General features: G+C 36.9%; 2 protein-coding genes and 2 pseudogenes across 2 annotated transcripts; 3 read left to right on the forward strand and 1 right to left on the reverse strand.

The window, feature by feature from the left end:
- Nucleotides 1-16,941: 16,941 nt before the first annotated feature.
- Nucleotides 16,942-18,425, reverse strand: LOC122479641 (annotated as a pseudogene).
- Nucleotides 18,426-26,654: 8,229 nt separating this feature from the next.
- On the forward strand, nt 26,655-28,044 carry LOC122479448 (annotated as a pseudogene).
- Nucleotides 28,045-47,454: 19,410 nt separating this feature from the next.
- On the forward strand, nt 47,455-48,515 carry LOC122479642 (olfactory receptor 1052-like). Its single transcript, XM_043573419.1, has one exon. It carries the CDS (start codon nt 47,522-47,524, stop codon nt 48,494-48,496), a length of 975 nt encoding a protein of 324 aa, XP_043429354.1. The 5' UTR covers nt 47,455-47,521; the 3' UTR covers nt 48,497-48,515.
- A 21,244-nt stretch (nt 48,516-69,759) lies between these two features.
- LOC122479449 (olfactory receptor 5V1-like) lies at nt 69,760-70,719 on the forward strand. Its single transcript, XM_043573353.1, has one exon. It carries the CDS (start codon nt 69,760-69,762, stop codon nt 70,717-70,719), a length of 960 nt encoding a protein of 319 aa, XP_043429288.1.
- The last annotated feature ends 1,370 nt before the right edge of the window (nt 70,720-72,089 follow it).

The raw sequence follows: 72,089 nt of genomic DNA on the forward strand, positions 1-72,089 counted from the left end.
ATCACTTAGATTCCACCCACACCTGCCCAAATAACCCAGAAAACCACAAGAAGACAAGCAGAACGGAGTCTCCGGAGCCAAGCACAGACGAGAGGCCCACGGAAGCGGTAGGAAGGGCAGAGAGGCGGTGTGCGCTCCACGGACTGGCGGGAGGGAGCCAGGGCGGAGGGGCAGCCCGCCGGCCAAGCAGAGCCCCCGAGTCTGGCTTGCAAAAGCGGAGGGGTGGGAGGGAGTGTGTTCTGACAGCAAGTGGGACTTGACATCTTGAAAGTTATAAGCTAACAGCTCTTCTCGGAGAACGGGAGGGCTGGAGGACAACGGGAGGGAGAGTTGTTGAGCCCAGGACGACAGAGCTCAGCTTGGCGGGGAACAAAGGCGCTCGCCAGCGCCATCTCCCTCGCCCATCCCCCAGCCAAAATCCCAAAGGGAACCAGTTCCTGCCAGGGAACTTGCTTGCACCGCGCAAACACCCAACGCAGTGCTTCTGCAGATCCGTCCGTCCGGGCGGGTCTGACTCCCGCCCGGTGCCGCAGGGCCCCTCCTGAAGCGGATCTCAGAAGGAAAAGTGAGCTGAGCCTGCCCCTCCCGCCCCTGTGCACCTTGCCAATCCACCCCAGCTAATATGCCAGATCCCCAGCACCACAAGCCTGGCAGTGTGCAAGTAGCCCAGACGGGCCATGCCACCCCACAGTGAATTCTGCTCCTAGGAGAGGGGAAGAGAAGGCACACACCAGTCTGACTGTGGCCCCAGCGGTGGGCTGGGGGCAGACATCAGGTCTGACTGCGGCCCTGCCCACCAACGCAAGTTATTCAAGACAGCACAGGGGAAGTGCCCCGCAGTCCCGCACCACTCCAGGGACTATCCAAAATGACGAAACAGAAGAATTCCCCTTAGAAAAACATCCAGGAAATAACAACAGCTAACGAACTGATCAAAAATGATTTAAACAATATAACAGAAAGTGAATTTAGGATAATAGTCATAAAATTAATCCCTGGGCCTGAAAACAGTATAAAGGACAGCAGAGAATCTCTTGCTATAGAGATCAAGGGACTAAGGAACAGCCAGGAGGAGCTAAAAAATGCTATCAGTGAGTTGCAAAATAAAATGGAGACAACTATGGCTCAGATTGAAGAGGCAGAGGAGAGAATAGGTGAACTAGAAGATAAAATTATGGAAAAAGAAGAAGAAGCTGAGAGAAAGAGAGATAAAAAAAATCCAGGAGTATGAGGGGAAAATTAGAGAACTAAGTGATGCACTAAAGGGAAATAATATACGCATAATTGGTATTCCAGAGGAGGAAGAGAGAGGGAAAGGTGCTGAAGGTGTACTTGAAGAAATAGTAGCTGAGAACTTCCCAGATCTGGGGAAGGAAAAAGGCATTGAAATCCAAGAGGCACAGAGAACTCCCTTCAAATGTAAAGTGAATCCATCTTCTGCACAACATATCATAGTGAAACTGGCAAAATACAAGGATAAAGAGGAAATTCTTAAGGCAGCTAGAGATAAACATGCTCTAACATATAAAGGGAGACCTATAGGACTTGTGACCGATCTCTCTACTGAAACTTGGCAGGCCAGAAAGAAATGGCAGGAGATCTTCAATGTGTTGAACAGAAAAAATATGCAGCCGAGAATCCTTTATCCAGCAAGTCTGTCATTTAGAATAGAAGGAGAGATAAAGGTCTTCCCAAACAAACAAAAACTGAAGGAATTTGTCACCACTAAACCAGCCCTACAAGAGATCCTAAGGGGGATCCTGTGAGACAAAGTACCAGAGACATTGCTACAAGCATGAAACCTATGGACATCACAATGACTCTAAACCCATATCTTTCTATAACAACACTGAATGTAAATGGACTAAATGCGCCAACCAAAAGACATAGGGTATCAGAATGGATAAAAAAACAAGACCCATCTATTTGCTGTCTACAAGAGACTCATTTTAGACCTGAGGACACCTTCAGATTGAGAGTGAGGGGATGGAGAACTATTTAACATGTCACTGGAAGTCAAAAGAAAGCTGGAGTAGCCATACTTATATCAGACAAACTAGACTTTAAATTACAGGCTGTAACAAGAGATGAAGAAGGGCATTATATAATAATCACAGGGTCTATCCATCAGGAAGAGCTAACAATTATAAATGTCTATGCACCGAATACAGGAGCCCCCAAATATATAAAACAATTACTCATAAACATAAGCAACCTTATTGATAAGAATGTGGTAATTGCAGGGGACTTTAACACCCCACTTACAGAAATGGATAGATCATCTAGACACATGGTCAATAAAGAAACAAGGGCCCTGAATGATACATTGGCTCAGATGGACTTGACAGATATATTTAGAACTCTGCATCCCAAAACAACAGAATATACTTTCTTCTCGAGTGCACATGGAACATTCTCCAAGACAGATCACATACTGGGTCACAAAACAGCCCTTCATAAGTATACAAGAATTGAAATCATACCATGCATACTTTCAGACCACAATGCTATGAAGCTTGAAATCAACCACAGGAAAAAGTCTGGAAAACCTCCAAAAGCATGGAGGTTAAAGAACACCCTACTAAAGAATGAATGGGTCAACCAGGCAATTAGAGAAGAAATTTAAAAATATATGGAAACAAACAAAAATGAAAATACAACAATCCAAATGCTTTGGGATGCAGCAAAGGCAGTCCTGAGAGGAAAATACATTGCAATCCAGGCCTATCTCAAGAAAGAAGAAAAATCCCAAATACAAAATCTAACAGCACACCTAAAGGAAATAGAAGCAGAACAGCAAAGACAGCCTAAATCCAGCAGAAGAGAAATAATAAAGATCAGAGCAGAAATAAACAATACAGAATCTAAAAAAACTGTAGAGCAGATCAACGAAACCAAGAGTTGGTTTTTTGAAAAAATAAACAAAATTGATAAACCTCTAGCCAGGCTTTTCAAAAAGAAAAGGGAGATGACCCAAATAGATAAAATCATGAATGAAAATGGAATTATTACAACCAATCCCTCAGAGATACAAGCAATTATCAGGGAATACTATGAAAAATTATATGCCAACAAATTGGACAACCTGAAAGAAATGGACAAATTCCTAAACACCCACACGCTTCCAAAACTCAATCAGGAGGAAATAGAAAGCTTGAACAGACCCATAACCAGTGAAGAAATTGAATCAGTCATCAAAAATCTCCCAACAAATAAGAGTCCAGGACCAGATGGCTTCCCAGGGGAGTTCTACCAGACGTTTAAAGCAGAGATAATACCTATCCTTCTCAAGCTATTCCAAAAAATAGAAAGGGAAGGAAAACTTCCAGACTCATTCTATGAAGCCAGTATTACTTTGATTCCTAAACCAGACAGAGACCCAGTAAAAAAAGAGAACTACAGGCCAATATCCCTGATGAATATGGATGCAAAAATTCTCAACAAGATACTAGCAAATTGAATTCAACAGCATATAAAAAGAATTATTCACCATGATCAAGTGGGATTCATTCCTGGGATGCAGGGCTGGTTCAACATTCGCAAATCAATCAACGTGATACATCACATTAACAAAAGAAAAGATAAGAACCATATGATCCTGTCAATCGATGCAGAAAAGGCCTTTGACAAAATTCAGCAATGTTTCTTAATAAAAACCCTCAAGAAAGTCGGGATGGAAGGAATATACTTAAAGATCATAAAAGCCATTTATGAAAAGCCCACAGCTAACATCATCCTCAATGGGGAAAAACTGACAGCTTTTTCCCTGAGATCAGGAACACGACAGGGATGTCCACTCTCACCGCTGATGTTTAACATAATGTTGGAAGTGCTAGCATCAGCAATCAGACAACAAGAGGAAATCAAAGGCATCAAAATTGGCAAAGATGAAGTTAAGCTTTCACTTTTTGCAGATGACATGATATTATACATGGAAAGTCTGATAGACTCCACCAAAAGTCTGCTAGAACTGATACATGAATTTAGCAAAGTTGCAGGATACAAAATCAATGTACAGAAATCAGTTGCATTCTTATACACTAATCATGAAGCAACAGAAAGACAAATAAAGAAACTGATCCCATTCACAATTGCACCAAGAAGCATAAAATACCTAGGCATAAATCTAACCAAAGATGTAAAAGATCTGTATGCTGAAAACTATAGAAAGCTTATGAAGGAAATTGAAGAAGATATAAAGAAATGGAAAACCATTCTGGGCTCATGGATTGGAAGAATAAATATTGTCAAAATGTCAATACTACCCAAAGCTATCTACACATTCAATGCAATCCCAATCAAAATTCCACCAGGATTCTTCTTGAAACTAGAACAAGCAATCCTAAAATTCATATGGAACCACAAAAGGCCCCGAATAGCCAAAGGAATTTTGAAGAAGAAGACCAAAGCAGGAGGCATCACAATCCCAGACTTTAGCCTCTACTACAAAGCTGTCATCATCAAGACAGCATGGTATTGGCACAAAAACAGACACATAGACCAATGGAATAGAATAGAAACCCCAGAACTAGACCCACAAACGTAAGGCCAACTAATCTTTGACAAAGCAGGAAAGAATATCCAATGGAAAAAAGACAGTCTCTTTAACAAATGGTGTTGGGAGAACTGGACAGCAACATGCAGAAGATTGAAACTAGACCACTTTCTCACACCATTCACAAAAATAAACTCAAAATGGATAAAGGACCTAAATGTGAGACAGTAAACCATCAAAACCCTAGAGGAGAAAGCAGGAAAAGACCTCTCTGACCTCAGCCGTAGCAATGTCTTACTTGACACATCCCCAAAGACAAGGGACTTAAAAGAAAAATGAACTACTGGGACCTTATGAAGATAAAAAGCTTCTGCACAGCAAAGGAAACAACCAACAAAACTAAAAGGCAACCAATGGAATGGGAAAAGATATTTGCAAATGACATATCAGACAAAGGGCTAGTATCCAAAATCTATAAGGAGCTCACCAAACTCCACACCCGAAAAACAAATAACCCAGTGAAGAAATGGGCAGAAAACATGAATAGACACTTCTCTAAAGAAGACATCCGGATGGCCAACAGGCACATGAAAAGATGCTCAACGTCATTCCTCATCAGGGAAATACAAATCAAAACCACACTCAGATATCACCTCACGCCAGTCAGAGTGGCCAAAATGAACAAATCAGGAAACTATAGATGCTGGAGAGGATGTGGAGAAATGGGAACCCTCTTGCACTGTTGGTGGGAATGGAAATTGGTGCAGCTACTCTGGAAAACAGTGTGGAGGTTCCTCAGAAAATTAAAAATAGACCTACCCTATGACCCAGCAATAGCACTGCTAGGAATTTACCCAAGGAATACAGGAGTACTGATGCATAGGGGCACTTGTACCCCAATGTTTATAGCAGCACTCTCAACAATAGCCAAATTATGGAAAGAGCCTAAATGTCCATCAACTGATGAATGGATAAAGAAATTGTGGTTTATATACACAATGGAGTACTACGTGGCAATGAGAAAGGAAATATGGCCCTTTGTAGCAACATGGATGGAACTGGAGAGTGTTATGCTAAGTGAAATAAGCCTTACAGAGAAAGACAGATACCATATGGTTTCACTCTTATGTGGATCGTGAGAAACCTAACAGAAACCCATGGGGGAGGGGAAGGAAAAAAAAAAGAGGTTAGAGTGGAAGAGAGCCAAAGCATAAGAGACTCTTAAAAACTGAAAACAAACTGAGGGTTGATGGGGGGTGGGAGGGAGGGGAGGGTGGGTGATGGGTATTGAGGAGGGCACCTTTTGGGATGAGCACTGGGTGTTGTATGGAAACCAATTTGACAATAAACTTCATATATTGAAAATAAATAAATAAAAAATATTCATGTACTAGTCTTTGAGCAGATACATGCTTTCACTTCTCTTGAATAAATATCTACAAGTGGGTTTATGGTATGGTACATGTATGTGTAACTTTTTAAGAAGATGCCAAACTGTTTTCTAAAGGAGTTGTTATTTTAGATTCCTATTTGTAGTGTATGAGAGTTCCAGTTACTCCATGTCCTTGGTGAAACATGGTTTGGTCAGTATTTTACATTTTAGCCACTCTAAAGAAGGTGTGCTGGTGTCTTATTTTGGTCTAAATTTGCATTTCCCTAATGACTAATGGTTTTGAGTATATTTCACAAACTTAATCTGTACATCTTTGGTGAAGTGTCTGCTCCAATGTTTGCCCATTTTTTGATTGGGTTGTCTTCTCATTGTTGAACTGATTTATATTCTAGATACAACTCCTTATTTTGGATATATGTTTGCAAGTTTCTCCAAGTCTGTGCTTTGATTTTCATTTTCTTTACAGTATCTTTTGGAAGAGAAAAATTTTTAATTTTTAATGAAGACAAATATATAAATATTTTCTTTTAGAGTTCATGCTTTTTGGGTCATATCTATGAAAGCTTTACCTAACCAATGCCATTAAAATTTATCCTATTTTTCTTTAAAATTTTAATGGTTTTAGATCTTATATTTAGGCCTATGGACCATTACAAGATAATTTTTTATGTAGTACACATAAGTTGTTTTGGCTACCTAGGTCTTTTGACTGCCCACATAAATTTTAGAATCAAATTGTCGATGTCCTTTTAAGAAAACCTATTATTTGATTGAGACTGTGCATCATCTTTAAAGAAATTTGGGAATAATTAACCTTTTAACCATATTGAGTCTTCCTATACATAAACGAGTCCTCAACTTTGTTCTTTTCAAGATAGTTTTGGCTATTTTGAGTCTTTTGCATTTCACTTAACTTTTAATATCTGCTTGTCAGTTTCTGAAGAAAACCTGCTGGAATTTTGATAAGGACTGAATAAAAATCTATAGATCAATTTGGAAATAACATCATCTTAATAGTGTGTCTCCCAATCCAGGAACATTGAATGTTTCCCCATTTGTTTAAATGTTTTAAAACAGTTCTCTCAGTGGGGCGCCTGGGTGGCGCAGTCGGTTAAGCGTCCGACTTCAGCCAGGTCACGATCTCGCACTCCGTGAGTTCGAGCCCCACGTCGGGCCCTGGGCTGATGGCTCAGCCTGGAGCCTGTTTCTGATTCTGTGTCTCCCTCTCTCTCTGCCCCTCCCCCGTTCATGCTCTGTCTCTCTCTGTCCCAAAAATAAATAAACGTTGAAAAAAAAATTAAAAAAAAAATAAAACAGTTCTCTCAGCAATGTTTTATAACTTTCAGTGTACAAAACTTGCATTTCTTTTATTAAATTTATTCTTAAACATGGTATTCTTTTTAATGCTTTTATGAATGAAATTATATTCTTAATTTTTATTTTCAGATCATTCACTAAAGGTACATAAAAATATAATTTGTTTTTTGTATATTGATCATGTATCCTGTGACCTTGCTGAATTCACTTAGTAGCTTGAGGAGTTGTTTTTTGTTGTTGTTGTTGTTATTATTTGTTTTGTAATTTCTCTAGAATTTTCTATGTAGATCACCATGCCATCTACACATAGGCATGATGGTCTACACTACTTTCGTTTCCTCTGATATGTATGCCTTTTCCTCCCTTTTTCTTCCAAATTGTGCTAGTAGAAGCTCCAGTACAATTTGAATAGAAGTGGTGAGAATGAACATCTTTGCCTTTTACCCAATCTTAGAAATGAAACATTCAGCCTTTCACTATTAAGAATGTTTGCTGCAAGTTTTTTTTTTTTCCTTTTTTTATAGATGGCCTTTATCAGGCTGAGGAAGTCTGTTCTACTCCAAAACTGTTTTACAGTTTTTATCATGAATAGGTATTAGACTTCTGTCAATGCTTTTTCTGTGTATATTGAGATTTTCATGTGGCTTTTGTCCTATATTGTCTCAATATGATGTAAAACAATTAATTTTTGGATGTTAAAACAACCTTGCATTCCTTGGTTATGCATCCATTTGGTTATGGTGCATAATCTTTTTTATATGTTCTTATATGTTGTTTCCTAATATTTGCATCTATGTTCATGAAGGATATTGGCCTGTAATTTTCGTTTCTTGTGATGTTTTTGTCTGGCTTTGGTACAAGTGTGGTACTGGCCTCATAGAATGATTTGATAAGTATTCCTCCTTATTTTTTGGAAGAATTTGTGGAATAGTGGTATTATTTCTTCTGTAAGTATTTGGAAGAATTTGTCAGTAAACTTATGTAGGCCTGAGCTTGTCTTGTGGTAAGATTTTTAACTTTTTAACTTTTAATTTTTAATTTTTTTACTTATTTTAGGCATATTCAGATGTTTTTTTCTCCTTCAGTTGGTTTTGATATTTTGTGTTTTTCTAGGAATTTGGCCATTTCATCTAAATTATCTAATTTGTTGCCATAAAGTTCTTCATAATATTCCCTTATAATCTTTTAATTTAACTTGGAATGTTTCTTTTCTAATATAGGCATTAAAGTCATGAAATTTCCTCTAAGTATGCTTTAGCTGCATGTCATAAATTTTAATACATTATGTTTTCATACTTATTCAGTTCAAAATATTTTCTAACTTCTTATTTGATCCATGAATTATTTAGAAATACAGTTAAACTTTGGATTGCAAGTGACTTGTTCTATGAGTATTCTGCAAGATGAGCCAAGATTTCTAATAAATTTTAACTTGATAAGCGAGCAATGTCTTGCAATACAAGTAGTATGTGATGCCAAATGTCACATGATCACAATTGAGCCAATGGTTCTTGAAATTCCCTTTGATATATGAGTGCTTTGGATTACAAGCATGTTTCTGGAATGAATTATGCTAACAAACCGAGGTTTTACTATATGTAACTTAATATCCAAACATTTGTGGAGTTTTCAAATTTTGTTCTGTTGTGATTTCTTTCTTTTCTTTTAAGTTGGCTCCATGTCTAACATGGGGCTTGAGCTAACAACTCTGAGATCAAGAGTCAGATGGTGTACTGAATGAGCCAGCCAGATGCCCCTCTTTTGTGATTTCTAATTTAATTCCATTGTGGTCAGGAAACATACCTTGTAGGAACAACATATGGGGTAGTATGTGCTCTATACTGGAGAAAATTCCATGTGCATTGAAAAGAATGTATAGTCTACTGCCATTGGATGAAGAGTTACATAGATATCTGCTAGGTCAAGTTGGTTGAAAGTGTAATTAGAATATTTTGTGTCTTTGCTGGTTTTCTGTCCAGTTTTTAATTGAGAGTGCAATATTGAAGTCTCCAAATATTGTATTATCTATTTCTCGCTTCAACTTTCTCGGTTTTTCTTAAATATATTTTGGGGGCATTGTTTTTATATACATATGTACAATTATTGTAGTTTACCTCTGAATTGAACTTTATATCATTATAAAACGTCTCTTGTTTCAAGTGGGCTTTTGGTTTTTTTTTTACCTTAAAGTCTATTTTTCCTGGTATTATTATAATCATTCCAGCTCTTTTTGTTACTGTTTGCATGGATTTTTCCATCCTTGTAGTTTAACCTATTTGTGTTTTTGAATCAAAAGTGTTTCTTTAAAGTTGGATGCTATTTTTAAGTCTAGTATATCTTTAAAATTAGATCCTGTTTTTAATCTAATCTAACTTCTGTCTTTTATTTGGAGTGTTTAATCCGTTTATACTTAATGTAATAATTGAAATGGCAGGATTTACATTTTCCATTTGATTCTTTCCTTTCTATGTATTTTATGTATTTTTTGTTTCTCCATCTTATGTGTTAAATAGGTGTTTTCAAGTGTACCATTTAAATTCCTTTATTGCTTTTTTTGTTTTGTTTTGGTGACTTGCTTTTTTAAAAACAGACTTTGTTTTTCAGAAAAGTTTTAGGTTCATGGAAAAATTGAATGGGAAGTATGAGATTTCCCATATGCTTGACTTTTTTTACTATGTATTTTGAAGTTATTTTCTTAGTGTTTCTATGGAGATTTCAGTATGCATCTTAATCTAAATCAAACTAGTTCAGATTAGTACTAACTTCATTTCAGTGATAGAGAGAAACTTCACTCCAGTATAACTCCCTTACCTTTCTATTATGAGCTTATTAACACAGATTTGTAGTTATTATTTTATATAGTAGTCTTTTAAATCAGGAGAAGAATTTAAACTATGTATTATAATGTCTTCTGTATTTACTTGTTCAGTTACCTTTAATGTTACACTTTGTTTCTTATATGGATTTGAATTACTCTCTAGTGTCCTTTCCTTTAATCCTGTAGGACTCCCTTTAGTATGTTTTGTAGGACAGGACAGCTTATGACAAATCATCTCTGCTTTATCTGTGAATGTCTTTATTTCTCCTTAATTTATTATTTTGAAATAATTATATATTCAAAAGAGTTGTAATAACAATACAGGCTCTGTAATGATATCCCGTTACACTGCTGATTTTGATAATTTGTGTCTTCTTTCTTTGTAAGTCTTATTAAGTTTGTCAATTTTATTAATCTTTTGATTGATAAGTTGAACTGGAGTTTTTTAGATTTTTATCTACTATTTCCTGTTTTCGATTTTGTTGGTGTTTGCTCTGATCTTCATTATTTATTTCCTCCTCCTTGATTAGGGTTTATTTTACTCTTCTTTTTATGTTTTTTCCCCTCTTTTTTGGTGTGTGTGTGTGTGTGTGTGTGTGTGTGTGTTAGGAGTTTAGATTAATAATTTTAAACAGTTTCTCAGCACTGCTTTAGATGCTTCCCAGAAAGTTTGATATGTTGTATTTTTATTTTCATTCCATTAAATATATTTAATTTCTCTTGACACTTCTTCTACTCATGGATTATTCAGAAGTGTGTTGTTTGGTTTCCCAGAGTTTGGAGACTCTACTATTATCTTTCTGTTTTTGATTTCTGGTGTGATTCCATTGTGGAGAGAGAATATACTCTGTATGATTGCAATTGTTATAAGTGTAATAACATTTGTTTTATAGTCTATCCTGGTGTATATGCTCTGTGGGCACTTGAAAAGAAGATGGTATATGTTGTTGTTGAATGGAGTGTTCTGTGAATGAACATTAGATCCTAAAGTTTGATGACACTGTTGAGTTCTTTAATACCTATGCTGATTTTCTATTTGTTCTATCAATTATTGAGAGACAAACACTGAAGTCTTTCACTATAATTGTGGATTTGTTTATTTTTCCTTTTAGTTCTATCAGCTTTGTTTAGCATATTTCAAAGCTCTGTGTTTTGGTTCATGCACACTTAGAATTACTTGATCATTCCAGTGGATTGATTCTTATCATGATATAATGTCTCTCTCAATTATTGGTATTTTTTTGCTCTGAAATCTAATATACATCCATTCCTGTTGGCTCTTGCAAATTAATATTGGTATAGTATTTTTATTTTCATTTTTTTACTTTCAACATACCTTCATTGTTATATTTGATGTGAGTTTCTTATAGACACATAGTTGGGCCATGTGTTTTTTAATTCACTGTACCAATCTCTGTCTTCTATTGATATATTTAGGCCATTTAAGTTTAATATACATATTGATATATTGGGAATTAAGTCTGTTATTTTGTTTTTTATTTTCTATTTCCTCTCTCTGTGGTTCACTTTCCTGGAGTGTTTTCCCCTGCGTTCTAATGGGTTGCTTGAACATTTAAAAAATTCCATTTTGACTATAAATATCTATATTTATCTATAAGTACTATAAATTCTGAGTACATTTCTTTGTATAACATTTTTCGTGGTTATCTAGGTATTATATTATATATACATAACTTCTGTTATAACCACACAGTTCCCTGAGGTTCTATTAAGTTTTTAAGTCTATTTTCTTTCCATTGTTAAGATTAATTGATTTATATGATTTTATTTGTACAATTGATTTATATGATTTTATTTATTATTTCCTCTGTCACCTATTGTGACAGCTATTGTACTCATAATTGCATATTGAATTTTGGTTGTATTTTTTGGTTCAAAAATTTTCAGCTATTGTACTCATAATTACATATTGAATTTTGGTTGTATTTTTTGGTTCAAAAATTTTCGTTACTTTTTTTATGTATCTTCTTTCTTTGCTGAGATTCTCCCCACCCCCATTTGTTTTAGGTGTTTTGTAATTGCTTTGTGAGGCAGTTTTATGATGGTTTCTTTAAAATCCTTGTCAGATTTTAACATATTATGTGTCATCTTGGTGTCAGTGTTTATTGATTGCCTTGTCTAATTAAAGTTGAGGTCTTCCTGGTTTGGGGTATGATAAATGAATTTCTTATTGGAATCTGAACATTTGAATATTGTTATGAAAATCTAGATCTTATTTAAACCTTTGTTTTCACATGACTCCTTGTACACCACCCTTGCAGAGGCAGAGTGCTGCCTCATTACAGCCAGGAGGGGGTGGAAGTCTAGGTTTTCCACTTGGCTTCTATTGGCACCTGGTGGTGAGTAGGGGGATCTTCTATGTCTGGGGAGGAGTGAGAAATCTGGCTTCCAACTAGGCCTCCACTGATACCACCATGGCTGGCAGAGTCAGGCATGACTCCCTACTGCTCCTCACATGGACTTCACTGACACTGCAGTGGGTAGTCTTGTGTGATGGTAAAAGTTCTAACTCTTCACTTGGCATTCCCTAACACTGACCAAGCAAGGAGGGGAAGGTCTCTTTATTACCTTTGAGTGGGAGGTGAAATTCAAGCTCCCCACCTTGTCTTTACTGATACTGTAGGGAATAGGGTTGCACCTTTATAGGTTGCAACCCGACAGTTTGCAATTCTATTCTTCCCACTTTGCCTTTGATAATAGGTGTGGGGTTGAGCTATAGTTTTTTTTTCTGTAATGTTTAGCTAAAGTAGAACAATTATTATTTAAAAATTTTCTGCCTTCATATGCTGCACTTTTTCTGGTCCTTAGACTGGAGAGAGCAAGTTTTTGTTTTGTTTTGTTTTTGTCTGTACCCATTAGTATTTCTGGGTTGCCAGCACTTAGTCTCACATATATGTAAAACAAAATTAGAACCCAGAGAATTTACTGTCACACATTTCCTCAGGTCTCAAGATTCCTAGCCAGTTTGCCTTCTTCTGTCCACCTTTTAAAGTTTTTTTGTGTTTTCTAATATAAATGCTCAGGTATGTATATACAGTGGAATATTATTCATCCATAAAAAAGTCTTCCCATTTGCAACAACATGGATGGATATAGAGAGTACAATGCTAAGTGAAATAAGCCAGTCAGAGAAACACAAATACCATATGATTTCACTCATATGTGAAATTTAAGAAAGAAAACAGCCAACTACAACAACAAAAAGAGACAAGCCAAAAACAGACTCTTAACTATACAGAACAATTAGATGGTTACCAGAGGGGGTGGGTGGGTGGGGGAATGGGTGAAATAAGTGAAGGGGATTAAGAGTATACTTATCCTGATGAGCACTGAGTAATATATGGAACTATATTGTACACCTGAAATGAATATAACACTGTATGCTAACTACACTGGAATTAAAGTAAAATAAAGTAAAATAAAATAGAATACATGCACAGAAAAATGTCCATGGCTTTCAGCTCTACTTAATGGAAGGCATAGGGGAAAATTATTTATGCTTCATCTTTTGAAGGAAAATCCCTGTATGTTTCATTCTGAAGGAGATATTCTTTCTTATGAATATGGAATTATTAATTAACATTTTTCAGCACCTTGAATATGTTGTCCCACTGCCTTTCTGCCTTTATAGTTTCTGGTGAAAAGTCAGCTATTAATCTTACTCATGATCCCTTGTATGTGATACATTATTTTCTTTTGCCACTTTTAAGATTTTCTCTTTGTTGAAGGCATACAGATGGACAACAGACATATGGAAAGATGCTCAATATCACTAATGCAAATCAAAACCGTAAGAGATATCACTTTACACCTGTCAGAATGACTAGTATCAAAAATACAAGAAATAGCAAGTGTTGGCAAGAACGTGGAGGAAAAGGAACTCTCATACACTGTTGGTGGGAATGTAAATTGGTCCAGCCATTGTAGAAAACAGTATGGAGGTTCCTCAAAAAATTAAACATAGAAATACCAGATGATTCAATAATTCCAGTACTGAATATTTCCCCACGGAGAACAAAAACACTAATTTGAAAAGATATATGCACCTCTATGTTTATTGCAGCATTATTTACAATAGCCAAGATATTACTCATTTATAGACAAATGGATAAGGAAGATGTTATATGTGTACACACACACACACACACACACACACACACACACACTGGAATATTATGCTGTCATAAAAAAGGATGGGGTCTTGCCTTTTGCAACAACATGGATGGACCCAGAGGGTATTATACTAAGTGAAATAAGTCAGACTGAGAAAAACAATACCATATGATTTCACTCATATGTGGAATCTAAAAAAAGAAGTGAATAAACAAACAAAAAGTAGAATCAGATCTATAAATACAGAGAACAAACTGATACTTGACAGAGGGGTAGGGGGTGGGGGATGGGCAAAATGAGTGAAGAAGAGTGGGAGATACAGGCTTTAAGTTATGAAATGATTAAGTCATCGGAATAAAAGGCAAAACATAAAGAATATAGTCAATAATATTGTAATAATATTGTCTGGTGACATATTATAGCTATGCTTAATGGTGAGCATAGCATAATGTATAAAGTTGTCAAATCACTATGCTGCATACCTGAAACTAAAGTAACATTGTGTGTCAACTATACTCAAAACAATCTAAAGATTTTTCTCTTTGTCTTTGTTTTTCAACAGTTTTACAATGATATATCTAGGTATGAATGTTTTTCAGTTTATTTTCATTAGAGTTTATTGAGCTTCTTATATGTGTATGTATTAGTTTCCCAATGCTGCTGTAGCAAATTACCACAAAGATAGTGGCTTAAAACAACTCTGGAAGTCATGGTCTGAGATGTGTTTCACTGGGCCAGCACCAAAGTGTTAACAGGGCTGCATTTTTTCTAGAGGCTGCATTTTTCCCTTTCATTTTCTGGCTTTGAGACTGACTGTATTTCTTGTTACCTTTCGCCATCATTAGAATCAGCAACTGATTCTCACACCTTTGTCACACTGCATCCCTGTGGTCTTTCTACCTCTATCTTATAAGGATCCTTGTGATTACCTTAACTCCACACAGATAATTCAGGATAAGCTTCTCATCTCAAGATCCTTAACTACATCTTCAAAATCCTTTTTGCCACGTAAGTTAATCTATTAATAGTTCTCAGTGATTATGGACACGTACATTTTTGGAGAGCCATCATTCTGTCTATCAGAGTATAGAATAAAATTGTTTATCAAATTTGGAAAGTTTTAAGAAATTATTTCTTCTTTAAATATTTTTACTTTCTTTTCTATATTCTATCCTTTTGGTAATCTAATTCTGCAAATATGGGTATTTTTATAATGTTACACAGTTCTCTGAGCTCTGTTCATTTTTCTCTTTCTTGATTCTTATGGTTCCTCAGACTGCATTATCTCTATTGACCTATCTCCAAGTTTTTTCATTCTTTCTTCTCTCTGATTTTTTAATAAATCCTGTGAATTTTCATTTCAGTTATTGTATTTTTCAACTCTATAAATTCTATTTGGTGATTTTTGTAATTTGTGTCTGTTTATTAATATACTCTATTTGGTGAAACATAGTTTTCATACTTTCTTTTAATTATTTAACCATAGTTGCCATTAGTTCTTTGAAACTGTTTGTAATAGCCACTTTAAAGTGTCTGTTTATTTAATCTAACATCTGGCACCCCTCAGAGATCTTTTCAGTTGAATGCATTTTTTCCTATGTACGAGCCATACTTTCCTATTTCTTTGAATATCTTGTGTTTTATTGTAGTTGTTAAAAACTGGACATTTTAGGGTTGAAGATATTGTAGCAACTTTGGAATCAGATTCTCCATCCATCCCCCAATTTCACTGTATTGCTTTTCTTTTCCTGTTTACTGTTCCTTGTTTCATGATTTTCCTGGATCAGTTCTGTATATGTTACATTTCTTGAAGGGCTCAGCTACTGAGTTCTCAGATTCCATTTTAAAAGTTTTGGTTTTTATTTGCAACCCTAGGTTCCTAGGTCAGCTTAGTTTAGTGGTCAGCCAATGATTGGTCAGACTGTTTCCTTAAATGGTCCAGGAAGTCTTCTACCTTTTACCAAAAACTTGTGTGTGAAGGCGTATCTTCGAATCTAAGGTCGTTTGCAAGTCAGCTGTAGCTTTCACTTTTTGCTTGCAAAGGGCTACAAGGTCACCCAAATGTAAGTTACTAAGCCCTCTGTGGTTTTTCCTGTCCTTGCACATGTCCCTGTACATGCGTGTGCAGTCTTCTAGATCCTCAGGAATCTTAGAGCTTTTCAAAGTTCCCTGTGGTCATATAGTTTCTTTTCTCTAAATTTCCCATTTAAACTTTGGGTGAAATTTTTTGTTAAGGGCTGAATTGTGCCCCTTGCCAACCAATCCATTTGTTGACATCTTAACCACTTGAGAGTGTGACTTTATTTGGAGATAGGGTCTGTAAGGATGTAATTCAGTTAAAATCAGAGCATTAGGGTGGGGTCTAACCCAGTATGGATGGTATGCTTATAATAAAAGGAAATTGGACACAGAAATGCATGGAAGGAAGACAATGTGAAGACACAGAGAAAAGATGACCAGCTCTAAGCCAAGGAGAGAGGTTTCAGATGAAACCAACCCTACCAACACCTTGATTTCAGACTTCTGGCCTCCAGAGTTATGAGTGAATACATTTTTCTTTGTTTGTTTAAGCCATCTAGTCTGTGGTACTTTGTTATGGTAGTCAGTCCTAGAAAGCTAATACACTCCTCTTTTCCCCAGCATAATTCATAGCTTCAACTGACTGCAATGTTAACATTTCCAGCTGATGGCTATTGTTTTCCATAACTCCTGTAAATAGAACTTTTTCCATGGAGTTGAGCTTCAAGTTAGATTAAATATTGATAATGCCCTATGAATGGGGCTTTTCCAGGGAGCTTCTGAAAATATTGTCAAAATATTGACAGTTCTCAGGGTATAGGACATTTCACAAAGCTCCAAATACATTAATTGCCTCCACTCCTCTTGACAGCACCACCCTGGTGTTGGGCAGTGGGTGGGTGGGAATAGTTCCAACTTAAAATGTCACAGACCCCATTGTCCTTATGAAGTTCAGCAGTTTTCCTTGAATAAATGCTTTTTGGTTTGATTCATGCTTTTGGTTAATTTCCAAAGTCCTAACATGGTTGAGTTCTATTGTTTTGTCAGTATTTTTGTTGCTTTTGTAGGAGGAGGGTTCACTGAAGTCCTAATGCTGCCACTCTGAAAGTCTTGCCCTTCACCTTGTTTTTGAAAGGTATTTTTGCTGGATATAGGATTACAGGTTTACAGGTTCTTGTTCTTCTTTCAGAACTTTAAAGACGTTGCTCTACAGTCTGCTGGCTTCCACTGCTCTAATGAAAAGGCTGCTGTCATTTTTGTCCATTTTTCTGCATGCAATGTCTTTTTTTTACTAGTTGCTTTTAAAGTTTTCTCTTTACCACTGGTTTTAAGTAATTTGATTATGACTTTCTTAGTGCAGTTTTCTTTTGGTGCTTTCTGTTTGGGGTTTGTTGAGTTACTTGAATCTTTGGGCTATATATTTTATCAAATTTGGGAAATTTTGGCCAGAATTTTTCTACATGTTTTTGTCCCCTCCTCCTTCTGGGACTCCAATTACAAACATATTAAATTCTTGGTGTTGACCCAAAGCTCATTGATATTTTGTTTACTTTTTTCAGTCTTTTTTCTCTCGTTTCATTTTGGATAGTTTCTGTTGCTATGCCTTCAAGTTCAGTGATTTTTTTCTGTGTCTAATGTGCTGTCAATCCTATCCCGTGTTCAATGTTATGTATATATTGGTTTTGGTTGTCAAATGGTCCTTTTTAAAATATTTTCCTTTGTAGTTCTTAACTAGCTGGGCATTTCACCACATCTCTATTCATATCATGAGAGTGGCAGCCATCATCATTGTAGCCCACCTATTGGGCAGTCCCCAGGATCTTTTCAATGGTTCCAGGGTGTTCTCTGGCTAGAGATCAGTGTCACATCTGTTGGGCAATGTTGACAATCCCATCAAAAGTGATATTTCCACTGTGCTTAATGTTTTTCTGCTTTTTTCTGTTTTTGTTTGTTTGTTTTTTGTTTTTTTTTTTTTTTTGTTTTTTTTGTCAGTTCCTTGAGGGCTTTGACAGGTTGGGAGCAGAAGGTACCACTTCAATCCGGGCTTGTCTATTCTGAATGGGCAGTTTCACTGTAATCCTCAGACTTTTCCAATTACCAGTTGCCTTGAGCAATCTCATCACCAACCTTTTTTGGAGACAGACAGAGGGAGCCAATCTTTAGGGCCAGGGCAGTGGTGGCACCAACCTCCCATCAGTGCACCTTAGGTAAACGACTTTGAATTCATTTGGGTTGAACTTAGGCAACATGGAGGAGGCAGCTGGTGTTGGATAAACTTGGATTTTGGGACAACTGAAGGCAAAGTTGCACCATTGCCTGCCCCAAGCGGAAAATTATAAATTTTAATTTTTTAATTTTATTAAATTTTAATTTTTAAATATATCAAATACATACATTTTTTTCCTTGTCTCTCCTTAACATGTGCATGGTTTCCTCTGCCTTCTTGAAAATAACACTGCTTATAATAGCTGTTTTAATGTCCTTGTTTGATAAGTCTATTACTGTGTAATTTCTGAGTCTATTTTCAGTTATTGATTTTTTCCTTAAAAAAATTATTTTTATTTGAGAAAGGTGGGGGGGAGGAGAGAGAGAGAGAGAGAGAGAGAGAGAGAGAGAGAGAGAGGGAATCCCAAGCAGGCTCCATGCTCAGCATGGAGGCTGGTGTGGGGCTTAATCCCTATAATCCTGGGATCATGACCTGAGCCAAAACCGAGTCCAATACGCAACTGACCGAGACACCCAGGCACCCCTAATTTTTTCTTCTCAATATAAGTTGAGTGTCCTGACCTTGTATGTCTGATACTTTTGATGCCTGATGTTGTAAATTTTACATAGGTGATTGAAGACTTTTTTAGTGCAGCTGACCTTTGAACAACATGGGTTTGAACTGTGCAGGCCCACGGATTTTGTTTTGGATACAATACAATAGAGTACTGTACAATACAGTACTGTAAATGTATTTTCTCTTTCTTATGATTTTTAATAAGTCTTTTTTCTAGTTACTTTATTATGAGAATACAATATATATTATATATCATAAATGTACAGTTTATATGTACAATATATAATACATATAACATGCAAAATATGTGATGTTATGTTGTTATGAAGGCTTCCAGCCAACAGTAGTTAAGTTTTGGGGGAGTCAAATGTTATATGTGGATTTTCAAATATATGGGAGGTTAGCACCCAACGCCCACATTGTTGGAGGGTCAGCTGTATTACGTTAAGTGTTTTTGAAATTTGTGCTTAGACATAGTTGCTTAGAAATAATTTGATCCTTTTAATACTAGCTATTAATTTTTGTAAGCTGGGTTCAGAATACCCTCTTGTCTAGTGCTAGTTTTGTCTCTTTACTAAAGTGGTACCCATCTGATGACTCTGTGTGTGATAAAAGTTATTTATATTCTGAGTAGTGAGAACACAAACCAAAAATCCAAGGTTTATCCTAGCCCTCCGTGAGCTCTGGATCTTATTCTACCTGATCGTCTCTAATGATCTTTCCTTTGGCTGTCATGTGCTAATGAACATTCTGCTAAAGAGTTTAGGGGAATCTTCTGTGGCTTTCTAGATTTCTCTATATGTGTGCATCTCTTTCCTCTTCAAGACTTTGCCACATAAATGCTAGGTGCCTTGGTCTCCTTGAACTCTGAATTTTATCTCATTAATGCATGGAATCACCGAGCTCTACTTTTGTGCTCTTTCCTTGTGCTGTGGCGTGGAAACTTTCTGAATGAAGGGAACTAAGGCATTCACAGGGTTTGCCTCATTTGTTTCCCTTCTCTCAGTGTTCTCCATCCCATACTACCTGCTGTTCAATATCTGAAACATTTTTTTCTTTAATTTTGCCCAGTTGGTAAGACAGAAGGGCAAATCTGATTATAGTATTGTGTCGTGGCTGGAAGCAGAAGTACAAAAATCTGATTCTTAAAATGCACAGTTGACACCTGGGCTGATATTAGGGAGTACAAGAGGGCTAGGAACTTATTTTGTTACTATTTAGATTAAATGAGAATTTAAAGACAAAAGACAAAAAAATAAAAAGGATTATAAGAAACTCCTATGAATAGTTACATGCCAACAAACTGGATAACACAGAAGAAATGTGTAAATTCCTGGGAACATATGATATACGAAGAATAAATCATGAAAAAATAAAAAAATCTGAATAGACCAATTACTAGTAAGAAGATTAAATCACCAATAAAAAACCTCCCAAGAAACAAAAATCTAGGAACAGACAGCTTCACTGGTGAATTCTACCAAACGTTCATAGAATAATTAATACCATCCTTCTTAAACCCTTCCAAAAAATAGAAAGGGGGGAATAGTTTCACATTCATTTTACAAGACCAGCATTACCTAATACCAAAACCAGAAAATGACACCTTAAGAAAAGGAAATTATAGGCCAATATCTTTAATGAGCATAGATGCAAAAATCTTCAACCAAATATTAGCAAACTGGATTCAACAACACATCAAAAGGATCATATACTGTAATCAAGTGGAATTTATTTCAGGGATGTAAGGATGGTTCAATATCCATAGGTCAATTGATGTGATACAACACATTAACAAAATGAAGAATAAAAATCGTATGATCATCCCAATAGATGCAAAAAAAAAAAACACTTGACAAAATTCAATATTCATTTATGGTAAAAATTCTCAACAAAGTGGGTATAGAGGGAATGTACCTTAGCATAATAAAGGCCATATATGACAAATTCACAGATAACATCATACTTAATGCTGAAAAGCATCAGGAACAAGACACGAATGCCTACTCCACTTCTATCCATCAAAACTTTGGAAGTCCTAGACAGTAATTAGGCAAAAAAGAGAAATAAAAGCCATCCAGATTGGTAAGGAAGATGCAAAGTGGTCACTATTTGCAAATGACATGATATTATGTGTAAGAAACCCTAACAATTCCACCAAAAACCTGTTGGAACTAATAAACAAATTCTGTAAAGTTACAAAATAAAAATCAGTATACAAAAATCTGTTGCATTTCTATACACTATTAATGAACTATCAGAAAGAGAAATTAAAAAAACTATCCTGTTTATAACTGCCGCAAAAAGAATGAAAATACTGAGGGATCAATTTAACCAAGAAAGTTAAAGAACTGTACTCTGAAAATTATAAGACATTGATGAAAAAAATTAAAGAAGACACAAGTAAATGGAAAGATATTCCATGCTCATGAACTGGAAGAATGAATAATTTATAATGGCCATACTACCCACATCAATCTATAGATTCAATGCATCCCTATCAAAATTCCAATGGCATTTTCACAGAAATATATATACATGCACACAATGGAGTAATATTCAGACATAAAAAAGAAGGAAATATTGCCATTCGCAACAATGTGGATGGTTTTTGATGCTAAGTGAAGTCAGGCAAAGAAAAACAAGTACTGTATGATCTCACTTATATGTGGAATCTAAAATAAGACAAAAACAAAACAATTCAGAGATACAGGGAACAGATTGTTGGTGGCAAGTGGGGTGGGTGGGTGAAATGAGTAAATGGAGTCAAAAGGTACAAACTTTCAATTATAAAATAAATAAGTCCTGGGGATAATGTACAGCATGTTGACTATAGTTAATAATGTTGTATTGTATATTTCAAAGTTTCTAACAGCATAGAACTTAAAAGTTCACATCACAAGAAAAAAATTGTTAACTATATACGGTGACAGATGTGAAATAGACTTATTGTGGTGATTATTTTGCAATATATACAAATATCAAGTCATAATGTCATACACCTGAAACTAATATAATGTTATATGTCAATTATATCTCAACAAAAAATGAGAATTTAAGTATCAACTTTCAATCCAAATACAACATTCAGAAGTTAACACCGTAGGGAGTGTAGTTAAAACTCAAATTTGGGTCTGTGAACATACGTATATGATAAAGAGTAGGTTCTGAGCACTCCAACTGAGAAACCATAACAACTTACCACAAATTTAGCAGCTTAAAACAACACAAATTTATCATCTCACAGTTCTGTAGGTCACAAATCTGGGTACCACATGACTTGGCTGGTTCCTTGACTTAGTGTCTTAAAAGACTGATATCAAGATGTCAGCAGGGCTGTGTTCTTTTCTCAAGATTCTGCAGGAGAATCCCTTTCTAGGCTTATTCTGATCATTGGCAGAATTCAATATGGTTTTAGAATGTAATCCCAGTTTCCTTTCCGGGTGTCCATCCAGAGGTCATTCTCATGCAGGCTGCCTCTACCCCCTAGTTTGTATTCCCTATTTTCATAGGTAGATTGGATCCCTCAAGCTTTGAGTCTCTCTGACTCTCCCCTCTGCCTCCCCTTTCCTGCTACATCTCGTTTCACTCTAGCTGGAGAAATTTGTCTGCTTTTAAGGGCTCAAGTGATTAGATTTGGCTGACCCAGATAATCCAGGATAATCTCCCTATATTATAGCCCATAGTCTTAAATTCATTTGCAAAGTCTATTTGGCCATGTAGCATAACATATTCACAGGATCCAAGGATTAGGTCATAGTCATCTGGGGTGGGGGGACGCATTATTTGGCTTACCATATCAGTGTATTGGCTAAAACCCTCATCCTATCCTTGACCTTTATACTCCAAGAAGACCTTTATACTCCAGAGAAATAAATAATTGTACCCCTGGGAGATCTCTGACATTCTCACCCTTGTTGTTATTCAGTTTCATCTTGGAGAAGACAGAAATAAGCAGATACCAAATATCATCACAAAATCTCAAAGCTGGAATCACTTATTCCAGCCCTCTAATTTTACAGATGAGAAAAATTAATGTTCAGAGACAGGAAGATGCTTTGACTAGTTAGTGGTAGAGCTGAATATTGATTCTGGAGCTACAGATCTTTGCCAATATGTGGTTTCATTAATTATATGACTATGCATTTACCTATCTTTTCTAAGCTTCAGTTTGTTCATCTGAAAAATGGGAATAATCATGATCTTTACTTCTCAAAGATGTTGTAAGAATTAAAGGAGGGGCGCCTGGGTGGCCGAGTTGGTTGAACGTCTGACTTCAGCTCAGGTCATGATCTCACATTTTGTGAGTTTGAGCTCCACGTGGGGCTCTGTGCTGACTGACAGCTCAGAGCCTGGAGCCTGCTTCTGATTCTGTGTCTCCCTCTCTCTCTGCCCCTCCCCTGCATGCACTCTGCCTCTCTGTCTCTCTCTCAAAAGTAAATAAACTTAAAAAAAAAAGAATTAAAGGGAATTAGTGTGTGTAAAGTGCATAGTACAGTAACTGTACCTGGCACTTAGTAAATGCAAGAAATGTGAGCTATCATTACTGTTGTTGTTGTGAATATTATTATTTTACGAATCAAGGCTGCATCAACATATAGGCACTTTCTCTTGACTGAATTGATTCGATAACTGAGTAATTTAGTTGAAGCAATTGTGAATGTGAGACTTTTATGTTCTATCACTGCTTTTTCAATATGGTTCTTTCTTTCTGCTTGAGTGACTTAAAAATTTAGATAGGTGAGAAAAATCTATACTACCCAAACTGAACCCTTATTTTAAGGTGCTAAAGCAATATGATCACATCCGTTCTCTATTTTAGTAAACTTGGTCATGAATGCACTCATAAAGCAAATGCTTTCTGAGTGTCAGTTATAGGCCAGGAGATATTATAGAGGTGAATAAAACAGTCATGATCCTTGTGGTGCCTGGCTTGCTCAGTGGGTAGAGCACAACTCTTGATCTTGGTGTTGTAGGTTCGAGCCACATGCGTATGGAAATTACTTAAAAATAAAATCTTAAAAAAATGTATTTAAAACAGGCATGATCCTTGCTTACTCAGGGCTTATTGACTGGGGAGAAACTGACATTCAGTGAGTAAATAAATATGTAAATAAAGGTCACTGTAAATTCTTTGAAGGAAAATAATAGGATGATATAAGAGATTTTTAAAAACCTATACTAGATTGGAGGTCAGAAGGATTCTCTGAAGAGTGACATTTTAGCTGAGGCCCAAAGAAAGAGAAGGAATCAGCCATGTAGAGAGTGTTCATGTGGTCGGCCTTGGAGACGGAAATAAATACACAGATTTGGAGGAGAGGAAGAGGGAGGAAGGAGAGAAGGAGTGAAGGGGAAAGTTTGGCTGAAAAGTTAGATACAGGCAGGTGATAAGGGAAGGGATGGCCTCAAGATGAATCCCAGGTTTCTGACTGGAAGTTAGGGAATATTGTTAGAAGGAGTTTAGAGGCATTAGGTCTAATTTTATCAACCACTTGTCATGTTGCGTGTAGCTTCACATGATATTTGCTTTTTAATTTCCAATTTCAGAGGAAATATTGTATAAAAAAGCGTGATAATCAAATCTACCTGCCTCCCTCAAAGGATTCTTGTGAATATCTGTTCAGAAATGTAGTTATAAAAAAAGAAAAAAATGAAAAGAGAAAAGAAAGCAGATATAATCATGAGTATTTGTTTTATGGGAGAGAAATAGGTGAATTTAATTACATATCAGTTGCTTAGAAGTGGAGCTGGTAGAGATGGTGAAATTAAAAGATTAGAGAAGGGAAGTCAATAAATAGAAAACAGCATTTCATTTTTGATGCAAACAGTGTGTCATTTGAGTCAATCTGGAGAAGGATAAGGGGAAATAACATTTTTAAAGGGGAACTTGAAATGGGTGCATTGGCATAATGGAGAGACAGTAGGTAGCATAGGTTAACCATGCTCACTGCTCTGTTATTTATTACTTATTTTAATCTCAACCAAAACTCTATAATCCAGACATTATCCCATCTTAAACATGAACAAACTGAGGCTTATAGTAGCTAAGTAAGTTGTTCCAGGTTAACAAGTGACAAAGCTGTGATTTAAACCCACGTCTGTCAAACTCCTAAACCCAACTACTGACACCCGACGCTGACAAACTTGTTCATAAAGGGCCTGAAACCAGTTTAGGTTTTGTGAGCCATATGGTCTATTTCTCAACTACTCAATTTTGCCATTGTAGCACAAAAGCAGCCATAGATGATACATAAATGAGTGGATGTGGCTGTAAGCCAATAAAATTTTACTTATAGAAGTAAGTTGGTGTGCTGGATTTGGCTGCTGACCACCGGCTCAAGTTAAGGAAAAGAGATGGCTTAACAGTTTCTGTGGAAAATGGTGATGCCAGAGCACACAAAGCCTCATTTAAAGACAATCCACAAAGAAAATTATTTCAGATGCAAATTAATGAACTTCCAAGTTTCTTAGAATTCGCAATGGTTATGTCACAGCCTAGCAAACATTTGTTGTTCATGGTAAAGCAGAATGGGAAGACACTAATTAAAATTCTAAAATCATCCAGAAATATCTTACCCAACAGTTCCAAATTTGTCTTTCTCCCAACCTTTTACTGGAGCTACTTACTGACTAGGAAATTGAACAGTGTACAGTGACTTTTTCCTTTGTGTTCCCTTTATCAATTTTTGGGGGGGGGGGGGCAGTAAGAACTAGCCACAGGAAAAAAGGTAAAAAGAGCAGACAGAGGGAGGGTGGTCACAGATTTGAGTATATTGGATTAAATCACTTCTGAGGCTTCTAGATTAGTGGTCTGTCCTAATTAGCCCCCGACAATCCTAAGTTTCACACGGGAAGTGAGATGTTCAATGTATGTATTTTCTATTGGCACTGTAAAAAATGACCACAAACTTAGTGGTTTAAATGCTTGCTTATTATCTCACGGTTCTGTGGGTCGGAAGTCCAGGCACAGCATGGCTCCCATGGGTCCTCTGTCTCAGAGAAGTCCAGGCAAAGCACGAGGAGGACTCAAGCTGAAATCAAGGTGTCAGCTGAGCTGGGTTCTTATTTAGAGATTTCGGGGAAGATTCCCCTTCCATGTTTATTCAAGTTATCAGCAAAATTTAGTTTCTCATGATTTGAGGACCAATGTTACCTCTTCCTTAACATGTTCCCCCCTTCATCTTCAAGCCACTGATGACACCTGGAATCCTATTTGTGATTTGAATTTCTGACTTCATTTTCTGCTCTGCTTTTAAGGGTTTGTGTGGTTAGATTAGGCCCACCTGAAAAATCTCCATATATTAAAGTCATGTGACTAACAACCTTAATCATATCTACAAATCCTTTCTGCCACATAATATAATGTATCCATGTGAGTTACACCAGGAGGCAAAGGTCATGGAGACTATTTCACATGTAGTAAGTTAGAATTTGTTATTGCAGCTACTTTCCAGGAAAGAGGGAGGTTGGGAGGAAAAGTATTTGTGTTCTAATTTAACTCGTCAGCTGTTGTTTTTCAATGTCAGTGCTGAAGACTGAATTTCCTTCCTTCCTTCTTTCCTTCCTCCCTCCCTTCCTTCCTTCCCTCCTTTCTTCTTTCCTTCCTTCCTCCCTCCCTCCCTCCCTCCCTTTCTTTCTTCCTTCCTTCCTTTTAACAAAAGTTTTACAGGTTACATATAAATTAAAGAGAGAGATAATGGACCTACAGACTGGTAAGGAGCCTAACAGGCTAATAGTTACTAGTGATTGGCATGACAAGTAAACACAGGGCAAAAGATCACAGCAGAGAGGGGGAATGCAAATATTTCAGTGTCAGAGTATTGAGCTACACTATCTAGAAGAGATGTAATCTCATCCACCAAACAAAGGATGAGTAAAAGTTATTAGCTTTCGGGCACCTGGGTGGCTCAGTCAGTTGAATGTCCAACTCTTGATTTCAGCTCAGGTCATGATCTCATTGGTCATGGGATCGAGCCCTAAATAGGGCTCCACTGCAGCAAAGAGCCTGCCTCTCTCTGCCTCTCACTCTTTCTCTCCCTCAATAAAAAAATAAACCCTTTTTTCAAAAGTTAGTTAGCTCTTCCAATGTTTGTCATTGTATTTCATTGTCTTTTTGATTTCTTTCCTAATTGTCATTTCAATTGAGTAAGAACTGAAAGAAATGGAAAATTGAACTGTAGTCACTGTAATTATCATTCCAGGATATCCCAACCATCCTGAATTACAAGGGCTATTTGTCTTGATCTTCTTGATCATTCATCTGATGACTCTTCTGGGAAATGCTTTCACATTCACCGTGATCAAAATCAGTCATTTCCTCCACATTCCACTGTATTCTTAGCAACTTGAGTTTCTTGGACATCTGCTACTTGTCCATCACCATTCTGGTCATGCTAGTGAACTTATTCCAGGAGAAGAAGACCATGTCGTATGAGTGCTGCCTTTCCCAGATGTTCCTGTGACCTGTGCTGGGGAAATCTTGTGGCTGCTATGACTTATGAACACCATGTAGCCATTTGCTACCTTCTGCACTATCTGTTTCTCATGATCTAACAGTCTGTGTGCATTGGTTGTCTGGAGCTTGGCTGGGTGGGCTAGAGAATTCTGTGACATACTCAGTGCTGGCAGTCACGTTCATTCTGTGTGGGTTCAACCAGATCAGCTGCTTTCTCTGTGATATCCCGCTGCTCCTGGAGCTCTTCTCAGACACTTCTCTCACTGAGTTTGTGCTCCATCATGTTGCCAGCACCACCACTGGCTTGAGCCCTGGCCTGTTTACTGCAATGTCTAACATACTTATCTCTGCCATCTTTAGGATTCCTTGAGGACAAAAACAAGGCCTTCTCTATCTGTGCATCCCACTTCACTGTGGTGGTAGTCTTCTTTGGGATGGCTGACTTCAACTATGACAGCCCAATGTAGGCTACAGCCCAGATATGGACACCCTGGTCTCTGTGCTTTTCTGTGTTGTAATCCCCTTGTTGAACTCCATCATCTACAGCCTATGAAACAAGGAGGTCAAGGGTGCCCTGAGGAAGCTGGCTGGAGAAGGTAGATTCTGTAGTAATAGTAGTAATATTCTGTAGTAATATCAGATTAACATTTTTCATCTGCAGAGTCCTTTTTCTTTCTTTCTTTCTTTCTTTCTTTCTTTCTTTCTTTCATCTTTCTTTTTTTCCTGTTGATAACTTTTACTTGTATAACCTTTTAGTTATTTTATTAAAATACCATGTTTATTAATTTTTAAACCATTTAAAAATTATATGTATTTAAGGTGTACAAGATGATAATTTGATAGACATATACATAGTGAAATAGTTACTATAGTGAAGCTAGTTAACACATCTCCACACATAGTTATCCATTTTTATGTGTGTATGATAAGACCACCTGAAATTCACTGTTAGCATATCTCCAGTATTCAATACCCACAATTCCTAACAAAAATCTAGTACTGAAATTCACTTGCACATGTCCCAAAAGAGATAAGAACCAATCTTCTCGTTGTATGCTGGGAAAAGATGATTACCATAACTTTAATGAATACATGAGAGAATTAATTGTTTTCATTTCTAACAGTTTCTGTTTAAGCTGTTGCCCTTGAATTCTGTTTGTACTCTGAGGTATCTCAAAACAGCCACTCAGAGAGAGATTACATGGTTATTCCCAAATGGTCAGTCCACAAGCATTTATAAATGTCCATTCTAGAAAAATGAATTCATTGAGAGATCTAAGGAAGATTTTTGACTCTCATATTAGGCAATGAGTATACTCAAGGTAGGTCCTGCAATGGCAGGCCTCCATCATGATGGATGGTAATTGATAGCCTGTTTTACCAGAGAATATCCTTTCCAGTCTGGGAGAGAACCAGAGTAGGGAACAGGAAGCCCTGCCACAAAGTCAGAAATCCAAAGCTTTTGGTGAAAGACAGTGGTAAGTAGTTTATTTACTACCACAGTTGAGAAAAACTCTGCCCAGTATCAGGATATACTTACTTCTTAAGAGCATACTATAAAATATTGTACATATTTTCATTACTACTTTTATGACCTTTATGTAATGACATATGTGTAATATTATTTTCACGTTGATTAATGTCTGCAATAGTAATAATGAAACCAGAATTGAAATGACCTGAGAAATTATCAACTTAACAGCCTGAGAAGTGCCTACATTCTTTAAGTAAGGTAATATGAGGGGAAAATTTGTTCATGGTAAATAATATATGATGCATAGTATTACTCTTACTCTAATTTTGACAAGCAAGACAGAAAGAAATAATTTTTAGGCAGAAAGCATATTTCCTATGTATCCATTATCATATGATATTAAGGATGCACAAAATATTTATTTAAATAAAATATAATTAAATTTGTATAATTCATATTTGGAAACTTTTTTGTTCACTATGCTAGCAGTTCTCATATTTATATTACAATACAATGTGTGGAGGGTGTCTTGCAAGCAATTTATTAACTATCATAAATCCCTGAAGTTTATGAGTCATAGTGACTGGTCCTGCCCATACTCAAGAAAAGGGGATGATAGTAGACCCATACACCAAGCATTGGGTTTTGGGGGATCATCTTAGAATTCTGCCTACCATAAATGGTGACCATCTTCCATATTTCCTGTTACTTATGCCTTCCTATAAATGAGTAACCTTTTCATTTGTATCCTGTGTATTGTTACTAACTATCATAGGACTTTTGGACAGAGCTGTGCAGATAGAAAGGATGCTGAGATTGTTTGTAAACTGACTTTTTAATATGGTCAATATTATATGACATAAACAAAAGGCTAGGATACACACCAAACTGTTCACAGTGGTGCCAGGCAGAATGTGGCATGAAGGTGAAGATATTTCACTTTCATTTGACATGCCTTCGATTCCAGTAAAGTTTTAGGTAAGCATATGCTTTTTTTGAAATTTAAAATCCCACAAAATTTTTAATTTTAAAAATATTAGACCTCCTTGTACATTTCTTTGTAACTCCCCATGAATCTATACATATTTCAAAATAAAAAGTCTTTAAAATGTAAAAGGTAAATATTAAATAAAATTTGGACCTACGTATCTATCTATCCATCTATCTATGGATGGATCTCTAACATACAATTAGACCAGGAAGGCTTTCACTCATGTGGAATGTCACCATCCCAGAGTATGTTCATAAATATTAAATGGGGATTTTCCCAAGGTACGTAAAAACTAAGGCTACATTGATATATTAAGAGTGATCCAGTCATAGGAATATGAAAATTTCAAGGTCTTAATAATGCCATATTTTCAGGTATGCAACAACATTGGCAGAACTATGTAATACTGGGTCTGAAAGGAACTGTACAAGCAACTCAAATGATCTTCACTTGAGACTTGAATCAATTCTCTGCAAGAGACGTAGCAATCTAGACTGCTTGAATATCTCCCACGATGAGGTTTCATTATTCCCCATGTGTTATAAAATTCTTGCATATACAGTCTAAATACAGTTACTAAAACAAAAAGTTGCAAGGCTAAATAAAGTAAAGGTAGAATAGATACCAGACCAATTAAGCACAAGGGGTGAGGAGATTTCAATTCAACATGAATTTGACAATTTGGCCAAGTGGATTACCAAGAAATACTTGAAACAAAGCAAGCAGAGAGATTTGTGAGCAAATATCACATCATTTGTATATTAGTACGGGGGAGTATTGTTCAGAGGTCAAAACAGACTACCAGGATAACCTTTTGAAAGTTTGAGCTTCTGTTTTCTCACTGAGAACAGAGCTAGTAATAGTACTTGCACTTCCAAGTTGTTTTGAGAATTCTTGGGGCAATCATGAAGAGTGCCTGGTTCATAGGACATGTTCAACTAGCACGTTGAACACAGTGGGAGGCATAGCGATGATATTAACAATATGTACAAGAGGATAAGAAAACACAGTGCCCTACTTTGAGGTGGTCTTGATTAGATGATCTCAAATTTGGTAGGAAAGTTTCCAAAGCTGAACAGATGAGAATAAGGCCATCTTTTCATTATCACCATAGTTTGAGATGAAAGGGGTTTCCATCCAACTCACCTGATGTAAATACACATAACTGGCATACACATTAAAGTTTGAGAAGCATTTGCCTATTTAATGACTTCTGAATATTTCATCTGGTCTTACATGCCCGTATGATGGGGAAGGGTGCAAACAGAAATCTGGGCAAATCAAAAATAGCTTATATTTCATAGCAATAAATTAACTTTGCCACAATCATCTCAAATATTCTGGACTTTCTTTTATAAAAATTACCCTGAGTACTCTTACTAATCTCTCTGTGTGTGTGTGTGTGTGTGTGTGTGGTGTGAATTTACTGGGCAATGTGAAAATTATATTTAAAAATTTTAATTATTGCTTTGCATTACTGGAAATATAAATAGATGTTTTCCTTATGTGCTCTAAGGGTTTTCACAATCACACTAATTACCCTGGTTTATATTGTACTCATTTTGTTTCCTTGAAGGAAATAAACCCCTAAGGTTGGTCAGCAAAACATTTCATAAGTGCTAACTGTTCTTACCTAATGTGTGTCTCTACTCATTATTTAGTTTGGAAAATCCTAGTTGGATTCAGGCATGTTGCTTCCTTCAAGTTAACTCATTGAGTTTTGTTTTATTTTTTGATTAGATGGGTTGTACTGAACTTATTTTAATCTTTAAAGAAAAACATACCTCTTTTAAGCTAAATTCAGCAAGATTTTTTTCAAGTTGGCCATTTTTGTTTTTACAGCCAGTCTATAAAACCTCATCCTCAATCTCTTTTTCTTACAAAGTATATCCTCACTTAAAAGTGGAGAGAAATGTCATTATCATAAAGCAGAGGGTTTGAGATTGAGATTCCCTATTCATATGCAATAGCATGTAAATTCCAAGAGGCAAGTGTCCAGAGTATCCCATAAACTGTAGTGTATAAGTGGTGCTTGTTAATGGTGGGTTTTGAGGAGGAGGAGGATGATACACCACTGTTACCACATATAAACTGCATGAGCATGAGGCATATAGAAATGAAACAGATGTCACTCCTCACTCCATCCTCCTGGCCTAGACTAGCCAGTTGGACCAAGAAAAAAAAATGTATTATGGTTCTGATTCTACTGCGTGTGTGTGTGTGTGTGTGCGTGTGTGTGTGTAATGCCCCATCAATATGTTTCTCAGGAATGGACTTCAAACCATATTTTAAAACATTTAAAATATGCAGTATATCCAGCTTCAGGGACCATATTGTTTAAGTCCCTAAACATTAAAAATTCACCTTTACAATTTAGTTATACACAGATAATACCTCAATTTCTCTTTGTGGGGCCACTTCTCATGAAGGATTTCATTTCTTCCTATGAATAAATCTAACTATTTACCTATAACAGAGTGTTTACCTCTACATTTTTAATATTGTGAACTAAGAGAATGCATGTCATTGATTTTTAATGAAGAGAAATCCATCTATGCAGTTGATAGAGAAAATAAAGAATAGTACACATGTATTACATAAAGGTTTTCTAAGAGGACACACAGATGGAAAGGCCAACCCTAATGTTGCTTTACTGTGAAGCAATGCCCACAGCTAACCTAGAGAGGGTGATGAGTATAGGTAAACCTCTGTCTTGGATACATCTTTCACCATACTCCCCATGAACTGTGGGAATTAAGAGTGTCCCATCTAGACTTCTCACTCCATCTACTCTCTTTGGTTGATTTCATGTACACCTATGTATTCAACAGCCACCTTCAAAACAATGATTCCCAAATCCATGTGTAGACAGGTCTACCCTGTCTCCTGAGGACAAATCTTTCTTTCAAGTGCCTGTTGGGTATTTCCACGTGGAGATCCCACAGGTACCTAACACTCAACATTACTCAAATCTTAATCCACTATCTCCTCTCCCCATACCTGGTGTACCTCATTCATTTCATGTTTTAGTTAATAATCCCTGTCTGCCCAAACTGATTCAGTGCCTTCACCATGACCTCACCACCCATCATATTCAAAGTGCTCCAAACACAGCTCCTTCTCTGTGTACTATTGCTTCATGGATTTTCTCCAACCTTCCAAACCCCTATGCTTCTGTTACAGACCATTTCATTTTGATCTGGTTTTAGTTCTCAGACTACTCTCTTTGACTGAACAACGGTGTTTTAACTGAAGGCACATAGACTATGAAAGACTCTGGAGGTGGGTTTCACAATTGTATGACTCCATCAAAATGACATGGACGTTTCTGTGCATAGGTACATATTTATCTTCTAGATCTATAGATTTTTATGCTTTTCAAAGCTGAATATTTTCTAAAACCTAGGCCATTACCTTCCAGATGTTGCCTGCTTCCGGTCTGCCCTAACTAGAATGTGGTCTATGGGCCGTTGTTAATACTCTGCAATCATTCCTACCCATTCTCACACCAAAGCCTGGCTTCCAGATGGCCCAGACATCTAGACTCCATGCTGCTCCATAAGGGAAAAGATATTTTCTGAGACCCTGTTGGAGGACTGCTCAGGTTTTTTTCCCCTAAGGAATTTGCTCAGAGGGTAGATCTGATACAGCCTCTACATGCCAGTCCTGTTCCCTAAAGGCAGGTGATTCCCCTACACATTCTCTGGGTTAACTAATGAGGTTGTGCTCGAAGTGAAAACCACTAGGTTGCTTAGAATTAACGGAGGAGTTTGTTAGCAACCAGACAAGGTTGACCTACCGGCTCCCCACAGCTAACAGGAATCTCCAGGGTTTGGGGATACAACTGCAGGTGAAGGGCTCTCAGCAGAGTTCAGAACCTTGCAACCTTCCTTCCTCTAGTAGCAACACAGTTCTCAGGAAGGTTCACTAGTGTTCTAGAGACCTCTGGGTCCTTTCTCCTATAAACATAAGGACAGCACAAGTACTCTGAGTTTGGTTGGCCTTGGCTGGACAGACCCATGTCTATTTTACTTGAAATTTCTGCCACCAACACGATCTGGGATACCAATCTGCCATCTTTTTGCTTATGGGACAGTGTACTCACACATGGCACCTCCCCCAACAACACACACACACACACACACACACACACACACGTGAGTATGACTCCAAATTAATCATTGTGAGGAGAGTGAATTATGCTTGTATATGCCTGAAGGGGCAAGACTGTAGGCAGGAAAACAATTTGAAGGCAGTTACAATAGTCTAGGTAAAAGTGATAAGGTACTGAACTATAATTGTGGTAGAGAGAAAGTAAAAAAGATAAGAAAATGGAAAAAAAAATATTTAGGAAGTTTTAGTGATTGGTTGGACCTGGGTGTGACCAATACTGAAATGAAAATTGCATGTAAAATACCTCCTGCTTTTATCTTTTCCATATTTTATTTTTAAAAAGTTAGTATTTCACATATAGTAAAATGCACAAGTCTTAAGCGTGCAGGCTGATGAATTTATATATATATATATATATATATATATATATATATATATATGCACCCATGCAACCACTATCCAAATCAAAATATAGGCCATTTTCCTCATTTTAGAAAATTCCTTCATACTCTTTTCTCATCAATGTCATCCAGAGGTAACTACTATGAATGTTCACTTTGTGGCCAGAGATTAGTTTTGCCTATTTTTCCACTTCCTTTAAATGGAAAATACAGCACAAATTCTTGTATGTCTGTCTTTTTTCATTAAAGAAAAGTGTTATAGATTCATCAGTGTTTATACGTGTGTCAGTATTTAAAATAACTGTGTAGTATTCCATTGTATAAATACACCACACTTTTATAACCATTCTCTTATTGATAGGCATACTATTTATTTCCAGTTTGTACTACTAGTAAAGAAATTGGTTTTGAACAAGTCATTTTATGATCATATATACCCACTTTTCTTGGGGGTATACCTAGGAGTAGATTTTCTGGGTCATAGAATAATGTATATTTGAAAAAACTTACAAATCATTTAAAAAAGTGGTTGTATAGCCTTCCACTTTCAACTCAGAGATTTAGAGATCCAAGAAAAGTATTGCTTTCAGCATCACCACAATAACAGTAAAGCTGGACATAATGAAAATGAATGACTTTTCATGAACCCATTAGGGAATGGAGGTTTCAAGGCAAACACTAAATGGAAAACTGGGGAGATATAGTCTCTTACAGAGGAAATAGGATACATGCATTTTTATTTAACCTGGAGCAGAAGCCATCAGATACCATATAAGCTGATAAGGTTCAGCTTCTTTGTGAATTTATTTTTTAAATGTTTATTTATTTATTTTGGGAGAAAGAGAGAGTGCAAGGGAGCATGAGTGGGAGAGGGGCAGGGAGAGAGGGAGAGAGCAAATCCCAAGGAGGCTCCATGCTGTCAGCACAGAGCCTGATGCAGGGCTTGATCTCATGAACTGTGAATGAGATCATGACTTGGGCTGAAACCAAGAGCTGGACACTCAACTGACTGAACTACCCAGGGACCCCAAGATTCAGCTTCTTTGTGAATTTAGTGAATGTTAAACACTAAATGTGGGCTAGTATGTGAGTGTGAAGTTCCTGGGGGCCATAGACAAGAGGTTTTCAACATCTTGCTTTTCCTCCATGAACTCCACTATATACTCACAGTGAAGGCCAGGAAGTGTTCTGAGAAAATTTCAAACCTAACAGGGATATCTGGGAGAAGACTGTGGAAAGAATAGCCGTTGCTATCAAAACTTCTCCCAAACTCATTTACCACATTTTTCCTACAGAAGTAAAACTAATCTGTAGGGTAGGAGCAACAACAACAAAAAAACCTGTCACCTTAAGACACTGTGGAAAAACACTGCAGCTGGAGAAGGCATAGAGACAAAAAGCTTCCCCCTCAGGTAAGTGCAGGAATATGTGTTAGGCCCTGCTGGGGACAGGCAGAATCACATGTGAAGGCCACATCCCCAAGATCTAGGTTCACAGTACCCAAAACTAAGACTTAACCAGAACATCAGAGAATACTTCTCTTCTGTTCCCCACAAGCCCACTAAAAAATAATAAATAAAACTAATAGTTGAATACAGCTGGATAATCTTCATGAAAGAGATTATCTCTGGGGTTGGTGTAAAAAAAAGAACCCAAAACCAAGCTGGGGGTAAAAATTGAGAAAAATAAAAACTCTGGTAAACTCGCCTAAGCCCTAAGCTCAAGATATCACTAGAGAAATTTGAAACCTGCAGTGCACTGAGGGTAACAATAGCAATAACAAACCAAATTAGCCTAGCTCCTCACTAGATTAATTCAAACTTCTACACTAAAGGCCTAGCAGAAGGGTGGACATGCTCATCTCCAAGCACCACTACCCCCCACCCCACACAAATTTACTTCAGTCTCTACTATTCTGTACAACATTTCCAGTTTCCACAAAAAGTTATGAGGTATACAAAAGGGTATGAAAAAACACAGCCTGAGAGGACAGAGCAAACATCAGAACCAGACTCAGATATGACAGAGATATTAAAACTATCAGACAAGGAATTTAAAACTACTATGATTAATCGGTTAAAGGATTCAATGGAAAAGGTAGACAACATGCAGGATCAGACAGGTAATTTCAGCAGAGAGATGGAAACAATAAGAAAAGATCAAATGGAAATGACAGAGAGGGAAAAAACAGTGACAGAGATAAAGGATGCCTTCTATGGGCTCATCAACTGAAAAAAACAATCAGTGAACTTGACAGTGTGATAAAGAAATGACTCGGGGGAGGGGCGCCTGGGTGGCGCAGTCGGTTGAGCGTCCGACTTCAGCCAGGTCACGATCTCGCGGTCCGTGAGTTGGAGCCCCGCGTCGGGCTCTGGGCTGATGGCTCAGAGCCTGGAGCCTGTTTCCGATTCTGTGTCTCCCTCTCTCTCTGCCCCTCGCCCGTTCATGCTCTGTATCTCTCTGTCCCAAAAATAAATAAACGTTGAAAAAAAAATTAAAAAAAAAAAAAAGAAATGACTCGGGGAGCCTGGGTGGCTCAGTCAGTTAAGCGTCTGACTTCAGCCCAGGTCATGATCTCATGGTTCATGAGTTTGAGCCCCATGTCAGGCTCTGTGCTGACAGCTCAGAGCCTGGAGTCTGCTTAGGATTCTGTGTCTCCCTCTCTGTCTGCCCCTCCCCAGCTCATGACTCTTGATTTGGGCACATGTAATGATTTCAGGGTCATGGGATTGAGCCCTGTGTTGGGCTCCACACTGAGTGTGGAGCCTGCTTAAGACTCTTTCTCTCTCTCCCTCTGCCCCTCTCCCCACTTGTGCTGTCTCTAAAATAAAAAAAAAAATAAGTAAATAATAAAATCTTTTTTTTATTTTTTTATTTAAAAATTTTTAATGTTTATTTATTTTTGAGAGAAAGAGAGACAGAGCGTGAGCAGGGGAGGGGCAGAGAGAGAGGGAGACACAGGATCCGAAGCAGGCTCCAGGCCCTGAACTGTCAGCACAGCGCCCCACGTGGGCTCAAACTCATGGACCGTGAGATTATTACCTGAGCTGAAGTTGGATGCTCAACTGACTGAGCCACCCAGGCGCCCCAATAATAAAATCTTTAAAATAAGTAAAGTTATACTAACTCTTGAAATATGGAAGTATAAGTTACCCAACTTTATTTTTGTTCTTCAAGATTATCTTGACTATTCTAGATCCTTTGAATTTCCATATATATTTTATTTTATTTATTCTTTAAAAAAATTTTTTTTTTCAACGTTTATTTATTTTTGGGACAGAGAGATACAGAGCATGAACGGGGGAGGGGCAGAGAGAGAGGGAGACACAGAATCGGAAACAGGCTCCAGGCTCTGAGCCATCAGCCCAGAGCCTGACGCGGGGCTTGAACTCCCGGACCGCAAGATCGTGACCTGGCTGAAGTCGGACGCTTAACCGACTGCGCCACCCAGGCGCCCCTCCATATCTATTTTAGAATCAGGTTGAAATCTTCTCAAAACGGATTACTGAAAATTTTATTTGGACCGTATTTAGTCTGTAGGATAACTTTTTCTGTAATTTGTCTCAGCAATATTTTGTACTTGGACAATGAAGAGATCCTATACACTTGTTGATAATTAAAGCTATTGCAAATGGTATTGTTTTAAATTACATGTCCAGTGTTTGTTGATTACAGAAATACAATTGACATTTGTATATTGACTTTTCTTCCTGAGACGCTTAAAATATTTCTTGGTTAATTCCTTTTGATTTTATACAGACAAAATTATGACATCTGTAAATAAAGGCAGGTGGACATCTTTATTTCAATTAGTTATGCCTTTTATTGTTCTTCTCTTATTGCATTGGTTAGAACCTCTAGTATAATTTTGAGTAGAAATGATAAAAGTGGACATCCTTGTTTTGTTTTATATATTATGTAGAATATGTCATAATTAAGTATGATATGTGTACGGTTTTTGCAGATAAACTTTAGCAGATTAAAGAAGTCCTCATTTATTCTGTTTGTTGGATTCTTTTATTATAAATGGGTGATGAATTTTGTGAAATATATTTTGCCAAATGTGAACATTGAGATGTTCACAGTTTTTCTCTTTTATTTTATTAATATGAGGATGGCAAAGTGGAAAACCAGTTACATTCCTGGGGTAAACCATAACTGTTCATAGTGTTGGATTTGGCTCTATAATATTTTGTTCAGAATTTGTGTGGCTATGTTCATGAAAGATATTAGCCTGTAATTTTCTTTTATTATAAGGAACTTATCACATTTTGGTGTCAGGATTACACTGTTATCATAAACCAATTTGGGGGTGCCTGGGTGGCTGAGTTAGTTAAGTGTCAGACTCTTGGTTTCAGCTCAGGTCATGATCTCAGGGTCGTTGAGATTGAGCCTCATGTTGGGCTCCATAATAAGTGTGGAGCCTGCTTCAGATTCATTCTTTTCCCCTTTCTGCCCCTCTCCCATGCATACATGCATGGTCTCTCTCTCTCAAAAACAAACAAACAAACAAACAAAGAAATAAAGTTGGAAAGTATTCCTTCTTCTTCTATTCTCTGGAGCGTTTTTGTAATATTGTACTTTTTCTTCATAAAATGTTTGGTAGAATTCACCATGAAACCATCTGGGCCTGGAATCTTCTTTTTGGAGAAGTTTCAAATTATAGATTAAATGTCTTTTAATAGATATAATATTATTTAAATTTTATATTTCTTATGTCAATTACTTTGCATATTTTAAAGAGTTGTGTTTTTCAAGAAATTTGTCTATTTTAAGTTGTCAAATGTAATGTAATAAAGTCATTACCACTATTTTATTATTTAATTAATGTTTGTAGGATCTGTAGTGGTATCCCCTTTTTCATTCCTGATTTTTGTGATTTGTATTTTCTCTTCTTTTTCTTTGATTAGTCTTCCTTGAGATGTATCATTTTATTAGCAAAGAACCAAATTTTGGCTTCATTGATTTCCAGTTAGAGTCTGTTTTCTATTTTATTAATTTCAGGTCTTTATCTTTTAAATATTTGGGGGGATTTAATTCTATATTCTAGGTCTAACTAATGAGTTAATAATACTTCTATTCAATAGGGGTGAAAGCCAAGATCATTATTTTAAACACTTCTTATTTATCTATTTATTTATTTATTTAATTTTTAAATTTATATCCAAGTTAGTTAGCATATGGTGCAACAATGATTTCAGGAGTAGATTCCTTAAGCCCCTTACCCATTTAGCCCATCCCCCCTCCCACAATCCCTCTAGCAATCCTCTGTTTATTCTCCATATTTAAAAGTCTTTTATGGTTTGTCCTCCTCCCTGTTTTTATATTATTTTTGCTTCTCTTCTCTTACATTCAACTGTTTTGTATCTTAAATTCCTCATATGCATGAAGCCATATGACATTTGTCTTTCTCTGACTAATTTCATGTAGCATAATACCCTCTAGTTCCATCCACCTAGTTACAAATGGCAAGATTTCATTCTTTTTGATTGCTGAGTAATACTCCATTGTATATATACACCACATCTTCTTCTTTTTTTATTTTTTATGTTTTTTTTATTTCTTAATTTTTAAAAATTTACATCCAAACTAGTTAGCATATAGTGAAACACTTCTCTTCTAATAAGGTATTAAAAACTATAAATTTCCCTCTAAGCATTGCATTAGCTGCACCACCAATTTTTTGATTAGCTATTTTCATTGTCATTACATTCAAAATATTTTCTACTTTTGTTATGACTTTTTTGATCCATAAGTTTGTAGAAATGTTTGCTCAATTTCAAAATATTTGGGGATTTTTCAGAATTCTTTTTGTTATTAATTTCCAATTCAATTCCATCATGGTCAGCAAACACTCCATATCATCAATCTTTTTAATTGTATTGAAACTTGCCCAGCATATGGTATACTTCAGTGAATGTTCCATGTGCATTCACTAGAATGTTTATTCTGAAATTATTGGATATAATGTTCTATAAATGTCAGTTGTGTCAAGGTGATTGTGTTGTTTAAATATCTATTTTACTGAATTTTTTGTCTACTTATTCTATAACTTTTAGTGAGAGAGGAATATTTAAGTCTTTAATTATGACTGTGAACTTGTCCAACTCTTTTGTCAATATTTTGAAATTATGTTACTAGATGCTTCTATACTCTTACAGTTGTTATGTCTTCTTGATGAATGGATCTTTTTATTATTATAAAATATTCCTTTTTACTTTAGGCAACCTCTCTATCTTAATGATATATTTGTTACCATCCTTTTACTTTGAACATATCCAAGATCTTATATGTAAAGTATATATATATATATATATATATATATATATATATATATATATATTTGACTTATAAAGTATACAAGTATACTTTATCACACAGGGGATATAGTTGGTTTATTTTAAAATCCAGTCTGACAGGGGCGATTAGGTGGCTCAGTCAGTTGAGTGGCTGATGGCTCAGGTCATAATCTGATAGTTTGTGAGTTCAAGTCCCACACTGGGCTTGCTGCTCTCAGTGCAGACCCTTCTCTAGATCCTCTGTCCCCCTCTCTCTGCCCCTCTCCTGCTTGTACTCTTTTAAAAATAAATTTTAAAAACATTTAAAAAATCCAGTCTGACAATCTGTTTTTTTTTATTGGAATGCTTAGTCCCTTTATTATTTTCTGGTAATACCAGTATGATTGAATTCAAAGTCTAGTATTTTACTACCTTTTTTCTATTTGTCCTTTCTAATCCTTTGTGCCTTCTTTTGAACTGAGTTTATATTTTTATTTTATTTCATTTCATCTCCTCTGTCAGTTTTTGGATATATTTTGTATTATTTTTTAGTGCTTACTGTATGTATTTTATTATACATTGTTTACTTAATACAGTCTATTTTGAATTAATACTTTATAACAATACATAATGCAAGAACATTACAAAATATTTTACCACTTTTTCACCCACCCTTTGTGTTGCTATTGTTATATATTTCATTTCTACTTATGTTACAAGCTCTCTAATGCATGCTATTTTTTTCTCTAAATGGTAAGAGTCTTTTTAAATTATTTTTATTTTTACATTATTTATTTTTGAGACAGAGAGAGAGAAAAGAGAAGGAGAGGCAGAGGCAGAGCGTGAGCAGGGGAGGGGCAGAGAGAGAGGGAGACATAGAATCTGAAGTAGGCTCCAGGCTCTGAGCTGTCAGCACAGAGACCAAGGCAGGCCTCAAACTCACAGACCACAAGATCATGACCTGAGCTGGTCAGACACTTAATTGACTGAGCCACCCAGGAGGCCCTTTAAATTATTTTTTAAAATGTTACATTTGCCCACTTATATTTTTGGTTTGAGTACATTTTTTTATTATTCCATTACAGACATGAGCTTTTTTATTTCAATTCCTATTTTAGACGTGAAAATATTAAGCAAAGAGAATAAGTAACTTACCCAAAGTCTCATGCTTTAAGCATTACAGAGATGAGTTTTGTTCCAAAAAAATCTAACTCCAGAGCTCACAACTTAACCAGTGTAGTAGGCTATCTGTCATTAATGAATGCATTTGAAACAAGCTTCTGGGCTCTAGTTTGCAAAGGACTTTTCTATAGCCTTGAGTGGTGCCCTAGAAACCTGTTTGCATAATCATATTGCTAGAAATTTTACTAAAGTAAAACATTTTCACATTAAAAAAAAAAAAAAAGAAAGCCCCCAGGGGTGCCTGGGTGGCTCAGTCAGTTGAGGTCTGGCTCTTGATTTTGGCTCAGGTCATGATCTCACAGTTTGTGGGTTCGAGCTCTGGATCTGTGCCGACAGCGCAAAGCCTGCCTAGTATTCTGTCTCTCCCTTTCTCTCTGTTCCTCTCCCACTCACTCTGTCTCTTTCTCTCCCTCTCAAAATAAATTAACATTTTAAATAAATAATAAAATAAAATAAAATAAAATAAAATAAAATAAAATAAAATAAAATGAAAACCCCCAAAATGGTATGTTTTAGGACTTGGCAAATCTGGATCTTCCTTCTGAAGCCATGTGAAATAATCTGAACTTCATCTGATAGAGAATGTAGGCCAATAAAGGATTTTAAGATAGAGAGGGGCTAGATATATTTTAGGGCTTAGAGACATCCCTGCTTTCAATAGGATAGCATCCAACAAGATGATTTCCAGTTTAATGTGGATTGAACAGAATTGTAGGGAGGCTGCCCTTTAGGTTACAGAGCAAGATTGCTGATTAAGTAATCTGATAAACCCTTCTACCCCTTAATAGTTTGAAGAATCAGGTTTGGGAATACATTTAAAAGCCAATCAAGTAGGGGCGCCTGGGTGGCGCAGTCGGTTGAGTGTCCGACTTCAGCCAGGTCACGATCTCGCGGTCCGTGAGTTCGAGCCCCGCGTCAGGCTCTGGGCTGATGGCTTGGAGCATGTTTCCGATTCTGTGTCTCCCTCTCTCTCTGCCCCTCCCCCGTTCATGCTCCGTCTCTCTCTGTCCCCAAAAAAATAAATGTTGAAAAAAAAAATTAAAAAAAAAAAAAAAAAAGCCAATCAAGTAATATATATCAGTGGGTTCTAACAGGCTAGCTTTTGCTGTAATAGATAACCTATATGAGAGAAATAAAAATAAGCTAGGTTTTATCTTTATTTTGTTACTAATGAGGATTATTTATTATATAAAAAGCCAATGTAGAGTAAGATGTTAAAATTCCCAATGTGTAGGGGTGCCTGGGTGGCTCAGTCAGTTAAGCGTCCGACCTCGGCTCAGGTCGTGATCTCACTGCTTGTGGGTTTGAGCCCCGGGTCAGGCTCTGTGCTGACAGCTCAGAGCCTGGAGCTTGCTTCATTCAGATTCTGTCTCTATCTCTCTGCCCCTCCCCGACTTGAGCGTGCGCACGCACGCGCGCGCTCTCTCTCAAATATAAATAAACATGAAAAAAAAAAAAAACCCTAAATTCCCAATGTGTAAAGTTTTCCACTCTAAAGAGTAGAATAGACTGTTAGGCACAATGGGCTGATATTCATAGGTTAAGAGAGAGATACATTGAAGAATAATTGAGTATAATTAGGCAAAATGGAAAAGAATTAGACTAGATTTTCTCTCAGGAAATATGAATTCCATAACCACCTAGAAGAATAGATTTATGTATTCATTCAACAAATATTCATTGAGCACAAGCTGTACGCCAGGTTCTCTCTCTTAGGTATTAGGGGTAGAGAATGACCAAAGCTGAGCCCCTGGCCTCATAGAGCTTATACAGAAGCGAATAGATCAATACTTTCATGTCAAGTGTAGCGTAAGTGCCATAGAAAGAAGTAAATAAAGCAGGGTAAAGAGGTAAAAAGTGATGGGACTGTCATTTTAAATAGAAGAGTCAGAGAAAACATCCCTGAGGAGGTAACAGTTCACGAAAAACCTCAATGAAAATAGAAACTGGGACATGCAAATATCTGGGGGAAAGTATTTCTGGCAGAGGTAATAGCCAGTACAAGCCCTTGAGATCGGAAGGTCTTTGGTGTGGCTAAAAACAGAAAGCAGTCCTGCGTAGCTCAGGCTAAGTGAGCAAAAGGGAAGAACCGTGGAAAGTAATGTCAGAAAGGCAGTCAGAGGTCAGGTCCCATATGCTTTATGATCTTTAGATTTCATTCTAAGTGAGATGGAAAAGCTTTGGAGTGTTTTGAGTTTAGGAATGGCATGATTTAGCTTACATTGTAAAAACACGCTCCAGCTGCTGCTGTGTGGAGACAGATTAAATGGGAACGGGGATGGGAAGAAAGTGAAGGTCTGCTGCTGTTGTTGAGGCAAATGAGAAAATGGTAGCTTGGATGGGGGTGTCAGTAGCGACTGTAGTGAAAAGTGATCATATTTGTAAAATTTGGAAGGCAGAGTCAAAGAAAGTATTTTATCTTGAAAAGTTTTTGTATGTATTAAAAATAATAGCTACAGTTGATTGAACACCTGTCACATACAAGGCACATTACTCATATTATCTCAGCTACTTCTTCCAAAAACTCTGGTATAGACACTATTAACATGAGAATGCAGCCAGCAAACTGGGAAACAGTCAGCTGATTTAGCCACCATCTACAGCTGGTAAGAAGCAGGATTTGAATCCACGTCTATCTGGCTCAAGATATCTCACCTCCAAGAATGAAAAACGTGCAGAAATATAGTTCAACGGCTGTGAAACTATCAGATGGATAAGTTAACAGAAAGCTAGTAATTGTATCAATTATTTTTTCAGGAAGCATGCAATGTTTGAGGATTAATCTTGGTTTAATAAAGTTTACTTCAATAAGGTAATAAGATACCTTTAATAAGGTAACATACCTAAGTATATATGATTACTTAAACGTTTTCACATCTTTTAAGCCCTGAAAAGATAATAATCCAACTGACTAAAAAAAACAGTATATTTAAAAACACAGAGACTTAAAAATTTACTCTGAAGAGATAATCAGATATGCTCATATATATTTTTCTATGAAAAAGCCCATTCCAGTATTTATAATAGTAAAGAAATGGAAGCATCTGAATGTTTAATCAAAGGAGAGATACTAAATTTATTTTGTTTGATGAAATGCAATGCATACCTGGGAAATTGGGCTTTCACTATTTTTTACTATTTTTAAAATAGTGGAAAAATAGACACAATAATCATCATTTTAGCCATTTGGAAGTGTACAATTCAGTGACACTAAATATATTCACAGTGTGTATAGCCATCACTTCTATCTACACCCCAAACTGTTTCATTGTCTTCAGTGTAAACCCTGAGCCCTTAACAATAACTCCCCCCAATTCCACCCTCCTTTCAGCCTCTGGTAATCTTTACCTTCTGTCTCTATGAATTTGCCTGTTCTAGGCACATGATATAAGTGAAATCATACAATATTTGTCTGTGTCTGGCTTAGCATAATGTTAGCATAGTGTTTTCAAGATCCATTCATGTTGTAGTGTATATCAAGATTTTGTTTCTTTTTATGGCTGAATAGACCATTGTATACATATACCACATTTTTTGTTTATCCTGTCATCGGTTGATGGACACTTAGGTTGTTTTTGGCTATGGTGAATAATGATGCTATGAACACTGGTATACAAATATCTGTTCGAGTCTCTGCTTTCAATTCTTTTAGATACATATTAAGGAGTAGAATTGTTGAGTCATATGGTAGTTCTATGTCTAACTTTTTGAGGAACTGGAAAACTGTTTCCCACAGTATATGCACCATTTTACATTCCCATTAGCAATGCATGAGGGTTCCAATTTCTTCATACAATCACTAACATATATTATTTTCCATTTTCTTCATTATAACTGTCCTGATAGGTGACCTCATGCTTTTGATTTGCATTTCCCTAAAACTAATGATATCAAACATCTTTTCATGTTCTTATTGGCCATTTGTATTTTGCCTTTGGAGAAATGTCTATTCAAGTCCTTTGCTCATTTTTAAATTGAGTTCTTCTTTTGATTATGGTTAGATTATAGGAGTTCTTTATATATTTTTGATGTTAGTCCCTTATCAGGTATATGATTTGCAAATATTTTCTCTTATTTTATAGGTTGTCTTTTTTACTTTCTTGATAGTGTACTTTGATGACACTTTCTTAATGTTGATGAAGTACACTTTATGTATTTTTTTCTTTTGTTGCCCATACTTTTGGTGCCATATCCATAAAATAGTTGCCAAATCCCATGGCGTATGGATTTTCCCCAATTTTTCTCCTAAGGGTTTTACAGTTTTAGCTCCTAAGTTTAGGTCTTTGATCCATTTTGAGTTAATTTTGTGCACTTCATTCTTTTGCATGTAGATATCCAGTTTTCCTAGAGCTGTTTTCCTCATTGAATGGTCTCGGCACCTTTGTTGAAAATCATTAGCTATATATGTGAGAATTTCTTTCTGGACTCTCCATTCTATTTTGTTGGTTTGTATGTCAGTCCTTGTGCCAGTGCCATACTGTTTTAATTACTGTAGCATTGTACTAAGTTTTGAAATAAGGAAATGTGGGCCCTCCAGATTTATTCTTTTTTTTTTTTCAAAATTGTTTTGGTTATTCAGGGCTCCTTGCAATAAATATGAATTTGAAAGCTGATTTTTTTCTTTTTTTGTGTGAGAAAATGATACTGAAATTTTGATAGAGATTGCACTGAACCTGTACATCACTTTGGGTAGTATTAACATCTTAACAATGTTAAGTCTTTTTATCCATGAACATAGGTACCTTTTCAACTAGATATGTATTCTTTAATTTCTTTTACCAATGTTTCAAAGTTTTCAGTGTATACACCTTTCATTTCTTCAGTAAGATTTATTGTAAGCACTTGATTCTCTTAGATATTATTGTAAATGGAATTGATTTAACTTCCTTTTTGGATTGTCCATTGCTAGTGTATGGGAACATAACTGATTTGTGTGTGTGTGACTTTTTTGAGTTTGTTTATGAGCTATAATAGTGTTCTTGTGAACGCTGGTATTTTCTATATATAGGATTATGTCATCTGTGAATGTTAACTTCTTCCTTTCTAATTTGGGAAATTTTGCTCCTAATATTTTATTTTATTTTAATTCCAGTACAGTTAACATACAGTGTTATCATAGTTTCAAGTTTCAAGTTGTATGGATTCAACAATTCCATACATCATCCAGTGCTCATCACAAGTGCTCCTAATATTTTAAAGGTATAAATAGAGATTAAGATTTACATAACTGCCAACAACAAAAACAAAAACAAACCCACAACACTACATTTGTGAACACCTAAAGGTAGCACTGGCTTTGATTCTTGTTTGTATCTTTCAACATTTAAAAGTTTTTTTGCAATAAAACTATTTCTTAGAAAAAATTGAGATGCTTACCAACAAGGGCAATGTAGGAGGTAGATACTACTAAGACAATGAGACATGAGGCCACACTAATTCAGAGGTTAGTGGTTTATTGTTGGGTTTAACCAAGTCTGCATTTATTTTGATCCACCAGTAGTCATGCAAATCCATGGGAGGTCCATGGGCCTGAGCTGGCTAGATCTGCTGTTTGAGAAGTTGTAATCTCTCTGAAGACACCCCTGCACCTCTCCCTCCACAATCCAGATCGTTCTATATCCAACATCATTTGACATGGGTCTGTAAGTTTATGTTTGGGGGTGTTTTGCATGCATTTTCATTATGGCTTCTTTTTTTCTCATTGTTTTGTAGCTATGACACCACTTGAAATGAACAATCAGACAGATGTCACTGAATTCATCTTCTTGGGATTTTCCAACCACCCCAAACTACAGGGCTTGTTTTTCTTGGTTTTTTTGCTCATTTACCTGACAACGTTCCTGGGGAACATGCTCATTATAACAGCCACTAGAATCAGTCCTGCTCTCCACACTCCAATGTATTATTTCCTCAGCAACCTGAGTTTCTTGGACATCTGTTATACATCCACCACCATCCCCGTCATGCTGGTGAACTTCTTCCGGGAGAAGAAGACCATCTCATATGAGGGCTGCCTCTCCCAGATTTTCTTCCTCGTCTCATGTGCTGGCACTGAGGGTGTCTTATTGGCCGCTATGGCTTATGATCGCTATGTAGCCATTTGCCACCCTCTTCAATATCCCGTCCTCATGCGTGTGAAGGTCTGTATTTTTTTGGTGACTGGGTCCTGGCTGTGTGGGCTGGTGAATTCTGTGACACACACAGTGCTGGCAGCCACACTGACTCTCTGTGGGCCCAACCAAATCAGCCACTTTCTCTGTGACATTCCTCTGCTCCTGAAGCTCTCCTGTTCAGACACCTCTCTCAATGAGTCTGTGCTTCATGTGGCCAGTGCCACCATTGGCCTGAGCCCCTGTCTGTTTACTGGAGTGTCCTACATACTCATCATTTCTTCCATTCTTAGGATTCCCTCTGCTCAGGGCAGGAGCAAGGCCTTCTCTACCTGCGCATCCCACCTCACTGTGGTGGTGGTCTTTTATGGAACAGCCAACTTTAACTATGACAGAACCAACATAGGCTACAACCTGGACACGGATATCCTGGTCTCTGTGCTCTTCTGTGTCATTACCCCCATGTTGAACCCCATCATATACAGCCTGAGAAACAAGGAGGTCAAGGGTGCTCTGAGGAAGCTAGCTAGGTAATGTGGGTTCTCGAATGAGATCAGCAATTAAAGTTTTCATTTTGGAAAATTGCTTACACAATAGAAACATGGACCTTCTAGCTGCAGTTACAACAATGCTCTCTTTCTATATATGATCTTCTGATAATTGTAATGCCCATTCCACCCGGACAAACAGCTATACCTGTGCCAAGCATTTCACACACCATGATCTCAAATGCCCTGTGTTCTCTAAGCCACTGATATCTGAGAACATTTTCATAATCCACACCATCACCCACACACACACACACACACACACACACACAATACCCAGTACCAACATATTAAAAAAAAGCTCATTCCCCATATTCTCCCAATTTAGCAGCGCTAGACAACCACTAATCTGCTTTCTGTATCTATGGATAGCCCTATTCTGGATGTTTCATATAAATAAAATCATAAAATAAATATGTGTTTTGTGTGTCTGGCTTCTTTCACTTGGGATGTTTCCAAGTCTCATACATATTGTAGTATCTATTGTTACTTCATTCCTTCTTATTGCTAAATGATTTCTGTTTTATGGATATGCCACATTTTACTTATCCATTCATCATTTGACAGACATCTTGGTTGTTTCCACTGTTTGGCTGTTATGAATACTGCTGCTATGAACATACATTTTTATTTATAATGAGTTTACATCTAAGAGTGGAATTGTGGATCATATGGTAGCTTTATGTTTACCATTGTGAAGAACTGACAAGTTGTTTTCAAAACAGTGGTGCCATTTTACATTGCTAAGGGCAGTGTATGAGGATTCTAATTTCTCTACTTCCTCACCAACATGTTATTATAGGTTCTTTTTAGTATACCCATCCTAGTATGTGTGAAATACTAAATCACTGTGATTTTGGTTTGCATTTCCCTGAGGACTAATGATTCTAAAGTCTTTAATAAGTACCACTCCTGTATTTCTCCTTCATATATGGAAAAACTCATGTCACTAGAGAAGTGTTTGAGCTTTAGACACTTAACTCTTGACATTGTCTAATGTTTTTATCCTAATTTTGGTGAAGTAAAATACTGCAAAATTTCCAAACTTACATCCTTCTTCCCACCTGTGACCTACAGAGCTGTTTGATGGCTCTGCCTTTTTCTCCTTTAAAACACTGTATCAATAATGTAATCATCAGGTCATGAGCACTGGCAAGGCCAGAAATCTGGGGACATGAAGACATAAGGATGCTGGTGGGGGAAGAAGGAAGCACCGTGTCCAGGAGAGCAGCCCTAACTAGGAGAAGCTTAGTGCCAACAGAGTAGGTTTTATAGCTCTAAAACACCATCCAGTTGCACAGCATAAACTGTCATGGAGTCCAAGTGTAAGGGGAAAACTCCTCATGCTGCATAGAATCCAACGAAATAAGCCCACACCCACACTTACTTGCCTCTCTTCTTCCTGATGATAATGAGAAGAAGCCAATCTCATAGGCTTCTACCACCCTCAACTTCTTAATAGAAGCAATCTAGTACTGAACTTTACTCATCAATGTCCCTAAAGAGAAAGGACGCTGAAATCCTCATTGCATGCTGGGAAAAGATTATTGCCATGACTTTAATGAACCCAAGAGAGAATTAATTGTTCATCACCTCTGTGCCTTCTATTCAGTCTGCTGCTCTTGAGTTGTGGTTGCACTCTGAGGAATCCCAGAACAGCTGCTTAGAGATTACATGAGTATTCCCAAAAGATTGGTCCACAGGCACTTATAAATGTCCACTCTAGAAAAATGAATTCATTGAGAGATCAAAGAATTTTTGACTCTAGCATTAGGCATTGAGTATGCTCAAGGCATCTCCTGGAATGGCATGTCCTCACCACTAGGCATGGCAGTCAACAGTCTGTTTTACCAAAGAGCTTCCTTTCCATTCCAGGATGGAACTAAAGTAGGGAGCAGGAAGTCCTGCTGACAAAGCCAGAAATCCAAGGCTTTCTGTGAGAGTCAGTGGTAAGTAGTTTATTTACCATCACAAATGAGAAAAACTGTGTCCTATGTCAGGATATATCTACCTATTAAGGGCATATTATGAAATATTATGCATATTTTCATTATCATTTTGAAGATATTATGTAATGACATTTTTAATATTTTTCCATGTGTATGTCAATTTCTATAATAGTGCTTATATCAAGAACCAGAGTATAATTACCTTAGCAATTATCTACTCCCAAACCTGAGCGGGTGCCTGAATTCCTTAACGAAATAATATGACTGAAAATTTAGTTTATAGTAAATAATATAGAATGCAGTGTGTCAGTACTCTATTTTTGACAAACAGGACATACAGGAATAATTTTCAGGGAGAAAGGATGGAGTCATTTTTTTATATGGTACATTATAATGTGATAATAGACACACACAAAATATTTATTTAAATTAATATAATTAAATTTGCATAACACTTCTATTTGGAAACATATTATTCACTAGCTGGACATTCTTACCTTCATGTTGCAACTAACTGATGTTTGGGAGGTTGTACTGAAAGCAATTTATTAACTGTAATAGAGCCCTGAAGTTTGTGAATGATTTCTTTCCCCATAATCCCTGTGTTAGAAATCTCATAGATTCAGGGTTATTCCTAAATGATTTCATTCTCACTCATTTGCCTTTGAGAGGATTTATAGCCTGGGAAAGGAAGAGGCAGAATTGCCGCTGTCTGCACGGAAACAGCCAACGCCACCAAAAGGTGGAAACTTTTGGAACCACTGCTTTTACGGGAAAAGACAATGTTAAGATCAGCACGGGCCAAGAGGCCATGCTGTCACATTTATGTGCCCGTAGGCTATTTTTCTCAAGTCAGGAAATGTTTGCACCAAAACTGCTGGACAGAAATGTCCTCCCAAGTTCAGCTGAAATGTTCCTTCTTAATTTCTTCTTTCTCTGTGGACCTGACTAAAGTGCTGGATCTTGTATTTTTCCTGTTGCACAGACTTCAGCCTGGGTTGTTGGTGAGAGCAGACTGTACACCTCAAGGTTATGTCCCCATTCAGCTTTAGTAGGCAGGGGGATCAGCTGCCACTGGGAGTATCAGGCTTCATGATGGCAGGGTCAAGGACCTAATGTGCCCCTCCTGGAGAGGTCATTGGTGGAAGCCAGCCCCCTTCCATTCTGACAATCACATTCATAAAAAGAAACTCACATTTTAACAATGGCTTTATATTGTCCGTGGGATAGTCTAGGGGAAGGGTGTGATTTCCTGTGAGACCCCTCTTCTCAAATCTAAGACTAAAGACACTGGTTAAGAGATGCTGATCTATATCACGCTTGAGCCAGAACTGATGCTGAGAAATCCTAGCCTGATGGGCACCACATGCTCTTATGCTGGGGCCACTCATGGGAGGGACAATTGGTGGAATAGTCAGTAATTTGACTCTTTTTATAAGCAGAATTCCAAGAAAGTGGTTTGACTAATGTTAACAGTAACTTTTGTGGGGTTTTTTGTGTGTTTTTTTCTTTAATGCTGATTTGACTGAATTCTTCAGAAATTCAAAAGATAGAGATATCTCCCTCTATTTGGTGTTCTCTCTCATTCCATGGAAAATTCTATGCAGGAGAGTGAGTTGAAAAGATTATGGTCTTCAGAGTCAGATAGACCTGGGTTAAATTCCAGTCCTACTTAAGCAGCCATGCAACCTTAAGTATCAGTTTCCTCACCCGCAAATCTTAGTAAGTACTTTCTATATTGGATTGTTGTGAACATGTGTACAAATGCCCACGTACATCCTGGTACATCATAAGTACTCATAAACAGAAGCTACTATTATATTTGGGGCCGTTGATTGTTTGTTAAGCTTTCATTTGGCCACCATGTATGCAATTTAACAAAAGACTGGAAGGACACACACCAAACTGTTAACAGTGGTGCTGAGGACAGTGTTATATGATGGTAAAGATACTTCATTTACTTTTTATGTATTTTTGACTTATGTGAAATTTTTTTAGAGAACATGTACTACTTTTGAAATTAAAAATCCCATATATTTTTCATTTAAAAATGTAATGACAGTCGTCTGTACATTTCTTTGCAATTTCCTGTGTATCTATAATGGTTTCAAAATAAAAATTTTGAAATCTTTAAATAAGATAAATAACATAAAATAAGGAAATTTACATAGTAGATTAATATTAAACCATGCATTGATATATTGGGACTGATGCAGCCACATGAAATATGAAATTTCCATGGTCTTACACGTACTTTATTTTCAGATATATAATGACATTGGTAAAACAGTAAAATCTCAGGGCTGAAAGGAACTGTAGAAATAATTTCAGTGATCTTCACTTAAGACCTGAATCAGTCCTCTCCACAGGAGATCTAGCAATATAGGCTTGGCTTGAGCATCTCCAGTGATGAGATCTCATTACTCTCTATTTTATAAAATTCTTGGGGTGGCTCAGTCGGTTAAGTGTTGCACTCTTTATCTCAGCTCAGGTCTTGATCTCAGGATTGTGAGTTCAGGCTCAGTGTTGGGCTCTGTGTCTACTTTGAAAAAAAAATGCTTGTCTCTCTAGTCTAAGTTCAGTTTGTGAAACAAGAAGTTGCAAGATTAAAAAATAAAGAATGCATGTAAGACCTTGATATTTATATTTACACGTCTCACTTAAGGAGAAAGATGAGGAGATTTCAGTTCAGGATGCCAAGTGGATTACCAAGAAATGCTTGGAATGAATCAAGTAAGCAGAGTTGTGAGCAGGCAATTGAATCATACATTAGTGTGGGGAAGGTGGCTTATTCAGTGGATAACTGAACGGAAACTTTGGGATAACATTTTGAAGCCTCAGTTTCCTCATCTGCAAAACAGAGTTAATAATAGTATTTATGCCTTAAAGTTGCTTTGAGAATTCATGGGGGCGATCTACATAGAGTGCCTGGCACATAGCATGGGCTCGGCAAGTATTAAGTAAGAGGCATGGTAATGGAATTTATAATATGTACAAAAGGATAGAAAAACACAATACCCCACTTCAAAGTGCCCCTGACTGGCTAATTACAGATTTGGTAGAAAGGTTTCCAGAACTGAACTGGTGACAACAGGTTCATGTTTCTATCATCACCATAGGCCGTTTGAGATGGGAGAGGTCTCACAGGTGAACTAGTCTGGATCTTTGCTTTGGAAATATGGCACAAAAGTCTAAATCATGCTCTAACAGAAACAAATATGTAGGTTTACTCTTCCTATTTGGAAAGAGATATGTGGTCTGGTACAACATGTGAGAGGGACAAAACTTGGAGTAATTCAGGAGAAAAGAAGCAACTCTGGGCATCTAACCTCCATGTCTTTGCTTCTCTGGTTTCTCTACCTCAAATGCCCATCTCTTTAGGGTCCATGGCCATGCAATGACCTTTTTTTTTTTTTTGTCTTTGAAATTTAGAATTTATTTGAGCATCAATTTTATACTTTGGGCATATAAAATCAACAAATTGGTGGGGCGCCTGGGTGGCGCAGTCGGTTAAGCGTCCGACATCAGCCAGGTCACGATCTCGCGGTCCGTGAGTTCGAGCCCCGCGTTGGGCTCTGGGCTGATGGCTCAGAGCCTGGAGCCTGTTTCCGATTCTGTGTCTCCCTCTCTCTCTGACCCTCGCCCGTTCATGCTCTGTCTCTCTCTATCCCAAAAAATAAATAAACGTTGAAAAAAAAAATTAAAAAAAAAAATCAACAAATTGGATAGGGTTTTTTTTTTTTTCAGTATTAAAGATATATAGTTGCCAGAGAAGTGTTTTTTTTTTTGGCTTTTTAAGTTTTTATTTTAATTCCAGTTAGTTAACACAGTGTATTATTAGTTTCAGTCTTTAAAGAAACTTTTTGTTATCTCTGCTCCCATAGATGTTCTTTATGGCCCTTCTTCATCTATTAAACATTTATTGAGGGCATACTATATGCTAGGTCCCAGCCTGGTTTCTAGCACAGAATTGAAAAACTTGGACCATGACCTCAGGGAGCTAATGTTCGAAATGGAATAAGGGGATTGGATCAAGTAACGAGAACCCTGTTCCTAGACCTGTTCAAGCACAGGTTGTGTGGCCATAGAAAAGTTTCTTTTTTTTTTTTAATAACCATTTTAAAAGTAAACAAAATGCTACAAAGCTTTCTGCCTTATACTACAATTTATCTTCCCATTAGATTGTAAGTTTGAGGAGGGCAAGAACCTTACTCCCTTTGGATTTCTTCATAATACCTAGCCTCGGGCTATATTAGACCTTAAGCAGGAACTAAATTGATTTGAATTGAAAACTACCAAGATAAGAGTGTTGGAAAATACTAAAAGGAAATGAGAATTTCACAGCTTGAAGAATTTTATAGCTGGAGGGCTCTTGCGTACCAAAAAAGGTAGTAATTTGTCTTACCTTTCGACTTTACATTAGGGGAAGCATAGGTGAGGTATAAAGGCTGAAAGAAGTGTTAATGCTGGAATGAATTTTTGAGACAAGATGTAGACTTTTTCTTGGTACATTTAAGAAAGGACTTTTAACCTACTAGTTAGGGGCCAGGCAGCTCTGATTGCTAGGTGGGAATAGCCTGGATGGACTCGGGGTGGGGAGGGGGAGCTTGGGCATCACCTAAGAGCTTGCTGAAAATGCAGGTGATTTACATGCACATTAAAGTTGGAGAAGCCCTGTCTTATACAGTGACCTCTGATTATTTCATCTGTTGCCAGGCACCCATATTATAGAGAATTGTACAATAGGAATCTGGACCAGGTGAAAATAGGTCATATATTCCATAGCAATGAAGTAACTTTGCCACAAGCATGTGAAATCATTTGGATTTTCTGTTAGATAAAGTTTCCCATGTGCTGATATTGTGTGTTTGTGTGTATTTTAAGTAGATCAGCAATTTACATGAAAATTAGATTTAAAAATTTTCATCATTGCTTTGTGTTATTGAAATAAAATATGAATAGATGTTTCCTTTATGTGCTGTAAGGGTTTTCACAATCACACCAGTTACTCTGATTTAATTTTTCCTCATTTTGTTTCCTTTGAAGAAATAAATTCCTTAAGGTTAGTCAACAAAACATTTCATTTATCGCCAAGGCAAAAAAAATTTCCTCTTTTAAGACCTCTAGGCTTATTTTCCACCATTTATATTTAGATTTTTAAAATTATGTTTAACTTCAGTACCAACTTTCTATCGAAATTTAAAAACTTTAATTTCCTCAAAGCCCGGAGACTTGGGATTTTTAGTGAAAATTGGGTTTGCTATTAATCATGTGCCTTGAATTATTAGAATAAAAGATAAGAATGCATGTGCTTTGAAGACTATAAAACACTTTACAAATATAAGATGTCATTATCAGGTAACAAAGTATCATTTTAATAACAATTATGATTTAAAAATAATAACAATTATGATTATATGAATTAAACTTTCTGTGCCTCAGTTTCTTGATCTACAAAATGGGCACAATAAGTGGTCTTATTGGTTGTGAGAACCAAATGAGTTAATACATGTAAGAAACTTAGATGTTATTCATGTAAGAGGTTAGCACATAATAGGTATTTAATAAGTAATAAGATTATTATCTAATGTGTGTCTGTATTCATTACTCAGTTTGGAAAATCCTGGTTCAAGTATGTAAAAATGTTGCATCTTTTCAAAGTAACTTGTGTTTTGTTTCCTTTTTTTTTAAGTTTTATTTTTGAGAGAGAGAGAGAGTGCAAGTGGGGGAGAGGCAGAGAGAGAGGGAGACACAGAATCTGAAGCAGGCTGCAGTCTCTGAGCTATCAGCACAAAGCCCAATGCAGGGGCTAGAACCCATGGACTGTGAGATCATGACCTGAACCTAAGCTGGACACTCAACCGACTGAGCCACCCATGCGCCCCAGTTTTATTTTTTGAATCCATTTGGACGGATTATACCAAATTTAATCTTTAAAAACCCCATCTTTTAAAAACAACATTATGCAAGATTTTTAAAGTTTATTTATTTATTTTGAGAGAGAGAGGCGGGGAGGGGCAGAGAGAGAGCACCAAGCAGGCTCTCCACTGTCAATGCAAAGCCTGATGAGGGTGGAGGGGGAGACGGGGGGAGGGGGTGCTTGAACTCATAAACTGTGAGAATATTGACCTGAATCAAAACCAAGAGTCAGATGCTTAACTGACTGAGTCATCCAGGCGCCCCAGGCAAGATTTTTTTTTTTAAAGCCAGACATTTTTGTTTACAGAAGCAGGGTAAGAAAACTTAGTCTCAAATGATTTTTCCTATGAAATCTTCCCCACATGCTTGTGGAAAATGAAATCATAATTATACAGCCAAGGGTTTGAGATGGAAGTTACCTATTCATATGTAACTATTCGTATGTAGGTAGATTCTGAGGGGCAAATGTCTGTTGTATCAAAGTGTAGTGCATAAATGGTGCCTACTAATGATGGATTTTGATGATGATAATGATATTGATGATGATAATGGTGATAATTCAACATTGTTCTATACTGACAGAATGCGCACATCAGAGATAAAAAAAAAAAAAAAAGAATGGATTGGACACTGCTTCACACCCCACCTCATTCCCCTGGCCTGCAAGAAATTACTCAGACCAAAGGAAATGTTTTATTGTGTTCTGTTTGCACTGTGTATATATAGTATATCCCATGAACATGTTCCTTGGGGACTGGCTTCAAGTAATTAGAAGTCAAATTTTAAGGCCTTTATAAGAAAGCAGTATATATAACTTTAGAAACCATATTATTTAAAATTCCCACACATTGAAAATTCAGTTTTTCAATTTGGATTTCCACAAATCATACATTAGTTTCTTAGAGTAAACCTTTTTGGAACCATCTTCCATGAGGAATTTTATGTCTTTCTACAAAAACATCTAGACATCAATTTTTTTTATGCATCAACACTTATGCTTTTTTTTTCTTTCCAAGTTTTGTTTAAAAAATTTTTTTAACATTTATTCATTTTTGAGAGACAGAGAGAGACATAGCATGAGCAGGGGAGGGGCAGAGAGGGAGGGAGACACAGAATCTGAAGCAGGCTGCAGGCTCTCTGCTGTTAGCACAGAGCCTGATGGGGGGCTCAAACCTACAAACTGCGAGATCATGACCTGAGCCAAAGTCAGAGACTTAACTGACTGAGACACCCAGACACCCATCCAAGTTTTTATTTAAATTCTACCTTGCTAATATCCAGTGTAATACTCGTTTTAGATATAGAATTTAGTGATTCAGCACAAACACACAATATCCAATGTTCATCACAAGTGCCTTCCTTAATAACCATCACTTATTTAACCCATCCCCCCGCCCACCTCCCCTCCCATAACCATTGTTTGTTCTCTATAGTTAAGAGCCTGTGTCTTGGTTTTCTTCTCCCACCTCCTCCCATGTTTGTTTTATTTCTTAAATTTCACATCTGAGTGAAATCATATGGTATTTGTCTTTCTCTGGCTGACTTATTTTACTTAGCATAATACACCCTAGCGCCATCCACGTTGTTGCAAATGGCAAGTTTTCATTCTTTTTGATGGCTGAGTAATTTTCCACTATATATATAATATTCATATATATATTCCATCATATAATATTAATATATATAATATTCCATCATATATAATATTAATATATATTCCATCATGTATAAAATCCATATATAAAATATTCCATCACATTATAATTTTAATATATATTCCATCATATATAATATTCATATATATTATATAATACATATACTATTCATATATATATATATATATATGAAGTAGTGTCCAGTCCATATATATAGCACCTTTTTTTAAAATTTTTTTTAACGTTTATTTTATTTTTGAGACAGAGAGAGACAGAGCATGAACGGGGGAGGGGCAGAGAGAGAGGGAGACACAGAATCGGAAGCAGGCTCCAGGTTCTGAGCCATCAACCCAGAGCCCGACGCAGGGCTCGAACTCACGGACCGTGAGATCGTGACCTGAGCTGAGGTCGGACACTTAACCGACTGAGCCACCCAGGTGCCCCTATAGCACCTTTTTTTATCCATTCATCAGTTGATGGACATCTGGGCTCTTTCCATAATTTGGCTTTGTTGATAATGTTGCTATTATGTGTATACCTTTGAATCAGTATTTTTGTTTCCTTTGGGTAAATACCTAGTAGTGCAATTGCTGGGTCATCCTGGTAGTACATTGCATTTTTAACTTTTTGAGCAACCTCCATACTGTTTTACAGAGTGGCTGCACCAGTTTGCATTTCCACCAACAGTGTAAGAGGGTTCCCCTTTCTCTGCATCCTCGCCAGTACCTGTTGTTTCCTGTGTTGTTAGTTTTAACCATTCTGCCTGGTGTGAGGTGATATCTCATTGTAGTTTTGGTTTGTATTTCCCTGATGATGAGTGATATTAAGCATCTTTTAATGTATACATTAATCTTTAAAAGAGATTGTCATATCTACCTTTTTGATATCAGGTGTTCATAAATATACATGTTATTGATTTTTTAAAAAATATTTATTTATTTATTTATTTATTTATTTAGAGAACCTGCATGAGTGAGTGTGAGCAGGGGAGGGACAGAGAGAGAGGGAGAGAGAGAGAATCCCAAGCAGGTTCCACACTGTTAGCTCAGAGCCAGATGAGGGGCTTGATCTCATCATGACCTGAGCCAAAATCAAGATCTAGATGCTTAAAAGAATGAGCCGCCTAGGCGCCCCATGTTGTTGATTTTTTTTAATGACTTCAAGTTCATCTATGTAGTTGATAGAAAAACAGAGAATAAAATATACATAATAACATAATAAGAACTTTCTAAGAATACTCATAGATGCCCAACTCAATTCCAATATTGAATTTCTGTAAATCATTGCTAATAAAACTTAGGGAGAAACAATGCCTATAACTAACCTAGATGTTTTGAATCTTTCGTGGATATTTTATAATCTTCTATATTTCTTATAAGTATCAAGCATCACAAGAATCCTGCTTTACTCTTCTTTCCTTAGTCAACTCTCTTTGGTTGATTTCATGTACCTCCGTGCCTTCAGCAGCCATCTTCAAGGCAATGACTCCCAAACCCATATCTGCAGTTCTAGCTTGTTTACTGAGGACAAATCCTTTTTCAACTGCCTGTTGGGCATTTCTACATGGATATCCCCCAAGTACCTGACCTTAACATTACTCAAATCTAATCTACCATCCCTCCCCATACCTGATACACCTCTTTTTTCCCCGTTTTATTTAATAATGCCTGCCTGCCCAAACTGATTCAGTGTCCTCACCATCCATAACGCTCAAAGTGCTTCAAACACAGCTCCTTCTCTATGAACTGTTTCAGGCATTTTCCCCAAGCTCTAAAACTCTGTATCTTTACAATGTGTTACAGATTGTAACATATTAACATATAATTAAAAAATAACAATATGTTACTTTGCTCTGGTTGTAGTTCTCAGACTACATTCCTGGAGTAAACAAAATTGTTTTCATTTTTGTTTTTAATTTTTTAATATGTATTTATTTTTGAGAGAGAGAGAGCGCGCGCACGAGAGAGCACGTGCGCACGAGTGGGGGAGGGGCAGAGAGAGGAAACACAGAATCTAAAGCAGGCTCCAGGCTCTGAGCTGTTAGCACAGAGCGAACTCTGGGCTGGAACCCACGAACTGTGAGATCATGACCTGAGCTGAAGTTGGACGCTTAACCGACTGAGTCATCCAGACACCCCCCAAAATTGTTTTAATCTAAGGCACATAGCCTCTTAGGGACCCTGGGGATGAGTTTCACAATTTTCAATTGCATAAAGATTCTGTGCATGTGTGTATTTGCATTTTCTGGATCTACAGATTTTTTTATCAGTTTCTCAAAGCTGATGCTTCTCTAAAATCCAGGCTATTACCTTCCAGATGTCCCTTGCTTCCAGCCTGCCCTAACCTTGAAAGTGGTTTATGGGACATTATTGATACTCTACCATCATTCCTTCCCATTCTCACACCAAAGCCTGGCTTCCAAGCAGACATCTGAGCTCTCTGCTGGTCCATAGCAGGAGAGAGGCCCCTGATGTCGGAGAACTCAGTTACTTTTGTCCCCAAGGACGCTGACCAGAAAGACAGGCCTGGCACAGCTTCACACAGCCTAGCCTGTGCCCCAGGGGCAGCTGATGCCCTGCTGTCTCCTCTGGACAACTAATGAGGTTGTGCTTGAAATAAAAATCACCACACTACATGGTGCCTGGCTGGCTCAGTCAGTAGAGCATGTGATTCTGGATCTTGGGGTTGTGAGTTGGGGATAGAGTTTAGTTTAGAAACATCACCAGGCAACATAGAATTAATCGGCTAGAACTTGGCAGCACCCAGCTGGGTTTACCCCCTCCACTCCTTGCAACATAGCAAGAATGACTAGAGATAGGAGATAACAGCCATAGGTGAGAGGGCTCCTAGCAGAACTCAGAATCCAACAGCTTTCCTGGTAGCTGTGCAGCTCTCAAAGTTCATTCCTTTCCCAGAGATCTCTGGGTCCTTTCTTCTGTAGCACTGGAACAACCCAAATACTCTGAGCTTGTTTTCCTTTGGCTGGGAAGACCAAATGCTTGAGATTTCTGCCACCTGTTTTGCCTGGGATACCAACCTGCCATCTCATTATCCAAGGGGCAGTGTCCTCAGACATGGTTCCCTCCCCAGTTAAAAATGTATGCTCACACAAATTGCATTCATCCTTCAAAGGAAATGTTGCAAAGAAAGTGACTTGATATGATTTGCAAAAGGTGATATGTACTGAACTGTTATTGTGGCAGAGAAGGTGAAAGGTGCAGGGGTGCCTGAGTGGTTGTTAGTTGGGCATCCAACTCTTGACTTTGGCTCAGCTCCTGATCTCGTGGTTTGAGCCCTGAATCAGGCTCTGCATTATCAGAATCTCTTATCTCTCCTCTCCTCCCCTGCTCCTGTGCTCACCTGCTCTCTCAATCAAAGTAAATAAATAAAACGTTAAAAAAAAGAAGTAGAGACATGCAAAAATGGGGAAAAAATACTTAAGTCTTAGTGACTTAATATTTAGGGTGCCTCCTGCTTTTATCCCTTTCACCTTATTATTTATTTATTTATTTATTTAGAGAGAATGAGTTGGGGAGGGGCAGAGAGAGAGAGGGAGAGAGAAAATTCCAAGCAGGCTCTGTGCTGACAGCATGAAGCTCGATCCCACCAACCACGAGATCATGACCTGAGCTGAAATCAAGAGTTGGACACCAGACTAACTGAACCACCCAGGTGACCCTTTTTTTTTTTCATTTTATTTTTAAAATTGAATTATAATTCACCTTTAGTAAAATGCACAGATCTTAAGTGTATAGGTTGATAAATTTTTACATATATATATGTATATATATATATATATATATATACTATTAAATGAATTATATAGAACATTTCCACCAGCCCCAGAAAATTCTTTCATGCTTCATTCCAGATAATAGTGCCCTCAACCCACAGAAGTAACTACTGTTCTCATTTGATTACCATAGTTTGGTTTTTCCTATTTTTGAACTTCATTTAAAGAAAACACACAATATGTATTCTTTTGTGCCTGGATTCTTTCATTCAACAAAATGTTTATTTAGATTCATCAATGTTATAATGTGGATCAGTAATTTGTATGGTTTTTTTTTTTTTGGATTATCGTGTAGCATTGCACTGTCTGATAAACCACCATTTGTTATCCATTTTCCTGTTTATAGGCATACTGTTTCTTTGAGCTATTCTGAAAAAATCTTTTTTGAACCTCCTCATACAAGTCTTTTGGTGAACCATGCATCCATTTTCTTGAGACTATTCCTAGGAGTGGAATTATTGGGTCACAGAGAAACCACATGTTTAACTTTATTAGAAACTGCCAAATAGTTTAAAAAAGTGGTTATGTAGACTTTGAATTTCAACTTAGAGACTTAATGAGCTGGGAAGCATGTTGTTCCCATCATTATTCCAACAACAAAAAGCAGGAAAAAATGCAAATTAATTACTTTTCTTGAACCCATAAGGAAATTGAGGTTTCAAGGCAACCAATGAAACAAAACTGGAGAGACAGACAACCACACGAGCCGTGGTTTTTTTAACTTAAGGCAGAAACCACTAAATACCTTGTAAACCTATAAGAAGACTCAGTTAAAACTATATAATAAATTGTTCAAGGCTAAGTATAGGCTAGCATAAGAGTGTGAAGTCCCTGAGGGCCGTAGACACAAGGTTTGCATCCTCTTGCTTTCCTTGCATGAACTCAACCAGATGCCCACAGGAAACATTCTTTGACAGCTTCCCTAATGATGCTATTTGAGGCCAAGCTGGGGTGGAGGGCAAATAACGGGGAAAAGGAGTAGCAGCAACTGTCAAAACTCTTCCAAGATCCATTTCCTGTGTTTTTACTACAGAACAAAAGCTGCCATCTGCAAGGGCAAGAGCTATGAAAATTGTCACCTTAGAGGACTGTGGAATCCCATTACACCACAGGAAGGGAACAAGGCAAAAAAAAGTCCTACTCCTTGCGGTTGGGGAGCAGGAATATACTCTAGGCCCAGCTGTACAGCTGGAGGAGGGGCAGGAGCACTCGTGAAGGCCACACTTCCAAGACCCAGGTTCATGGTATCTAAGATGAAGGGTTAACCAGAACATCAGAGAATACCTCTTCGTTGTCCCCCACTGGCCCACTATCAAGCACTGAGTAAAAATAACAGTGGAATACAGCTGGGAGATCTTGAAGAAACAGATTATCTCTAGAGAGCAGGGAAAATGGAAAACACAAAGGTAAAAGGGAGCAGAAATGTGGGCACATTTCACTAGTACACACTAGTCCGCACCCTAACCACAAAATATCAGAGTAATTTGGAGCGTGTAGTCACTCAGGATGACCATGGGAAAAATGGACTCAAGTCCAATTGCTCACTAGATTAACCCTCACACTAAAGAGTTAGTATAAAGAACGTCGTGTTCATCTCCAAGCAGATAAATTTATACTTCAGTATTTACTACCCTATACATGTCCAGCTTTCAACAAAAAGTTATAATGTATACGAAAGATAAGGAAAAATACATTCTGAAGAGGCAATATAAACACCAGAACCAGATCCAGATTTGAGAGAGATTAAAACTATCAAACGAGGAATTTAAAATAAAGCTCCCTCTCTCTCTGCCCCTCCCCCGTTCATGCTCTGTCTCTCTCTGTCCCAAACGTTGAAAAAAAAAATTAAAAAAAAGAAATAAATAAAACTATCAAACGAGGAATTTAAAATAAAAATAATCAATAGGTTAGACATTTTATTAGCAAAAGTAAACAATAGGGGCACCTGGGTGGCTCAGTTGGTCAAGCATCTGACTCTTGATTTCAGCTCAGGTCACGGTCTCATGATTTAGAAGATTGAGCCCTGTGTCAGGCTCCAGTGATGACAGCTCAGATCCTGCTTGGGATTCTCTCTCTCCCTTTCTCTGCCCCTCCCCTGTTCTCTTGCACATGCTCTCTCTTTCTGTCTCAAAATAAATAAATAAACATTTAAAAAAGTAAACAATATACAAGATCAGACAGTTAATTTCAGCAAAGTGATGGAAACTGTAAGAAAAGATCAAATAAAAATGTGAGAAATAAAAAGCACTATAATAAAGATGAAAAATGCCTTTAACAATTTTGTCAGTAGACTTGACACAGCTGAAGAAATAATTGGTGAACTTAAAGATAGGTCAATAGAAATTACCCAAATCAAACCACAAGAACCAAAAAAAAAGTTAAGAAAAAAAGAATGGAGCATCCAAGAGCTATGACATAATATCAAACTATTTAACATACACATTATTAGAATCCTAGAAGGAAGAGACAGAATAAACAGAGCAAATATATATATTTGAAGAAATAACAGCTGATAATTTTCCAAAACTTATGATACATTGAGAAGTTCAGAGAACCCTAAGGAGGATTAATACAAAAACAAAACAAAACAAACCACCTACAAAACCCTAGGCATATTATATTCAAACTGCTATAAAGATGGGAAAAAATTTTTTGAAGGCAGCTAGAAGGGAAAGACCCAAATTGACAGAGGCCCATGAATAAGAATTACAGCAGACTTCTCATCAGAAAGTATGCAAGCAAGAAGACAGTAGTGTGGCATTTTTAAAGTGCTTTAAAAAAAACCTGTCAGCTGAAAAGATATCCTTTAAATATTAAAAGAAATAAACATATGTTTTAGACAAGCGAAAACAGAAGAGGTGCTTTGCCAGTGGACATACTCTAATAGAAATGTTAATGAAAGCACTTCAGAAAAAGGATTGTGATACAGGTCAGAAACCTGGATCCTCATCAAAACAATGGTAAATATTAGAAATGCATTAAATGAAGGTAAGTGTATTGGGTTGAATCTTCTCTCCCCAAAGTTCATGTCTACTGAGAACCTCAGAATGTGACCTTATTTGGTAATAGAGTCTTCGAAAATGTAATTATTTAAATTAATATAAGGTAATACTAGATTAGGGTGGACCCTAAATCCCAAGACTGGTGTCCTTACAAGAAAAGGGAAGGACACACAGAGATACACATAGGGAAGAAAGCCATGTGATGAGAAGCAAAGATTGAAGTGATGCAGTCACAAGCCAAGGAACGCCAAGGATTTCCAGAAGACACCAGAAACTATGAAGGGGCAAAAAAGAATTCTCTGTTAGAGCTTTCAGAGAGAGTATGACTTTGCTAACACCTTGATTTCAGAACTCTAAGTCTCCAGAGCTGTGAGTGACTATTTTTGTTTGTTTCAAATCACCAGGTTTGGGGTAAGTTGTTATGACAGTCATAGAAAACTAAGAGAGTGAAATAAAATTCACTTTTATTTTTAATTCTCACAATTGGCAGTTTAAACCAAAAATTGCAACAATGTAGTGCATGTCCATAGCATATGTAAAAGTAAAATATGTGACATTGATAGCAAAAGGAAGCAAGGGAGAAATTGGAAACATAAAGTCTTAAAACTACACTGAAGTGGTATATTATGTGAGGTAGACTCATATTATTTACAATGCATCTTGTAATTCCTAGGGCAACAACCAGAAAATTTGACTAAAAGATAAAACAATAAATAAATAAAGGAGATAAAAAAAGAATCATAAAAGATGCTCACTTAAGCATACAGACAGAGACAGAAAAGGAGAGAACAAAAAACAGTAAGTAGAACAAGTAGAAAACAGCTAGTAAAATGGTAGCTTTTAATACATACATATCAATAATCACATTAATGTGAATGATCTAAACAGCAGTTAGAAGGGATTGTCAGATTGGATTATTTAAAAAACACTATCCAACTATATATTGTATAAAATAAACCCACTTTATTGTTTTTTAAATGGAGATGATTTTAAAGTTTATTCATTTATTTTGAGAGAGAGAGAGAGAGAGAGAGCATGGGAAAGACAGAGAGACAGGGAGACAGAGGATCCCAAGCAGGCTCTGCATTGTCAGCACGGAGCCCAATGTGAGGCTCAAACTCACGAACCATGAGATCATGACCTGAACTGAAACCAAGAGTTGGATGCTTAACTGACTGAGCCACCCAGGTGCCCCAAGAAACCCACTTCAAATATAAAGAGATAAAAGTGTTAAAAGTAAAAGGAGACAGAAAAAAAACATACTATGTAAACACTAATCAAAATAGTTCATTGATTTTTTAAAGTAGTCTCTATGCCTAATTAGGCCCTCAAACTCACAACCCCAAGATCAAGAGCCCCACCTAACCCCACCATCTATATATATATGGTGGCTATGGCAATTTCAGACAAAACAGACTTCAGAAGAAGGAAGATTATCAAGTATAAAAAGGAATATTGCATAATAATAAAGAATTCAAATCTCTAGGAAGACATAATAATCTTTAATGGGTACATGCTTAAAAAAGAGTTTCAAACGACATAAAGCGAAAACTGATAGATCTGAAGGGATAAATAGATCGGTGCACAATTATAGTTGGGAGACTTCAGCTCTCCTTTCTCATTAACTGAGAGAAAAAGCAGGCAGAGAATTAGTAAGGATATAGATGACCTGATCAACTACCAACTAACTTAATTTAATTACATTTATAAAAGAACCCACATGACAAGACCAGAATATATACTCTACTCAAGTGCATATAGAACATTTGCTAAGATAGATCATATTCTTAACTCTAAAAAATTTAAATTTAAGATAATAAATGTCATGTAAAGTATATTGTTTGACTATAGTGGAATAATGTTAACAGTAAGATATCTGGAACAATCCCTAAATGTTTATATATTAATCAAATATATTCATCAAATTTCAAATAACTCATGAGTCAAAGGAGAAAGTCTTAAAGTAAATGAAAAAATATTTTGTACTGAACAAAAATTAAAGTACAGTATATCCAGTTTTGTGGGATACAACTAAAATATTGTTGAGAGAAACTTATACCATTTAATATTTATATTAGAAAAGCTTACATCTAAAATCTTAACCTAAGTTTCCACTTTAAGAAAGTAGAAAAAAGAGCATGTTAAACCCAAAGCAAACAAAAATTACAATAACAAAATTGGAGAATAAATCAATGAAATTAAAAATAAAGAAAATCAATGGAACTAAAAACTGTTTCTTTGAGAAAAACAATCAAATTGATAAACCACTAGTGAGACTGGCCAAGTAAAAAAGATAGAAGGCATAAATTTCAATTTCAAGAATAAAAGAGGAGACATCAATACCGACCCCCTAATAAAAGGATAATTATAGAATATTATGAATGACTCTATGTTCATAAACTCAATGAGATGAAATGCATCACTCTCTTGAAAAATACCAAGAAGTGCCAAAACTCACGTAAGAAGAAATAAATAACTTTAATGTTATGTATGCTAAAGAAATTAAATGTGTTTATATATTCTATGTGTTTAAAACCTTTCAGAAAATGAAATCCAGGCCAAAACAGGTTTATGTTTTGAATTTGACCAGGAATTTAAGGGAGAAATAATACCAATTCTACACATTCTCTCCTAGAAAATTAAAACGGAGAGAAACTTCCAAATAAATTAAAAAAAAATTTTTTTTAACATTTATTTATTTTTGAGGCAGAGAGAGACAGAGCATGAACGGGGGAGGGTCAGAGAGAGGGAGACACAGAATCAGAAGCAGGCTCCAGGCTCTGAGCCATCAGCCCAGAGCCTGATGCGGGGCTCGAACTCACAGACCGCGAGATCGTGACCTGAGCTGAAGTCGGATGCTCAACCGACTGAGCCACCGAGGCGCCCCAAAACTTCCAAATAAGTTTTATAAGACCAGTATTAGCCTGATAATTGATAACAAAACTAGACAGACATTAGAAGAAAACTATAGACAAAAAAGAAAGGAAAAAAAAGAGAGAAAACTATAAACCAATATCATCCCTAATGAACATTGATGCAAAAATCCACAAAAAAATATTAACAAATTGAATCTAGCAATATGTATATATATGTAAAGGATAATACATCAAAATCAACTGAAGTTGATCTAGGAATGCAAGGCTAGTTCAATATTCAAAAAGTCAATCAATATAATTTATCATAATAACAGACTAAATAAGAAAATACATTATTGGGGGCCCTGTCAGTTAAGTATCTGACACTTGATTTTGGCTCAGGTCATGATCTTTGGTTTATGAGTCTGAGCCCCGCATCAGGCTCTGTGCTGATGGTGCAGAGCCTGCTTGGGATTCTCTCTCTCTCCCTGTCTCTGCCCCTCCCCTGCTCTCTCTCTCTCTCTCTCAAAATAAATAAATAAACTTAAAAAAAAGAAAATACTGGGGCGCCTGGGTGGCTTGGTCGGTTAAGCGTCCGAGACTTTGGCTCAGGTCATGATCTCATGGTCCGTGAGTTCAAGCCCCGCGTCAGGCTCTGTGCTGACAGCTCAGAGCCTGGAGCCTGTTTCAGATTCTGTGTCTCTCTCTCTCTGACCCTCCCCCATTCATGCTCTGTCTCTCTCTGTCTCAAAAATAAATAAACGTTAAAAAAAAAAAAGAAAATACATTATAATCTCAATAAAGGCAGAAAAATCATTTGACAAAATTCAATTTCTATTCATGATAGAAACCGTCAGTAAAGCACAGATAGAGGGACTTTCCCAGCCTGATAAAGGGCACATGATTTGTCATATCTCATATTACTTTTTCCAAGAGCCACAAGTTGAGTACTATTAATATCAGAATACAATGAGGAAACTAAGGAACTGAGATCAGCTAATTTAACTACTGTCTGCATCTAGTAAGCAACTGATGTAGGATGACAATCCACATCTATCTGTCTTAAGAGCCCACTCTTTCTGCTATAACATCTCACTTCCCAGTTTGAAAAAAAAATGGAAATTGCAATTTGCAGCAATGGCCTGGAGATTAGAATGGACAATGTAATAGAAAATTGGTACTTGTACTAAGTCTCTTTTCAGAAAATACATAAAATTTAGCTGAGGATAAACTTTGGATTACTAAAGTCTACCTTTACGAGGAAAATTATGTTACTATATATGATCAGTTAAAATATCATATCTTATAAATCCTAAAATATAAATGTTCTTATTGAGAAAAATGAGATCAATTTATAGAAAACAAACCAATAAAATTTTATTCTGAAGAAATTAAAGGTGTTCACAAATATTTATGTATGAAAATTTTCATTCTAGTGTTTAAAATAGCAAAAGGAATGGAAGCAATCTAATGTTCACTGAAAAGGAGAGATTAAATTTATTTTGTATGGTAGAATAAAATGCATTTGTGGGAATTTGTGCTCCCGATATTTTAAGCCTATAAATAGAGATCAAGATTCATATATAGAAAAAGAGACTAGAATGGAATACACTAAATGGTAACATTGATGCTGTGAATGGTTCTATTCTTTATTTATTTCTGCATTTTCTTAATTTTTCACAATTATATTACTTAAAAAAATAAAATATAAAAAAAAGAATTTAAGGCAGCAAAGCGTACAATGTTAGGAGGAAAGTTTTGCAGAGCCAGAGAGAGGTGGGCTTACTCTAACACAGGGATTATCAGTTTATTGAAGGTTTTGACCAAATCTCCATTTATTTTCATGCAGCAGAAGCCACACACGAATCTGTAGAAGATCCCTGGGCCTGAGATGGCTGGATTTGTTGAATGAAAAGTTGTGGTCTCCCAACAGGTCTTTCCTATACACCTCCCTCCACAGTCTAGACCGTTCTATCTCCAACATTATTTGACATGGCCTTGCAAGTTAACAAGCCAATTTGGGGTGCTCTTTGTACATTCTCATAAGGCTTTTATTTTTCTCATTGTTTTGTAGCTATGACACCACTTGAAATGAACAATCAGACAGATGTCACTGAATTCATCTTCTTGGGATTTTCCAACCACCCCAAACTACAGGGCTTGTTTTTCCTGGTTTTCTTGCTCATTTACCTGACAACACTCCTGGGGAACATGCTCATTATAACAGCCACTAGAATCAGTCCTGCTCTCCACACTCCAATGTATTATTTCCTCAGCAACCTGAGTTTCTTGGACATCTGTTATACATCCACCACCATCCCCGTCATGCTGGTGAACTTCTTCCGGGAGAAGAAGACCATCTCATATGAGGGCTGCCTCTCCCAGATTTTCTTCCTCGTCACATGTGCTGGCACTGAATGTGTCTTATTGGCCGCTATGGCTTATGATCGCTATGTAGCCATTTGCCACCCTCTTCAATATCCCGTCCTCATGCGTGTGAAGGTCTGTATTTTTTTGGTGACTGGGTCCTGGCTGTGTGGGCTGGTGAATTCTGTGACACACACAGTGCTGGCAGCCACACTGACTCTCTGTGGGCCCAACCAAATCAGCCACTTTCTCTGTGACATTCCTCTGCTCCTGAAGCTCTCCTGTTCAGACACCTCTCTCAATGAGTCTGTGCTTCATGTGGCCAGTGCCACCATTGGCCTGAGCCCCTGTCTGTTTACTGGAGTGTCCTACATACTCATCATTTCTTCCATTCTTAGGATTCCCTCTGCTCAGGGCAGGAGCAAAGCCTTCTCTACCTGCGCATCCCACCTCACTGTGGTGGTGGTCTTTTATGGAACAGCCAACTTTAACTATGACAGACCCAGAAAAGGTTACTCCCTAGACATGGATATTCTGGTTTCTGTGCTCTTCTGTGTTATGACTCCCATGTTGAACCCCATCATATACAGCCTGAGAAACAAGGAGGTCAAGGGTGCTCTGAGGAAGCTGGCTGGAGGGTATATGATCCCTGGCAATATTAGTGTCTAGATCAATGGTCTTAAACCAGCATGAAAAATTTCCGAGATATTTTTAACATGAATAGTTTTAGAGTCTATATCCAGATCCTCAATTCCTACATACCAGTTCCCAAAATTGATCTTCTCAGGAACTTCTTTCTCTCCTCTTTTTCCACAGGTACTCTGTTTTCCACTTTGCAAAGTCATAATGTGTCAGATATTTTGTATTTGTTCTCAGCACCATCTGGATCCTTCTAAGTTCTCCCCACATCATAGGAGCTGAAATCCTTGGAAACCCTACCAGCATGTTTCCATTTTAAATTCTCCCAATGTAGGTGCCTGGGTGGCTCAGTCAGGTGTCTGACTTTGGCTCAGGTCATGATCTCACAGTTGTGGGTTCAAGCACTGTGTCGGGCTTTGGACTGACAGCTCAGAGCCTGGAGCCTGCTTCAGATTCTGTGCCCTCCTCCCACTTCTCTCTTTCTCTCTCTGCCCCTTCCCCACTTGTGTTCTCCCTCTTTTTCAAAAATAAATAAATAAACATTTTTTAAAAATTAAATTCTGCCAATGTAAGGGTCATACACAAGAGATTAGGAAAGGAATATAGAAGAAATTGTCTTCTCTGGATCTGGTGCCAGTGGCAGATGAGTACTGTGGTGGCAGAAACAGACTTCTGGGTGGCATTAGCTGATGTTTACAGTATCCTGCTGTTCTTGAGACATAAGGTCACACAAGTATGAAATGAGTATTTCTCTATAGGGAGGGTAAGAGGCTTCCATAAAGAGGGTAATATAACCTGCCTTCCCCTTTTCCCATTCTTCCAGCTTTTCCAACACATTGATCACTTATTTCCTGTGTTAAGTTCCTCTAGGTTGGAATATCTAGATTGGTTTTTATTTCTTCCACGAACACTAACTGCTGCAGCATTTTATATCAGGAATTGTTCTAGGAAACTGACCCTCAAAGATAGAAATCTGGATTGAATATCTGGTTGGATGGAGTTTAAATAATTTGATGGCATCATAGCCAATGGAAAATGGGGAATCTGATCATTCATGGCATTCAATGACAAAAAGCTGCTTAAAATTATCAATAGACATTATCTGAAATAAAATGTCTGTTAGAAACCAGGCTTTGAAATACCAAATTACTGCTACAATTGACCTTTGTGGTGGGAATGAAGACTACGAAATAGTTTACTGACTGCTATTACTGATTGCAACGGAACATTTATAGGAAGAAAATGACAGTCTCAGGCATTTAAATTCCTCACTCAAGTCAAGGTCAAACAATCAGAAAATCTTATATCTTTCTAAACTGATAAAGTGTAATTCAAAGCAAAAATCTGATTTTATGGTTTGCACAATTACAAAGTAGATTGTAAATACATAATTTCTCCAA

This window comes from Prionailurus bengalensis, chromosome C1, assembly GCF_016509475.1.
Source record: "Prionailurus bengalensis isolate Pbe53 chromosome C1, Fcat_Pben_1.1_paternal_pri, whole genome shotgun sequence".
In the NCBI taxonomy this organism is placed as follows: Eukaryota; Metazoa; Chordata; class Mammalia; order Carnivora; family Felidae; genus Prionailurus; species Prionailurus bengalensis.

Coding starts and splice junctions, on each gene's coding strand:
- LOC122479642 (XM_043573419.1), top strand. CDS start 47,522: ATGCATTTTCATTATGGCTTCTTTTTTTCTCATTGTTTTGTAGCTATG.
- LOC122479449 (XM_043573353.1), top strand. CDS start 69,760: ATGACACCACTTGAAATGAACAATCAGACAGATGTCACTGAATTCATC.